This window comes from Cetorhinus maximus, chromosome 4 (assembly GCF_964194155.1).
Source record: "Cetorhinus maximus chromosome 4, sCetMax3.hap1.1, whole genome shotgun sequence".
In the NCBI taxonomy this organism is placed as follows: Eukaryota; Metazoa; Chordata; class Chondrichthyes; order Lamniformes; family Cetorhinidae; genus Cetorhinus; species Cetorhinus maximus.
Window position 1 is genome coordinate 73,284,306 of NC_135882.1, and position 72,089 is coordinate 73,356,394.

Below are 72,089 nucleotides of genomic sequence, written 5' to 3' on the forward strand. Positions count from 1 at the left end.
TTTCAAAGAAAACAACCCTAGTCTATCTAATCTTCCTTCATAACTAAAATTCTCCAGTCCAGGAACCATTCTCATAAATCTCCTCTATACCTTTCCAGTGCAATCACATCTTTCCTATAGCACGCTGACCAGAACTGCACGCACTACTTCAGCAGTGACCTAACTAGTATTTTATACAGTTCAGCATAACCTCCCAGCTCTTATATTCCATGCCTTAGCTAATAAAGGCAAGAATCCCGTATTCCTTCTGCGGCCGAGAACGTGATTCCCAAAGGCTGTTTTGCCTGCCTGGCACCAGGATTAAGGGCACCTCCGCAGTGCTGGTGAGGATCTTGGAGTGGGGAGGGAAAGATCCAGTTGTTGTGGTCCACATGGGTACCAACGGCATAGGTAGGACTAAGAAAGAAGTTCTGCTAAGGGAGTATGAGCAGCTAGGAGCTAAATTCAAAAGCAGAACCTCATAGGTAATAATCTGTGGGTTACTACCTGAGCCATGTGCAAATTGGCATGGGTAAATAAGATCAGGGGGTTGAATGCATGGCTCAAAGATTGGTGGGGGAGAAATGGGTTTCAGTTCATGGGACAGAGGCTGCGTCTCCGTGGGATTTGGCAGGCATGGGGGAGGGAGCAGAGGAGCCCAAGTGTTAGCTGGTTGCAGTGAATCACAGCTAGTTCTCAGTTATGGTGGCCTGTGGGACACCAGGGAGGCTCGGTGTTACTATTTGTGTGTGGGGGTGGTAGAGCTGGATAGTTTGTACGTGTGTGGGTATGTGTGTGGTGGAACTGAACAGTTTGTATGTGTGTGGGGGTGGAGCTGGACAGTGTATGTGTATGGGGTAGAGCTGGACTATGTGTGTGTGTGTGTGGGGTAGAGCTGGACTATGTGTGTGTGTGTGTGTGTGGTGGAGCTGGACAGTTTGCATGTGTGTGGGTGTGTGGTGGAGCTGGACAGTTTGTATGTGCGTGGGTGTGTGTGTGTGGCAGAGCTGGACAGTTTGGGGTGTGTGGTGGAGCTGGACAGTTTGCATGCGTGTGGGTGTGTGGTGGAGCTGGACAGTTTGCATGGGTGTGTGGTGGAGCTGGACCGTCTGTATATGTGCGGGTGTGTGTGTGGTGGAGCTGACAGTTTATTTGGGTGTGTGTGTCTGGTGGAGCTGGGCAGTTTGTGTGGGTGTGTGTGTGTGCGCGCAGTGGAGCTGGACAGCTTGTGTGCATGGTGGAGCTGGACAGCTTGTGTGCGTGTTGGAGCTGGACAGCTTGTGTGCGTGGTGGAGCTGAACAGCTTATGTGTGTGGTGGAGCTGGACAGTTTGTATGTGTGTGGGAGTGTGTGTGTTGGAGCTTGACAGTTTGTATGTGTGTGTGCGTGTGGTGAAGCTGGACAATTTGTGTGTGGGTGGTTGTGTGTGTGTGTGGTGGAGCTGGACAGTTTGTATGTGCATGGGTGTGTGTGTGGTGGAGCTGGACAGTTTGTGTGTGGGTGTGTCTGTGTGTGGTGGAGCTGGACAGTTTGCATATGTGTGGTGGAGCTGGACAGTTTGTATGTGGGTGGGTGTGTGTGGGTGTGGTGGAGCTGGACAGTTTGTATATGTGTGTGTGGTGGAGCTGGACAGTTTGTATATGTGTGTGTGTGTGTGTGTGTGTCTGGTGGAGCTGGACAGTTTGTGTGGGTGTGTGTGTGCGTGGTGGAGCTGGGCAGCTTGTGTGTATGGTGGAGCTGGACAGTTTGAGTGTGGTGGAGCTGGACAGTTTGTATGTGTGTGGGGGTGTGTGTGGTGGAGCTTGGCAGTTTGTATGTGTGTGTGCGTGTGGTGAAGCTGGACAATTTGTGTGTGGGTGGTTGTGTGTGTGTATGGTGGAGCTGGACAGTTTGTATGTGCATGGGTGTGTGTATGGTGGAGCTGGACAGTTTGTGTTAGTGTGTGTGTGTGTGTGTGGTGGAGCTGGACAGTTTGTGTGTGTGTGTGGTGGAGCTGGACAGTTTGTGTGTGTGTGTGGTGGAGTTGGACAGTTTGTGTGTGTGTGTGTGGTGGAGCTGGACAGTTTGTGTGTGTGTGTGGTGGAGCTGGACAGTTTGTGTGTGTGTGGTGGAGCTGGACAGTTTGTGTGTGTGTAGTGGAGTTGGACAGTTTGTGTGTGTGGTGGAGCTGGACAGTTTGTATTTGTATGGGGTGGGTGTGTGGAAGAGGAGCTTCACCAAGGAAAATGGAGAGCTTGGCTGAAACCTACATGAGCACATAAAATAACATCTTTACAAAGTACTTTAAAAACACAGATTTTCATATTTAAATGTTTATTATGAAATGTTGATCTATTATAGGTGAACTTTAACTGTACCCTGAAAGTTAATTATGATGCTTTATTGCTGTTTTGTTTTGCTGGAATATAGGGTCATGTTAATTTTCAAGAGCTTTATATATTCGTTCATAGGATGTGGGGATTGCTGGTGAGGCCAGCATATATTGGCCATTGCTAATCGCCCTTCAGATAGTGATGGTGAGTTAAAATGGGGTCATGTCGGAAAATAGTTTGTGAGGCACTGCTGTAGTCTTTTGCTTCTCTTCGCATCTATATAATCCAACAAGGTCATGTTCTGTTGTTAATTTGGACTTCATCCTGTATTGCATGCATTAACTGCATTGAATGTTGAGGTCATTTTGGTGAATTGATACAAATGCATTGGTCCATAGTCTTGATCAAAATAGAAGGTGAAGAAAGGAAAACTAATGTTGCTACCCACTTGAAGTCTAATTCCAACCATTTGAAATTGCCTAGAAGCATTTGCATTTCATTACGGATCATTAAAAGTGCTATAATTACACCATTCCTTGTCACAAAAATTTTTCATACCTTCTTGTCTTCAGCTGCTCTCACCTCTGGCTGTAGAGAGGACTTTAAACTAAATAGTGGGGTGGCAAGATCACATGAGGCGAGATTTAGAAAGTTAACAAGAAAGAACAAGGCAATAGTGATACGGGGAATGATAACCAAAGTGTGACAGGAAAGTTTGAAGCTAAGAAACATAAGACTGTACCAGCCAAAAAGGTCCTGTGACCAGGAAATAACTAGCACTCCACCAAGACTTGTCACTAGACCTGCCAATATGGAGTGAGTGGGATTTGCACCCCACTCCTTAAATTTCCCTAAACTATTCCAGCTATCCCATTTTGTTTTTGTAAATTATTTCTGATACTAGTTCCTAGTCACAATGTGTTAGAGCGCTTAATGAAAAGGACTTGTGTTTTATACTGGGGAATCAACAGGGCTTTATTTTTGGCTTGGTATTAGTTTACACGTCACAGCAGGACTACCTCTTCAAGTGTGGCTTGTGGCTGGCGGACACCATTGTTAGTCTTGTATCGTCACCCAGAGGCTAATTTCGTCCTGGTCCTGGATACTGATGTGAAGGATTTCTGTGCGTGCGGGAGTGTCTGGTGTAGCTGCTTAACGGTCAATGAGTAAGCAGCATTCCAAATCCCAGGGTCCAGAGTGTGGTTTTGGGTCCACTGGCAGTAAATGGAACATGAGGGCAGGGTAAAGGAAAGAGGATTCAAGCAATGAAGTCAAGGGACGCTGATGCCACATGAAAGGAAAGCTGAAGTGCTGACAGAAATCTTGGATATGGTTCATGTAAGGGAAAAGCTGAAAACCGGGATATTTGAGCAATTTGAAAAAAAACTGTCAAGACACCAGGGCATTTCATAAACTGGAACTGTCCTGGCAAAGCCTGGTCACCCAAATTTCAGAGGGTGGCTAAGAGTCAAGCACATTGCTGTGGATCGGAAGCCACACTAGGTAAGAAGGGCAAGCTTCCTTTCCTGATGGTTATTAGGGAACCAGATGGGTTTTTACGACAATCAGGTGGTTTCATGGTCTCCATTACTGCTACTAAAGTTTTTTTAGTTAACTGAATTTAAACTCTGCTGCTGCCATGATGGGATTTGAACTTGTATCTCTGTATCTTTAGTTCAAGCCTCTGGATTACTAGTCCAGGAACATAACCACTATGCTACTGTGCCCTCAGGTTTATGATATTTTAATACATGCAAAGTCATCATAATGTAAGGAGTTGCTACTGCTATTCATAATTGTTGAACATCATAAGTTTTTAGTTTTTTAAAAGGTAGCTGAGTGCATACTTTATCAGAATTAGCAACTTGTGGTTAAAACAAATACATCTTACTACCATTAGTACCATTCCACATGCAATTATGCCTTTGTTCTGACTTTTTAATTGAGAGTTGTGCAGCCAAAAACTGGGAATATGTCAAATGTTTCTTAGTTCTTTAGTTAATACAGTTCCATGCATTTGCAATTTGCTATGATGAGGCACAGAAAAAACTTCTTTGGATAGATGGGAAAAATTACACTAATAACCAATATAAGATTATCAACTGGGCTTGCAATGTGACTCATTTACGTTTGTTAGAAGCTACATATATTCATATATAAGGACCTGTCCTCTGCAGACAAAAGGAACATGTCCAGGCATTGTGCCTTTTTTGAATTAAACAAAAACATGGGGGACAATAGTTCCCTGGTGTATTCTCCATGGCAATGTCTCAACCAACCAGAGTCGACATTCCAACAATCAGCACCCTTCTCGCATGCAGTATTGCTCCCTTTGAAATTTGGCATTCTTGTGTCTGTCCTGATAAGTGCAAGATAAAAAGCTTCGACTGCAAATCTTTTTTTTTCAGCAACGCAATAACTAATAAATAAAAGCCAGCATGGATTCATTAAGGATTACCATGTTTGACAAACTTGACTGAGGTTTTCGATGGTTGACAAGGTTAGTGCAGTTGATGTTGTGTATATCGACTTTCAAAAAGCATTTGACAAAATGCTGCATAATAGACTTGTTAGTAAAATTTAAACCCATGAGACCCCCTGCATATGAATTTGGATACAGTAGTCGCTCCACTTATAAACATTTCGTTTTAAAGTTGCTTTTCTTTAGGGCCTGTTTTGCTGACTTATGTTGCCAATTTGTTTTTACATCATTTGTGTGCATCATTGGCTTGGAATTACATGTCCTCATCGCACGTGTGTTGGAGTTGTACATCATTGGCTTGGAATTACATGTCCTCATTGCACGTGTGTTGCGCATCAGTGCTGCGTGTGTCCCCTTGTTTAATATGATGTCAGGTCCCTGACCTGATTGGTGCCATTCTGAAGCAAGTGAGATGTTTGCCTGCACTCGAGGGAATTTTGATTTTCTTTTTAAAACTGATGCAAGATCCTGAAGAAAGACTATCCAGACCAATGGGTTTTTTTTTTGCAAGGAAGTAGTTGAAACCTGTGCTACTCATTTCTGTGAAGAAAAGGCCCATTTCTTGACTCTGCTAGCTGATTTCAATTTTGGGGCCCAGAAGTGCCTGCTGTGAAGCTTTATATTGGGTGAGGCAGAGAGACTATTTTGAAGTCTGTGAGAGAGAAGCATTTGTTACTGTACAGGTAAAATTGCTTTCCTTGTCTCAGGGCTTGTTTGGGTGAAAACTACAGGGTGCAGTACCCTATACAGTACTTGCCCTTCAGGAGGCTGACTCTGCAATCATCAGATTAATTTTGAAGCCCCCCCAAGTCTGGCCCTTATTCACATCTGCAGCAGGTGAGACAGAGGAACCATTTTAAAGTCCTTTGTTTCAAGCCTGTGATTTTAGCATTGCAATCCCTTGGAAGTATTGCTAAACATGAGTCAGAAACGCCCAGAAAGTGGTGGTAGAGAGTTTGCAGCTGCTAAGAAAGCAGGAAATACTATCAGTATAGCAGTGAAATTGGATGTTTTAAAACGTCTTGAGACTGGAGAGTGAGCAGTCAATATTGGTAGAGTGCTTGGGCTACCCCCAACAATGGCGAGAACAATCCATAGTAACGCTGACAAAAATCAAAATGTGCAAAGTATTACACCTTTAAGTGTTGGTTGGTCAGACTAGAAAGAGCATAATGGAGAATATGGAAAGACTCTTGGCAGTCTGGATCGAAGACGAAATCTGCAGCAGCTGCCTCTTAGTTTGATGGTCATCCAAGCCTAAACCTGTATGAAGACTCCAGAATGAGCAACGTGAGAGTTCTGAGAAAGTTTCAAATCTATTCGTAGATGTTTCAAGGGGTGTTCCTTAAAGTGACCAGTGGAGCAGCTAGTGCTGATTCCGAAGTGGCTGATGAGTTCCCTGCTTATTTGAAGATAGTCGTTGAAGAAGGTGGCTATTGAACAAAACGAGTTTTTAATGTTAAGACGGGGTTTTATTTTGAAAGTGTATGCCACAGAGAATGTACATTTCCAAAGAGGAGAAAATGGCACCAGGTTTTAAAGCTGCCAAAGATCTCCAGACTATTCTGCTTGGTGGAAATGCTGCAGGAGATTTTATGTTTAAATCAGTAATGGTGTATCACTACTGATACACCATTATCATGGGCATTGAAGGCTTATTCCAAGGAACATCTGCGCATCATTTGACATTCAAATAAAAATGCCTGGATGATGGGGGCAATTTTTCCAAGGATGGTTCTCTCTGTATGCCATCCCTGCCTGGAGGGCATGTTGCACCAGTGAAAATATCATCTTCAAGATATGGCTCCACTTGGATGATTGCACAGGTCATCCTATCCACCTTGATGAATTGTCTGAAAATGTGAAGGTGATTTTTCTGCCACCCAACATGACTTCATTGATATAGCTCATGGATCAGGGAGCAATAACAACATTCAAGGCCTACCACCCTACACCATACCTTGTTCCAACTCATCAAGGCAACAAATAGTGAGAATGCACCATCAGTCAGGGAATTTTGGGGTGTCTACAACATCTTCAAGGGCATTGACAATATCATTGATTCATGGGATGAAGCCATGTTGTGTCTGAATAGTGTGTCGTGGAAATTGTGGCCTGATTCTGTCACTGACCACAGGAATCTCATTACTCTGTCACTGAGGTTCAGCATGAAATCATCACCTTGGCAAGGGTGGCTGCCTTTGATGAAGTGGATGAAACTGACATGTTGGAATTGCTTGCATCCCACGGAGAGACTTAATGCTGCTAGAGTGTCAATGTGTTGAAGAGAAAGAACGTGCTGAAACACCACCCTTTTGAGTTTTGTCAATGAAATAACTGTCAAGAGCTTTCCAATTCATAGAAGAGGCAATGGAAATCTTCATGGAGGATGATCCAAACATAGAATGCAGTGCCAAAGCGAGCAGGATGATCAACCATGACATTAATTGTTACGGAGATATCTACCAGAAGAAGCAAAAGAGAACCGTTCAACAGTCCTTGAATAAATTTTTCAAGATTGTTGACGATCCTGGCCTTTCATCCCATTAACTCCACCAGGATCTCGCTGTACCCTGCTTTCAATTCAAACCAAAATCACTGCAACTTCAGTCATTGAGCTTCTCAGGAGATTAGGACCAAGATCTCAAACCCAAGATTAAGGCCATGGCACCAGGCTTTTCAAAGCACAGCCAGGAGTGTCTTCAAAAGACCCTCCAAACCCAACAGCAAGAAAGGCATTGCAACAGCAAGGTCTTCCCCCAAGCCAACGTGCCCTGCATCAATGTGCTAAATGACTCAAAGCCACCTCCACTGAAACACTTTAGGAATGTCCTCAAAACATCCCTGAAGAAGTGACTGACCAAAATGGGAGATGATTCGTTTAGGAAGGCACTGAACACAGAGAGACTTCATCAGGTACTTGCAGATGTTAAATCAAGGTGGTGGAGAGAGTGCAAAAACCTCCAAGCAACTCATCCAACTGACCCCTAAGTAACACCTGCCCACATGTGGCAGAGTCTGGAGATTGTGCATTGGACTTATCAGCCATCTCAGAACCCATTGAGCCAGAGTGGAAGCAAGTCATCTCCGGACCCGAGGGATTTCTAAAAGAGACTGGTTAGCTAATTGGAATTTATATGGCATTCATTTTATATTTAGTGATTTATTTAATTTTGCAAGTTATTTCAGCTAGAATGCATGTACATGTATGGCACAGTATTTCAACTTGTACGTTGGTTTTTCTGGGCGAGAACTGTCCAAAGGTTCCTTCAGAGAACCTAATTCCGGCTTCAACATTGATTGCTATGGGAACCCATGATTCACTTAAAGCTGTCTTTTTTAAAGTCATGATTTTCAGGAACACAACCACAACTTCAGTGAAGACTTACTGTAAAAGACAGAACACAGAGTATGGTGCATGGTAGTTTATCAGATTGGAGCAGAGTATAGTGTTGTTCCCTGAGGGTCATTATTACAACAACAGCTCTTTTTGATATATATTAATGACTTGGACTTGGGTACAGAGGGCATAACTTCATAGTTTACAGTTTTACTTGGAAGTGTAGTGAACAGAGAGCAAAACAGCATACTTCAGTAGGATCTAGACAGACTGGTGAAATGGGCTAATATGTAGTGGATGAAATTTAATGCAAAGAATTGTGAACTGATACATTATGGAAGGAAGAATGAAGATAGGCAATGTAAGGAAAACAGCTCGCATTTATAAGCACCTTTAATGCGGTAAAACATCTCCAGGTGCTTCGCAGTGTAATCCAACAAAATTTGACACCAAACCACATAAAGAGATATTAGGATGGATGTCCAAAAGCTTGGTCAAAGATGTATGTTTTAAGGAGCATCTGAAAGGAGAGAATGAGAAAGAGATGTGGAGAGGTTTAGGGACAGAATTTCAGAACTTATAATGTCGGCAACTGAAAACATGGTGCCAATGGTGGAACAATTAAAATAGCGGCTGTGCATGAGTGCAGAATTAGAGGAGTGCAGAGATCTCTGAGTGTTGTAAGCTGGGAGAGTGAGGTCACGGAGGGATTTCGGGGTTAAAGAAAAGGATGAGAATTTTAAAATTGAGGCGTGCCAGACTGGGAGCCAATGTAGGTCAGTGACCACGGTTGATTGTTGAGCAGGACTTGGTGCTAGTTAGTTTGTGAAGGTAGATTAAAAGAGGGCAAGGATAGTTTTAATAGTTACATTTCATGAAAAATACAGTAGGTAGCTCTAGATAATTTACTGAAGCACTTTTTCTTCCCTTTTCATATATGTTCGAATGGGCATACAAGTTAATAGAAAATTTAGGGCTGCATTTTTTTATAGTACATATTAACCTGTGTTGGATAGTTAAACCAGTTTCTATCAATTGATATAACTAAATTAAAGGAATTATTATTTTCTGAGGAAGGAGTTAACCAACTGCTCACACTTTAGTTTCTTAAACAAAATCAGCATTCGTTAATAGAATATAGATGGTGTGATTTTCCCTAACTTTGTTATGTTATTGGTGTGCCATGAGTGTTTTTTTTATTCATTTATGGGCATCGCTGGCCAGGCCAGCATTTATTGCCCATCCCTAATTGCCCTTGAGAAGGTGGTGGTGAGCTGCCTTCTCGAACCGCTGCTGTCCCTGTGGTGTAGGTACACCCATAGTGCTGTTAGGGAGGGAGTTCCAGGATTTTGACCCAGCAACAGTGAAGGAACAACAATATATTTCCAAGGCAGGATGGTGGGTGGCTTGGAGGGGAACTTCAGCTTGTGGTGTTCCCCTGTATCTGCTGCCTTTGTACTTCTAGATGGTAGCGGTCGTGGATTTGGAAGGTGCTGCCTAAATGCCCTCTTGGATACTTGCATATGTTACTGTCAGACAGGATCTGTACACACAAGTTCTAAATAGTTTTTGCTTAATATGTATTAGTAAATAAAGTAAACTGGTTTGTTGTCGGTAATACTCTAATGTAGGATTTCTTCTGTGGAGCACATCACTTTATTTCCGAGTCGGTTGAACTTGCAATAGTAGAATTGAACTTCTATGTCACACCATTATAGGAATATAAGCAAGTAAAACATCCATTCTAAAAATATTTGTGCTAGATTTGAAATTGTATTGGAAAAAATTGATGCCATCTTTTTTTAGAGCCACAAATGAGGAAAATGAAGTATCCAAACTCTTCGTATTTTGCAATGAGGTAAGTATTACTATAGTAAAATTTCAAAGTGGATTTTAAATTGAACACAAACTCAACAACTAAATATACCATTTATTAGGGATGTGAAGACAGCCTTCTTCATGATGCAAGAGAAAAGATGTCACATCAAGATATCAGAAGTTTCTCAACAATCCACACATGGTAAAATTGATGTTTGTGCATTCCTTCTATTTTGTTACACAAATGATTAAAGTTCAACAACAGTAACTTGCATTTATATAGTACCTTTAAAATAAATATATAAAATTCCTCAAAGCGCTTTACAAATGCATGCAAGGGAGACAGATGTTGAGCCAGGAGGAAGAGATTAAGAGAGTGATCAAATGTTTTATTAAAGGTGATCTTGAGGCTTTTAAAGAAAAAGTAAAAGATAGGGAGGCAGAAAGGTTTTATGTGGGAGTTCAAAAGAACAGGATTGAAGTGACCAAAAGTGCTCCTGACAGTGGTAGATATTTAGCAGTCTGAAATAGAAAGATTACAGTTTTTGAGAGGGGTATAGGGCAGCAGGAAATAAGGTGGATGAGGGTAGGGCCATGGAGGAATACTGGGACCTGGCCATTATAACTTGGCCAAAGTGGAAGCGCTAGATGAATAGGACTTAATGTGGCATAATGTGGTTGGAAGATAGAAAGCCAGCAAGATGAGGGTTGAAGCAGTAAAATCTGGAAATGACAAAGGTAGATTCGAGGGTTTCAGTTGAGGTAGGGGGTGGAGCTAGACAGAATTGTGGAGGTGAATATAAAAATTATTTTAGATATGTGGAATGTGGGGTTTAAGGTTCAGTTCAAAACAGAACAGGTCAGTAAGATTATAAATTTATTTAGTTAAGCCTGAAGAAATAGCTTGGGAGGGGTATGGAATTAGAGGCAGAGAGCAGAATTTGGGGTGTGGAACAAAGATGATATTTTTGGTATCCTAAAATTAAACTGAAGAAAATGTGATTTATCCAATGCTTGAGTTTGGAGAGGCAGTCTGATGGCGACAACTAAAGGGTCAAGAAAAGTGTTGGAGAGGCAGAGCTGGAGTGTTAGAGGTAGAACTAGCTATTATCAGCATTACAATTGAAAGCTACTACCATGCTTGTTAATAATGCTACCAAGAGACAGAATGAGGATAACGAAGAGCTGAGAAAAGATCTGTAGAGGGAGGAAAGAGAAGCCACTCCTGGAGATGCACAGGAGTTATTATAATAGGTATGATTGGAAGAACAGCCCCATGGAGCTAGACAGCAAAGAAGAGGCACTGGAGGAGATTGCCATAGTGAACTTTTTAAAATATTTCTGAAAGGATGAGAATGGATAATGTACGACATATAAAGTTATACGGTATATAATTAATAATTTTGGCTAGGATATTTTTAATACTTTATTAAGAACAGAAAAGAGACTAGAAAATTTTAAACAGAGTTTCAGGAAAATTAGCATAGAAATGGGAGGCAATGACCTAAAGAGGAAAGGGAAGTTGCAGATAGATTAAGAGTGGTATTTTTGAGAGTAGCAGCCATTTTGAAAGAGTTGAGGTGATGTCTGAGGAAAGGGAACCAGGCTTAGGGTCCAGGACATGAAGTTTACTGGTCAGGAATGATTAGGAAGTGGAGCTAGGGGACAGCATATGGTCCTCGTGGATGAGTTAAGCTTCAAGAGTGTGGTAAATGAGGGAGAAGATGGGTGAGAAATTCAGCAAAATGATTATGTTCCAATTCACAGCAAGTGAGAAATGAGAAAGTGTATTGTTACTTAAATAAAATACCCATCAGACACTAAGAAATGAGGATAAGTACTGCCAACATTTTGAATGAACATTAGCTTGTACAGGTGGTTCTTAAAATTGTTCTTGACAATATATGGAAAATATAAAGAAAAAGTGGGACCTATCAGAGATGAAGATGGAAACTTGTGTGTAGATGCAGAGGCTGTGGGAAGGGTCTTGAATGAATATTTTGTCTCCGTGTTTACAAAGGAAAGGGAGGATGTAGATATCGTAGTCCAGGAGGAACACTGCGAGATATTGGACGGGATAGTCATAAAGAGAGAGAGGAAGTACTCGAAGGGTTGAAATCCTCGAAAGTTGATAAATCACCAGGGCCAGATGGATTGTTTCCGAGGCTGCTGAAGGAAGTCAGGGAGGAGATAGCAGATGCTCTGAGGATGATTTTCCAATTTTCACTAGATACAGGGGAGGTACCGGAGGACTGGAGAAATCCAAACGTAGTTCCATTGTTTAAAAAGGGATCAAAGGAAATGCCAAACAATTATAGGCCAGTTAGTCTTACATCGGTGGTGAGTAAATTAGTAGAATCAATCCTGAGAGATAGGATTAACTATCATGTGGAAAGGCATGGACTAGTCAGGGATGGTCAGCATGGATTTGTTAAAGGAAGGTCTTGCCTCACAAATTTGATTGAATTCTTTGAGGAAGTGACAAGAAGCGTTGATAAAGTAGTGCAGTGGATGTTGTGTACATGGATTTTAGCAAGGCATTTGACAAGGTCCCAAATGGCAGATTGGTCAGGAAAGTAAAAACCCATGGGATTCAGGGTAATGTGGCAAACTGGATAAAAGGTTGGCTTTGTAACAGGAAACAAAGGGTAATGGTCGATGGATGCACCTGTGAATGGAAAATTGTCTCAAGTGGTCTTCCACAGGGCTCAGTGTTGGGACTCTTGCTGTTTGTGTTATATATTAACGATTTGGACGTGAACGTGGGGGGCACGATTGGGAAATTTGCAGATGACACAAAGATTGGCCGAGTAGTGGATAGTGTAGAGGATAGCCATAATCTCCAAAATGATATAGATCGGTTGGTGGAGTGGGCGGTAAAGTGGCAGATGGATTTTAACATAGAGAAGTGTGAGGTCATACATTTAGAGAGGTCAGACAGCTACAGGGATTACACAATAAATGGGAATATACTAAGAGGGGTAGATGAAGTGAGATATCTTGGCGTACAAGTACACAGGTCCCTGAAGGCAGCAGTTCAAGTAGACAAGGTTGTAAAGAAGGCATATGGAATGCTCTCCTTCATTGGCAGAGGTATAGAATATAAAAGTAAGGATATACTGTTGGTATTGAATAAAATACTGGTGAGGCCACAACTGGAGTATTGTGTGCAGTTCTGGTCACCACATTACAGGAAGGACGTAATAGCTTTGGAGAGAGTGCAGAGGGGGTTTACAAGAATGTTGCCAGGGTTAGAAAAGTGTAGCTTTTGTGTAGGGTGGGGTTATTTTCCTTAGAACAAAGAATGCTGAGAGGTGACTTGATTGAGGTGTACAAAATTATGAGGGAAATAGATAGAGTGGACAGGATAAAATTGTTTCCCTTGGTGGAGAATTCTAGAACCAGGAGACATAGATTCAAGATAAGTGGCAGAAGGTATGGGGGAACATGAGGAAGAACCTTTTTATGCAGAGGGTAGTGGGTGTCTGGAATTCGCTGCCCAAGTTGGTGGTAGAGGCAGAAACTCTAAACTCTTTTAAAAAGTACCTGGATCTGCACCTTAAGTGCTGTAAGCTGCAGGGCTATGGGCCTGGTGCAGGAAGGTGGGATTAGAAATAGCATCTGGGTGTCCTCGGGCTGGCGTGGACAAGATGGGCCGAATGGCCTCCTTCTGTGCTGTAACTTTTCTATGGTTCTAAACATTGTACTGTAATAACTGATGCTTACCAGTTGTTACTTATTAGCGTATTTTATTTATTTCCCAATTCTCTGTCAATTGTTACCACTCATTTAAGCAATTGACTTCTTTGCTGAGATATGGTTCCATGCAGTGGTGTAGTGCTGCCGGAGCGAGCGCGCGGAGGTGCCGACAGAGAGCGCGAGCGCGCGGAGGTGCCGACAGAGAGCGCGAGCGCGCGGAGGTGCCGAGAGAGAGCGCGAGCGCGCGGAGGTGCCGAGAGAGAGCGCGAGCGCGCGGAGGTGCCGACAGAGAGCGCGAGCGCGCGGAGGTGCCGAGAGAGAGCGCGAGCGCGCGGAGGTGCCGAGAGAGAGCGCGAGCGCGCGGAGGTGCCGAGAGAGAGCGCGAGCGCGCGGAGGTGCCGAGAGAGAGCGCGAGCGCGCGGAGGTGCCGAGAGAGAGCGCGAGCGCGCGGAGGTGCCGAGAGAGAGCGCGAGCGCACGGAGGTGCCGAGAGAGAGCGCGAGCGCGCGGAGGTGCCGACAGAGAGCGCGAGCGCGCGGAGGTGCCCAGAGAGAGCGCGAGCGCGCGGAGGTGCCCAGAGAGAGCGCGAGCGCGCGGAGGTGCCCAGAGAGAGCGCGAGCGCGCGGAGGTGCCCAGAGAGAGCGCGAGCGCGCGGAGGTGCCCAGAGAGAGCGCGAGCGCGCGGAGGTGCCCAGAGAGAGGGAATGTGATAAAGCTGGGGGGGGGGGGGGGGGGAGAGAGAGTGCGTGAGGAGGTGGGGGCGAGAGAAAGTGTGTGTGAGGAGGTGGGGGCGAGAGAAAGTGTGTGTGAGGAGGTGGGGGCGAGAGAAAGTGTGTGTGAGGAGGTAGGGAGAGAGAGAGAGTGTGAGGAGGTGGGGGAGTGTGTGAGGAGGTGGGGGAGAGTGCATGTGAGGAGGTGGCGGACAGAGCAGGCGAGGAGGTAGGGCCGAGAGGAAGAGTGAGTTTGTGTGTATTTGGGGGAGGGAGAAGTGTGAGGAGGTAGGGGGTGAGGAGAGATCGAGTGTGAGGAACCTGGCGAGAGAGAGAGAGAGTGTGAGAAGTTGGTGGGGAGTGAGAGAGGCTCATAATCTCATAGGTGTTTACAACACAGAAGGAGGCCTTTCAGCCCATCGTGTCCGCACCGGTCAACAAAGATTCGACTACACTAATCCCATTTTCCAGTGCTTGGCCCACAGCCCTGGAGGCTATGGCAATGCAAGTGAATATCTAAATACTTCCTAAATGTTACGAGAGCTTTTGATTCAACCACCCTTTCAGGCAGTGAGTTCCAGATTCCCACCACCCTCTGGGTGAAAAAAATTCTCCTCAACTCCCCTCTTAGCCTCCTACCTCTTACCTTAAATCTATGCCCCCTGGTTATTGACCCCTCTACCGATGGAAAAAGCGCCTTCCTATCCACTCTGTCTATGCCCCTCATACTCTTATAAACCTCTATCATGTCCCCTCTCAACCTTCACTGCTGCAAGGAAAACAACCCGAGCTTATTCAATCTTTCCTCATAGCTCAGACCCTTCAGCCCAGGCAGCATCCTGGTAAATCTCCTCTGTACCCTCGCCAGTGCAATCACATCCTTCCTATAATGTGGTGACCAGAAATGCGCACAGTACACCAGTTGTGGGCTAATCAGCGTTTTCTACAGTTCCAGAATAACCTCCCTGCTCTTGTATTCTGTGCCTCCATTAATAAAGGCAAGTATCCCATATGCCTTCTTAACCACCTTAATCTACCAGCCCTGCTACCCTCAGGGATCTGTGGATATGCACACCAAGATTCCTCTGATCTTCAGTACCCCAGAGAGTTTGAGGAGGTGGGGTAGAAAGAGAGACAGCAAGTGAGCAGATGGGGGATCGAGAGAGTGCGTGGAGGTGGGAGAGAGAGAGAGAGAATGAGGAGGTGGGGGAAAGAGAGAGAGGGAGAGTGTGTGAGGAGGTGGGAGCGAGAAAGTGTGAGGGAGGGAAGAGTGAGTGAGTAGGTGGGGGAGAGAGTTTCACAATTCCTTAGCTTTGATGGTCTAAGGATGTGAAACACGATAGTGTTTGTCTTCCCTGCTGGCAGCTTTACATGGAATTTACAGCACAGAAGCAGGCCATTTGGCCCATCCTATCTATGTTGATGTTTATGTTCCACACTAGCCTTCTCCCGCCCATCTCTATCATACCATCAGGGTAACCTTTATCTTTTTTCCTAATGTGTTTATCAAGTTTCTTGAATGTATCTATACTCAAATCATAGAATGGTGCAGCTCAGAAGGAGGCCATTCAGCACATTGTCTTTGTGTCAGTTCTCTGCAACAGCAGCTCAGCTAGTCCCACTCCTCCACCTTTTTGCTGTAGTCCTATGAAAACTTCTCTTCAGATAATTATTCAGTTCCCTTTTGAAAACTGCAAATCAATCTATCTCCGCCACAGTGCATTCCAGAACAAAACCACTTGTTGCATAGGGAAGTTTTTCCTCATGTTGCCTGTGGTTCTTTTGGTAAACTCCTTTGGGTTATTGGGCTTCTGCTGATGGAAACAGTTTCTCCCCATTTTTTCAATCCAGATCCTTCATGATTTTGAACACATCTAACAAATCTCCTCTCAACCTTCTATTCTCCAAGGATAACAGCCCCAGCTTTGCCAATCTATCCACGTAACTGAAGTCATCCTCAAAACCATTCTTGTAAACCTCCTCTGCATCCTTTCTAAAACTTTTACATTTTTCCCATTGAGGGTGGACCAGTGTTTTATGAAGGTTCATACTGACTTGTTTTTGTATTCAATGCCTCTATTTATAAAATCCAGAATTCAGTATAATGTATTAACTACTTTCCCAATCTGCCCTGTCACCCGCAATGATTTATCCATATATATACCCAGGTCCCTCTGCTCCTGCATTCCCTTTAGAAGTGTACCCTTTATTTTATGTCACCACCCCCCCTTGTTCTTCTGTCCAAAATGTACTACTTCACACTTTCCACATTAAATTTCATCTGCTATGTGTCTGCCCATTCCACCAACCTGTCTATAAACTCTTGAAGTCTATCACTATCCTCCTCACATTTCACAATACTTCTAAATCTTGCATCATCTGCAAATTTTGAAATTGTGCCCTGTACTCCCAGGTCTAGGTTATTAATATAAATCAAGAAAAGCAGTAGTCCTTCTATATAGCAACCCCCATCAGAAGTAAGTAAAGTTTTCTGTAATTCATGTTTTTCATAGGCTTGAATTCAATAATTAAACTGTTGCATAACGAAATTCTAGCTATGCTAAAGACTAATGACTCTAAATATTACATGGTTCAAAATAAAATGCCTACCAGCACTAATATTTTTCACTTAAAACTGACTTTTGGTGATTCAAATGATTAATACATAGGAAGGCAACGTAATAGTAGATTTAGAAATGATATGGCCAACACATTTTCTTAGAGCTCCTGCACCTTAAAATTTGCCCCCACAACATTGGTTCCATAGGCAATGGTTCGTTCCCCTTAGATATGGCACCCAAGTGTCCATTCTTCATAAATGAACCTAGACTGTGAATGGTGGCAGGCTAAAGTCCAATGCTATCTTTTATTCAGTATCCTAACACATATTTCCTGCAGAGGTCTCTGAAATGCGAACAAGCGCAGAAACCCTGGTTGATTTTTCTCCCACTCTATTCCACAGATAAGGAGACCAATTTTAATGGTTCTATGCCATCCAAATTCAGATCAACTAATTCAGCAAAGAGGCTGGATTAAATTGGCGTTTCCTGGTTTGTATTACTGAACCCACTGGCATAAGCAGGTGAACGGCTGGGAGATCTTTTTCCCATATTTTATGCCCAGACAATTTAGGCCAGGAATTATTGTTAATATTAGCAGATTAATACTTAATATACATGTGTGACATTTTCTTGCTGCTATTTTAATACAAATAGTAACCCATAAAAAAATTAATAGTTTGAGCCCATATTAAAACAACATGTCATTTGAAAGCAAGCATTTCTCTGCTATTCTCACTATTGGGAGTTTATAGTAAAATTATACCTTCAGTGCCACCATGAATAATCACTGGAACTCCCAGTATTGTAACCCAGATTCTAGAGATGCCGGATTTGCACCTGGAGCAATGTAAGCAAAAAAATCAGAAGAGAGCTTCTGAACTCGATCTGACTGTGGCAACTTCTGAGAAGTTATAGTCCAAAGTTCGAGTAAATACAATGCTCCATTGTTCAGTGCATTGGAAGTTGCTGTTTGTACATATTTACACTCAAGATACCTAAATCCCAACACCAGTATCAGATCAGTCCCTTTGCTTTTTGTCAACATCTTTGCAAGTGTCACTCCCCTCACTCTGTATTCTATAGACGTATCCATATATAAATATACGGTTGTGTGTTGCAACTGAGAGATTTTTCAGTTCAAAAACAAAGTGGAAGCAGAAGATGATAATAAATGGAGAAAGAAGCTCTGTGTGGAGATTTGTAACTACTGGATTCCCCATTTATGTCCTGTACCATTCATTGTATGTATAAATGATCCAAACAATTTTACTTTGTATATTATTATAGTAATAATAGCACAATAAATAAAAATTTACTGGTGTTACTAAGCTATGTGGTCAAGCAACAAAGATAGTTAAAAGCATTCATAAAGACCTGGAACCAATTAAGTAGCTTGGTTAAGTATTGGAGCATGAATTTCAACACAAATTATAAAATGTAACTCATATTAGAACAAGAAACAGTAAATATCCACACAATGAAGGGGTGTCTAATCTTGAAGGTGGGGTCAAAATGGATTTTGGTTAACAGACCTTTTACAAAGTCAACATGAAGCTGTCATCAAAAATGTTAACCAAAAACCAGACTAAATCTTGAAGGCATTTGATTATAGCTTAGAAATTGTTGCTGCACTTTTGGGAGTTAACTGAGTTGCAAAAGGAAATGAAGGCTAGTCTGTTGACTCTTGATATTGTTGGTTTCAGTAAATTATGTGCTGCAATACCCCATCCAGCACTAGATGTAATAATGAGACCGAATTTCATGACTGCATTGAGAAGGCATTTGTTGGCGAAAATTAGATGGTGGTTTTCTGTGCAATAAATGCAGGATTCCAAAGCTCTCGATCTGTTTTCATTACCTTCTACTTGAAGTGTGTATTCAGGAGGTAAAGGGCAAGAAGGCAATTCTCTAGGTAAACCTACCATCAATGGCCTGGATCTGTCATGCGATACAGATTAATTTGCCCTGCAACATCTTGCACTTAAAATGAAACATTAATCCCTGAGTCTCTACTTCTTACTGCCCTGGAGAACTGTAGCTTTTAAAACACTCCCCAGCACCTTATGATGTCACCACTCTCACCCCACACTGCCTCTTTCCGAACCACCCCCTACCCCCCAACAGCCAAGGTGAACCTGCATTCACTTAGGAGTGACTAGAAAGTTAAGAGCAGAGAGAGGAGTATAGAGAGATGCTTTGCTGGGTAGATTGCATTAAGACTGGTTGAGATGGGGGTGATGATGATCAGTATGTTGGGACTGGGTGGGCAGGTGGGACATTAGAACTTGGGGTTAATGGGAGGGAGAAGGTGACAGGACTGGTGGTGGCAGAGAGGGTGACAAACGAGGACTTAGGGGTTGGGAGATGGCCATACGGGGTCAGAAACCAGGAATTTAGGGGCTTCAGGGAAGAGGGAGACTTTGGAATAGGAGTGGGGACAAGAGGTTTGTGCCAGGGAAACTAGGAACTGGGGAGTGGATGGAATTGGAGGTTGGTGAAAGGGGATGGGAGTGTGGGGTCCAGCGTATTCTGTAGAACCAGGAGCAGGAGCAACAATGTCGAGAATGGAAGCAGCAACAAGAGAAAACACCTAGTAAAGGGGGGAATGAAACATGGAGACCTTTCTGCAGGTAAGCAGTGAAAGATTGTTTCAACTCATGGGAAAAAAGGAAATAAGGGGACAAGAACTAAGGATTTGCACTGGGCTCAGAGCATTACTAGCAAAACATGGAAGAAATGCAGGAGGACTGAGCAGCGACCCATACTAATGCTCTGAGTTAGGAGAAGCACTTCTACTCCTCCACACTCCATCAGAGGGGCAATGAAAAAAATTAGGAAAGGAAAAGCATTGACTCTGTTTTGAGAGTATGATTCCATGACTAAAGGTAACTTGCTCAAAGGGGTTATAATTCATAGTGAACCTTGGCAGAAAGTGTTGGCATGCTATATGGCAATGGAAGGTTTCAAAGCCAAGCCTGATGCTGTCGTTACTAATTGCTCTACACTTCCAACAGAAGCTTGTTGACAGGGAACCTTTCATATTTTCTATTCCTTACCAAGCAGTGATATGGCCTAGTATATTATCCTTGATGTTTCCATGGTTAATTTACCACAGCCAAGGGATTGAATTTCCTTGTCGGTATGGTTCAGGGATAATGGGATAATTATAACCCCAAGATGGGTTGGGAGCAGGTGAGAAGTTAAAATTTTAAGAATTGCAAAGTCGCCTCCACCCCTTTGTCAACAGTGGGGAGAATTTTCTCCCCGTCGGGAGGGTTGGACGGGAACAGGCAGGCGAACAGCCGATTGCCGCCTGCGATTGACTGGGTGCCGCCATTTTGCGTGGGCGGGCCAATTAAGGCCCGCCCAGCGTGACGCACACCTGGAAGCGCTGAGCACTCCCTGTGTGGGCGTGGGGAGTAGGCTGAATCAGGGCCTGCGCTCTTTCACACATGTGTGTGAAAGAGCGCATAAATCTCCCTGAGGCACAGAGCTGCCTGTGGATGAGGCTTCATGATAAATGTGAAAGCCACCTGGGCTCTTCGCCAATTAATGATCTTAATTGGAATCTAAATGGCCTTAATAGGCCTTTGACAGTTCGGCGGGTGTGCAGCCGACTCCACTGCGCCCCCACCGAACTGATGTTCTGAATGACACACAATGACATTGGGACGCACGCCCAATGTCACCGCGCATCATTTTATGCATCGGTGAGCGTGGCCCACCCCCACTCGCCGAACAGAAGATTCTGCCCAGTCCCTTCTAATAATCTCTCTTTGCTGCTCTTACTTTTTTCATATCTCCCCTGACCTTTTTATATTCAGCCTAGTTCTCACTTCTATTATCTATCAGACATCTGTCATAAGCATCCTTTTCCTGCTTCATCTTACTCTCATCTCTTTTTTCATCCAGGGCGCTGAGTTGTTTGTCTTACCTTTCCTCCTCATGAGAAAGTACCTGGACTGTACCTGAACTATCTCCTGTTTAAAGACAGCCTGTTGTTCCATTACAGATTTGCCTGCCCACCTTTGATTTCAATTTACCTGGGTCAGGTACAATCTCACCCATTGAAATTGACTCTCATCCAATTAATTGCTCTTACTCTGGATTACTCCTTTTTTACCCCACAGCTAACATAAACCTTTTGATACTATGATTCACTGTCCTCTAAAGGTTCCCCTGCTGACACTTGATCCACTTGTCCCATCTCGTTCCCCAGAACTGGGACCAGCAATACACTCTTCCTCATTTGAAACATACTGATGTACAAAATTCTTCTAAACATACCCTCTGTATATCTCTGGCCTTTACACTATTACTATCCCAGTCTATTTTAGGATAATTAAAGTGCCCAATTATAACTGTGCTGTGGTTTTTGCAACTGTTTGTAATTTCCTTGCATATTTGTCTTTATCTATTTATTATTATTATTCTTTAGTTATCTTTCCCACACCAGTAATTCCTTATTTAAAAGTCTTTGTTGAATTCCTTAAAATCACAACTTTAAATGAAACAACTTTAAGAGAATCAGAGGTTCCTTTAGGAATCAATGTTAAAACCAGAGTTAGGTTCTTTCGGACATTTCTTGCCCTGAAAAACCAATATAAAAGTTGAAATACTGTACCATACATGTATAGTACTGTGCATTTTTAGCTGAAATAACATGTAAAGTGAAATAAATCACTAAATATAAAAGGAATACTGTATAGCTTCAAATTAGAGAACACTCACCGGTCTCTCTTTCTTCTTAGGCAGTCCCTCAGGTTCGGGTATGACTTGATTCCATTCTAGTTCAATAGGTTCTGAGATGGCTGATAAGTTCAATGCATGATCTGTAGACTTTGCTACTTGTGGGGAAGGTGCTGTTTGGAGGAATTTGTTCGCACTCTACAACACCTTGACTTTGTCTCTGCATGTTCCTGATAAAGTTTCCTGATGTTTTTAGTGTCTTCTGGTATAAACTTTTTCCATTTTGGCTGGTCACCATATCTCGGGATGTTTCACCTCTTCAGGGATGCTTTGAGGACATCCCTAAAGTATTTCAGTGGAGGTGGCTTTGAGTAATTAATGCCTCAATGTTGGGCATGCTGGTTTCAGAGAGGACACTGATGTTGGACTGCCTTTTTTGCCACTGGATTTGGAAGAATTTGCGAAGGCAAGAAGGTGATGCTTAGGGATGCATGCTGTAGTTGTCCAAGCCTCAAAAACAGGTGTGCGGAGATCATTGCCTTCCGGTGAAGCATGACATTAGTCTCAGGTTTGAGATCCTGGTTCTCAAATGCTCTTATCTTTAATTGACCAAAGGCTGATTTGACACTTTAGAGGTGATGATGAATTTTTTTTTTAAGTTCATTCCTGGGATGTGGGCTTCACTGGCTAGGCCAGCATTATTGCCCATCCCTAGTGGCACTTGAGAAGATGATGGTGAACTGCCTTCTTGAACCGCTGCAGTCCATGTGGTGTAGGTACAGCCACAGTGCTGTTAGGAAGGGAGTTCCAGGATTTTGACCTAGTGACAGTGAAGGAACGGTGATATATTTCCAAGTCAGGATGGTGAGTGACTTGAAGGGGAACTTCCAGGTGGTGGTGTTCCCATCTATCTGCTGCCCTTGCCCTTCTAGATGGTAGTGGTCGTGGGTTTGGAAGGTGCTGTCAAAGGAGCCTTGGTGAATTCCTGCAGTGCATCTTGTAGATGGTAATACTGCTACTACTGTGCATCGGTGGTGGAGGGAATGAATGTTTGTGGATGTGGTGCCAATCAAGTGGGCTGCTTTGTCCTGGATGGTGTCAAGCTTCTTGAGTGTTGTGGGAGCTGCATTCATCCAGGCAAGTGTGGAGTATTCCATCACACTCCTGATTTTCGCCTTGTAGTTGGTGAACAGGCTTTGGGGAGTCAGGAAGTAAGTTACTTGTTGCAGGATTCCTAGCCTCTGACCTGCTCTTGTAACCACAGTATTTATATGGCTAGTCCAGTTCAGTTTCTAGTCAATGGTAACCCCTGGGATGTTGAAAGTGGGGCTTTCAGTGATGGTAATGCCATTGACCGTCAAGGGACAATGGTTAGATTCTCTCTTGTTGGAGATGGTGATTGCCTGGCACTTGTGTGGTGCCAATGTTACTTGCCACTTGTCAGCCCAAGCCTGGATGTTGTTCAGGTCTTGCTGCATTTGGACATGGACTGCTTCAGTATCTGAGGAGTCACAAATGGTGCTGAACATTGTGCAATCATCAGCGAACGTCCCCACTTCTGATTTTATGATGGAAGGAAGGTCATTGATGAAGCAGCTGAAGATGGTTCGGCCAAGGACACTACCCTGAGGAACTCCTGCTGAGATGTTCTGGAGGTGAGATGACTGACCTCCAACAACCACAACCATCTTCTTTTGTGTTAGGTATTGACTCCAGCAAGCAGAGAGTTTTCCCCCTGATTCCCATTGACTCCAGTTTTGCTAGGGTGATGCCACACTCGGTCAAATGCAGCCTTGATGTCAAGGGCAGACACTCTCACCTCACCTCGAGAGTTCAGCTCTTTTGTCTATGTTTGAACTAAGGCTGTAATGAGGTCAGGAGCTGAGTGGCCCTGCCAGAATCCAAACTGGGCATCAGTGAGCAGGTTATTGCTAAGCAAGTGCTGCTTGATAGCATTGCTGATGACCCCTTACATTACTTTACTGATGATCGAGAGTAGACTGACGAGGCAGTAATTAGCTGGGTTGGATTTGTTCTGCTTTTTATGTACATGACATACCTGGGCAATTTTCCACATAGCCGGGTAGATGCCAGCATTGTAGCTGTACTGGAACAGCTTGGCTAGAGGCGCGGCAAGTTCTGGAGCACAAGTCTTCAGTACTGTTGCCAGAATATTGTCAGGGCCAGAAGCCTTTGCATGATCCAGTGCCTTCAGCCGTTTCTTGATGTCACGTGGAGTGAACGAATTGGCTGAAGACTGGCATCTGTGATGCTGGGGACCTCCGGAGGAAGCCGAGATGGATTATCCACTTGGCACTTCTGGCTGAAGATTGTTGCAAATGCTTTAGCCTTATCTTTTGTACTGATGTGCTGGGCTCCTCCATCATTGAGGATGGGGATATTTGTAGAGCCTCCTCCTCCAGTGAGTTGTTTAATTGTCCACCACCATTCATGAGTGGACATGGCAGGATGGCAGAGCTTACATCTGATCCGTTGGTTGTGGGATCGCTTAGGTCTGTCTATAACTTGCTGCTTATGCTGTTTGGCACATGAGTAATCCTGTGTTGTAGCTTCACCAGGTTGCCACCTCATTTTTCAGTATGCCTGGTGCTGCTCTTGGCATGCTCTCCTGCACTCTTCATTGAACCAGGGTTGATTCCCCTGATTTGATGGTAATGGTAGAGTGGAGGATATGCTGGGCCATGAGGTTACAGATTGTGTTCTAGTACAATTCTGCTGCTGCTGATGCCCACAGCGTCTCCTGGATGCCCAATCTTGAGTTGCTAGATCTGTTTGAAATCTATCCCTTTTAGCATGGTGGTAGTGCCACACAAGACAATGAAGGATATCCTTAATGTGAAGGCGGGTCTTTGTCTCCACAACTGTATGGTGGTCATTCCTACCGAGACTGTCATGGAGAAGGCTCGCAAGATATGGAGAATGGTCCATGTTTAGAGGATCCTGCCACTTTTCTTAATCGACTAGGGGAGGTGTTGCGCTGTCGGAGCTAGGTGGAAGAGGACTTTAGTTTTCCAGGTGTTTAGTGAAAGGCCCATTTTCTCATGCTTTCTGAGTGAGTGCATACACAGGCATCATCTGTACATAGAAACTCAGTGACAGAAGTCGAAGTGATTTTGGTTTTTAATTGAAGGCGGTGTAGGTTGAACAGCCAGGTCCTGGTGGAGTTAATGGGCTGAAAGGCCAGGATTGTCTACGACCTTGAAAAATTTATCCAAGGACTGTTAGACAGTTTACTTTTGCTTCTCCTGGTAGATCTCCTTGTAGCAGTTGATCCCACCATTGATCACCCCATTCACTTTGACACTGCACTGCCTGAGTGGATCATCCACCCTGAAGGTCTCCATTGCCTCTTCGGTGAGTTGGAATAGTTGTTTCATTGACAAACTCCAAGTGGGTGGCTTTTCAGTGTGATTTTCCTCTTCAGTTCATTGACTGTCTAGCTGCATTAAATCTTCATTCCTCTCCATGGGACTCAATGAATTCTACCACATCAGCCATCTCTACTTCATCAAAGCCAACTTCCCTCGCCAAGATGATGATTTGACGCTGAACTATGGGAAAGTGTCATGAAATCCTCTGTGGTCGCTGACACACCTGGAACACACTGTTCATACACGACAACATAACTTTATCCCATGTATCAGCGATATTGTTGATATCCTTGAGGATGTTATAGGCATTCATAAATTTCCTGGCTGTTGCTGCATTCTTACCATCTGTTGCCTTGATGAGCTGGGTGAAGGTTGGATGTAGGCAGCAAGCTTTCTCACTGCCATTTCTCCCTGATCCATGGGCTGTAGCAATGAAATCATGTTGAAAGTCATTTGGTAGTACAGAACTTGAATATTGCTGAAATAAGAAACATGTCTTTTTGTCTTGCACTCATCAGGACACTCTCAAAAATACCAATATAAGGTGAAAACAACAATTTATATTGTATGTGAAAAGAGTGCTGATTGGTTGGCAAGTGGCGTTGCCATGGAGAATGTGTCAATGATGGTGACTGACTCATTCCTCAGTGCAATGCCTTGACCAATCGGGGTCAAGCTGTCTAGTTTAAATTTAAATTAAAGCTTGGCAGTTAACTGCCTGACAATATGCAAAGACACCCTGTGCTGATTTTGGTCTTAGATCCAGAATGCCAAGATTGCAAAATTAGGACCTGCTGGCTTCCACTTTCCTCTTGAAAGGCCTTATAAATTTTGCCAAAAGAAGACCTTGAGGCAAGGGCAGCACTGCACCCTGCAGCAAATTGCCTCTTTCCCTGACTTTAAATGGTTTACCTGCTGGAAAGTTGAACAAGGGCCATGCTTGGGGCTCCAAAATTAATCAGAAGATTTCAGAGTCAGGCCCCTGAAGGGTAAGTACTGCATCCTGTATTTTTTGCTTAAACAAAGAAAACCAAGGAAAGCAATTTTACCTGCAAAAAATGCCTCCCTCACAGACTCTAAAATGGCCTTTCTGCCTCACCCAATGTAAAGCTCCACAGCAGACCCGACTGGGGCACCAAAATGTAAATAGGATTGCAGAGTCAGGAACTGTGCAGTCCAGCCTTCAACTTCACCCTTGAACAAAAATACTGTGGTATAGATATTTTTCACACAAAGCTGTGCAGCAGTGTTTAAAGAGAAATTTGCGGTTTTGTCAAAATGCGATCGAATGCCTTTCCTTGCACTTGCTCCAAAATGGCACTGATCAGATCATGCGATGTTACGTAGGTCATACAATGCTAAAGCAGAAGTCGTGATGCTAAGTTTGCATACCGGCCCCATTATCTCCATGGCGTTAAATCAGAACGACGCTGAATGAAGCAACTTAAAACGAGGGCTTACTATAGTTGGTGACCTATAGAATACATCTAGTAGCATAATGGTTCCTCTAAAAATTCTGTTCTTAACTCCTCTAGGACATTCTCTCTCTCCAGCATTGTAATACTATCCTTAATCAATACTGCCACTGCTTCTTCTTTCTTTCCCTCCCAATCTTTCCTGAACATCACCTTTCCAGGAATATTTAGTCTATAGTATAAGGGTCTGGCACAAACAGGATTAATGTAGCATTAAGTACAGTACTGCCACACTGTGATGTAAGAAGGCACATGACCCAGACCTAGGGTCAATGTGGTGTTCAGCGGAGACATGGAGATAACTTCTTGCCTGTACCCTTTACTGTATATATTGATCTAGTTACAAGTAGTTAATAAAGACTTGCTATTAATGTACAGAAGGCTACAAAGGCGTCTTTAATGTTCTGTAACCAACACCATCCCAACATGGTGTCAGCTTGGGATCAAAAACCCTCAACCTCTCAGAAATGCTGAAAGACTAAGAAAAAGAAAACCTCCAACAGAAATTCTGACCTAAAAGAAGCTCCCCACTGAAGCTGAAGATGCTGATAAAAATTGCCAGAAAAAGCTCCAGAGAAAAAATGCCTGAAAGCTGAAGGCAGAGATAGTACTGCAGCAGAGGACACCATAGAATCCCCCTTGGAAATCCAATTTCAGCACGCAATGTCCAGAGCCCGCAAGGGTGAGCTAAATCTTTTTAAATTCCAGGCTGCAGCTAGTCCTGAGAACCCCTTTTACTAATCCAGAGCCAGAAGCTCTGTTTGACCCAATCCGCGACTCTGAGTCTCAACACTTGGCCTCAGAGTTTGCAAAGGAAAAAAAAATTAATGAAATTACTCAGTCTGTTGGGAACATTATTATCGTCCAATTCGTAAAACAGTAAGCCTGCATTGAATTTCAATGCTTTGCCATCTACAACAGTAAATCTCTGAACTAAATAAATCGGCAGACAGCTGATCCATGCAGCCATTGCTAAAAAATTTTCTTCAATAAGTGCGCCACTGCCATTTTGTGGAGCCCGTCAAAACCGGGAAGTGCGGTAAATCCTTTGCTCTGCAGCAAACTGCAATGCCTTCTTGAAAGCTGTAAGCTCTTAAAAGCTGTACCTACACTTGAAGCTTCTTTAACATGGATCATCATTCTACACTTCCAACTCCACTTGGACTCACCTTAGGCCCAGTCACAAAATTAGGGTCTTTGGAGAAAAAGATTTTTAAGATACAGCATTGCTTCTGGTTTAAATAAAAGTCAGAAGAAGAGCAAGTAAATAGGTTTCTTTACTCAATAGGGCCAATTGCTGATGACATCATTGCACAACATTAATGAGTTATCCTTTAAATTTGATAGGATTCTAAAATCCTTTGGTGTTTATTTTAACCTGCAACCCAACAAACTATTGGAGAGAGCTAAATTCAGTAAGAGAATCCACCTGCCTGCGGAACCTATCGGTTCCTTCATAAATGATCTTCTGTGAATATGGAGATTTAAAGTCTGAACTCATCAGAGACAGAATAGTGGTGGTGTTGCAGGCGATTCAGTCTCTGACCTCCTCCAAACAAAGGATGATCTAACCCTGGACAAGGCAACCCAGACAGTTAGACTGACTGAGCTATGTGAGCAACACAGGATAATCCTAAGGGGAGAGAATACAAAATGGGGTAGAAGCCAACCCTCAGTCCAGCTTGTCAGGTCACAAAGACACAGGGACACTTCAAATCAGGGAAGGCAATTCCTGAACCGCACAGCAGAGAGACCTTGCCTGCACTGCAGTGCAAAGTGCCTTCACAGGACAGATCAGTGTCCTGCGAATACCGCCCAATGTTTCCACTACAACAGACAGACACTTTGGAACCACAAAGGTAGCTCAAAGGTAATCCACGAGGTTGAGACCAAAATCCCAGAAGACACACAGGCATCCTTGTTGGGTGAGGTCAAAGATTGTGGTTCTTCATTTTGGAATGCTGACATCCTGGTAAATGACCATCCAGCAAATTTTAGATTAGATTCAGGTGCCGGTGTGACAGTCCTGTCAGACAAGGAACCATGGCTCAAAGACCTCTGTCTTTGAACAATGGGCAATCCACTTCACGGGGCAGGGGAAGTCCAACTCCTGGTCATCCGCATGATCCTGGAACCACTGAGGTATGGCAGCAAATAGATTTTGAGCTGATGTACATCATCCATGACCAGCCTTTCTCTCTTCTGAGCAAGGATGGCCACATAGCCCTGGAACTCCTCAAGATGGCAAAGGATGTCAAAACTAGCCAACCAGAACAACAAGGTCCTGAGTACTCAAACACTAAAGAGTGTTCAGACTGGGATTTCACCTTTGCTCTCTGTCCTCTCTTTGTGGAGCAGGTTTGTCCATTATCATTCCAGGCCCCGGAAAGTCCCCAGTGGTCAGACCAACCTACCTCACATGAGATTACCATGATGCCTCCAGTGGAAGCGATACCAGAGAATGATCAACAGTCTGAGAAGCCACTATCTCCAAATACGCTGATAGTATAGCTGGTCGATACAGCAAGCACTGACCGCACACTGCAACTTCCAGCCAGCATGTTGGAACCTGGTAACCATCGACAACAAAAAGCAGAGGTGAGTGCACTACTAAACCTTCTTCTCACCACAGGAACGCTCTTCCTCAACTTCGCAGGGCTTCAAGATGGCCCACATGAAGAAAGAAGAAGAAAAAACAGTGCCAGTGAGACAAATACCAACCTGCTCATCCAACCTGCAAGAAACGATTGAGAGTAACAGCAACCATGGGTCAACGCAACAGCCAAACCAACCAGGAGCGGTTCAACATCAAGCAATAGAAGAAAAGAGTGAAAGCATACCCAAATGCCAGTCCAACCTCCAAGCCAACAGGAAGAACCAGAACCAACGGAGCCTAACACTCCTCCGACAGAACAGCAAATGAGATGTGGAAGGGTTATAAGGCCTCCAGACTGCCTGAACCTTCAACTTCAAGGACGTGAAGAGGGGAGATGGGGCAGTGAGAATGCCGTATTAATAATACAATAATAGCAAAATATTGGAATAGCATTAAGATAATAACAATATGATAAATGTACAAGACTAATAATATAATACATGAAGTAAGCTAGTGTAACTCCATATCCATGGGAATAAAGACTTCGGGAGAGGTGTAGTATAAGGATCTGGCACATATAGGGTTAAAGTGGGACAATGTGGTGTTGAGCAAAAACATGTTAAGATCTAGACATGGAGATAGCTCCTCGCCTGTACTCGTTACTGTATATATGTACAGTTACAAGTAGTTAATAAAGACTTGCTATTAACTTACAGAAGACTACAGAGACTTCTTTAACAGACACATTCTGTAACCAACACCATCCCAACAGAGTCCTGCCAGGTCTTTGTTATCATTATGACATCACGTTCCCGTGTGGTTACTTGTGCCTGCATTTACCACACTCTGTGTATTCACATACATAAAGAGTAACAAGGGAAAAGCAGTAAAACTTGGAAATAACCAGTACAGACTGAACTGGTCTTGTATACCTGAACATAGAACTCCAATTGCCCATTGGCACTGGTTTTTGACAGTTTTGAACTGGTTTTCCCTTTAGGCCTTATTGCACTTCCTCTTATACCGAGGTAGCCTAATACCTTGCTATTTCTAACTCTAGTGCTGTCTGTCTCTCCCAATTCTTTTTCCCTCCTCTAATGTTACCCATCCAAATTTGTTTAAACCCTCCCCAATAGCTGTAGCAAACTGCCTCGCAAGGAAGTTGGTCCCAGCTCTGTTCAGGTGTAAGCCATTTGGCATGTACAGGTCCCATCTCCCTCAGAATCCCCCCAATGCACCAAAAATCTAAAGCCTGTCCTCCTGCACCATCTGTTCAGCCATGCATTCATCTTTTCTATCTTCATATTTCTATATTTATTAGCACATTGACACTGGGTATAATCAGGAGAGTACTACTTTTGAGGTGTTGCCTAGGTTTCCTAGTTCCCTAAATTCTGCCTGCAGGACCGCATCTCTCTATTTACCTATGTTTTGGCTACCTACATGGACCCCGTCCACTGGCTGTTTCCTTCCCACCTCTGTGTGCTCTGCAGCTGCTCAGTGACATCCTTGACCTTAACACCAGGGAGGCAATTTATCATCCTGGATTCACCTAGTGGCTGCAGAAACCCCTGTCTGTTTTCCTGGACAATGAAATCTCCTATCTTTTGCTCTTTCCAATAATGGTACTTGCCAACATCCTCACAGCAAATCAATCTTTGTGATAAACTCTGATTTCTCACTTTCTCGATACAATCTTCCAACTGTGGAATAGGATATGCATCCGCTTTTGTCACTGTTTACTTTTCGATAATCCACACACAGTCTTTGTGTTCCATCCAGTTTCGGCACCATCCATCACACAATAGGTGAACCCCAGTTACTGCAACTAGATTCTATGATGTCATTCTGAAGCATGAATTCAATTTCTTTTTGCACTTGAGCTAATTTTGCTGGATTTATCCTATAAGGATATTGCCTTATTGAAACGGAATCTTCCGCATCTATATCATGTGTAGCTAAATTTGTTTTCCTCAGCTTATTCCCACAAATAGCTTTGTGTGACTGCAATAACTTTTCCAAATCACTTTGACACTTGTCAGGAAGGTAACTCAATATAACATTTACATTTTTAAGTATCCCTAATTGTCCAATTTGATTAGAGAAAAATCAACTTCAGAATCCTTCATTTCTACCTCTTTCTCTCTAGCTACCACTACTAATACCTCCTTCTGGTTATCTTCCCTGTCAAAGTACCTTATAAGCATATTTACACACACCCTCTGCTCCTTTCTTCTATCTGGAGTATTTATTAAATAATTTACTTCACTCGGCTTCTTTTCAATCCTGTAAGGCCCACTAAACCTTGCCTTTAATGGTTCACCTGACACTGGTAACGAAAGTTAACACCTTTTCCTCAGCAACAAAACCATGAGCTTTTGCCCTCTTATCTGCATTTGTCTTCATTACCTGCTGTGATATCTTTAAACATTCCTTAATTAGCTCACTTGCTCTGTTCAATCTTTCCCTGAATTTTGCCACATAATCCAGGAGAGTAGTTTCTGAACTCTGACGCACTAGTTTCTCCTGAATCAACTGAAGTGGTCCCCTTACTTCATGACCATAGACTAATTCAAAAGGACTAAACCCCGTCGATTTATTAGGGGCATCCCTAATTGCACATAATAAGAATGGAATCCCTCGATCCCAGCCCTGTGTATAGCCTTGACTATAAGCTCTCATCATAGTTTTTAAAGTTTGATGTCATCTCTCTAAAGCATCTTGTGATTCAGGATGACAAGCTGATGACTTAAACTGTTTTATCCCCAGGTGATTCATTACTTTCTTAAACAGCTGTGAAATGAAATTTGAACCCTGGTCCGACCGTATTTCTTTTGGTAACCCATATCTTGTAAATAATTTGGTTAATTCCTCTACAATTCTCTATTCTGTTATGTTTCGTAAAGGTATCGCTTTCAGAAATCTTGTAGACAGATCCATGATTGTCAGCAAGTGCTGATTTCCACTTTTAGTCTTAGGGAGGGGCCCTACACAATCAATCAGGACCCTGGTAAAAGGTTCTTCAAATGCTTGAAGCGGAATTAAAGGTGCAGGTTGAATCACTGCTTGAGGTTTTCCTGTTACCTGATGTGTAACATATCTACAGAATTTGACAACCTCTTTATGCAGTCCAGGCCGATAAAAATGTTTTCCATTTTCGCCTGAGTTTTCCTAATTCCTAAATGTCTAGCTATTAGAATTTCATGAGCTACTCTCAGTATTTCATTTCTGTACCAAGATGGTATAATTATTTGATGTACTACTGCCCATCTCTCATCTGCTGGAATATGAGTTGGTCTCCGTTTCCTCAATGACACATTACCTTTAAGGTAATCACATTCTGGAATACATTCTGCCTCTGTTTCCGAATAAACTGTCTGATATAACTTCTTTGTTCCTGAATCTTCTGCTGTAACTCTACCAATTTCACTGAACTAAACACTTCTGCCTCATTCTCTTTAACCTTCTCTTCCTGCACAATCTTTTCAAAAACAGATTCAGCTAATTGGATGTCAGCATCCTTCCCCTGCCTTTTAGATTCCTCCTCTTCCTGTTCAACCTGCGAATTCATGATCTTGATACTACACAATCTGGAAACAATCCAGGATGTTCCTTCTGCAACATCTCTGTTATCTGCACAGGCTGCTTGACTAGAGCAGGCATCATCAATATCTTTGACCCAGCTATATCATTACCTAAGATAGATTGAATCCCTGCCATGGGCACTTTTTCCACTACACCAACAATCACTTCACCTGTTTTCAACTTACTTTTAAAATTTACCTTCCACAATGGAATAGGTTTAGTATTATTACCACTCTTTTCCTGCAAAACCCCCTCTGGACAACAAATAGCAACTATCCCATAACACTAAAGACTGAATAGCCTCGTGTCCCTTAAAATTTTAACATCTTTGCCTGTTCCACCCTGTACACATCGAAAAAATTCCCCATCACACACAAAATCTTTAAACATTTCTGTAACCTGTCCTTCGGAACTCCCTTGGGTAAACTGTGAACACTATCCCACTTCTTTACTTACCACTGATTTTTCCTGCTCCATCTGTACAGAAACCAATTGTTTTTCTTGCCCAAGGATCTGTGAACCCTGAGAATCTGAGAACGGAGTGCAGTAAGTTCAGAGAGAGACAGATTAGAATGGGTGAGAGGAGCAGAGAAATTGAGACGGCTAATGTCACGCCGACAGTTCTCAATGAAAAGATCAAGAGAAGGTAAGAATCCAGAGGGAGGGGTCCAGGTGGAGGGAGAATATTGGAGGTGGGTAAAAGGATCCGTTGAACGGGGAGAGGACTCCTGCCCAAAGAAGTGAGCACGGAGACGAAGACGGCGGAAGAAGAGTTCAGCATCGTGCCGAGCCCGAAATTCATTGAGATGAGGGCGTAAGGGTATGAAACTAAGTCCTTTGCTGAGCACTGAACGTTCAGCATTGGAGAGGGGAAGTTCAGGGGGTATAGTGAATACGCGGCTGGGGCTGGGATTGGAAGATGGGGTGAGGACGGAAGGACAAGCCGTCTCAATTTCTCTGCTCCTCTCACCCACTCTAATCTGTCTCTCTCTGAACTTACTGCACTCCGTTCTCTCAGGTCCAACCCCAACATTGTCATCAAACCCGCTGACAAGGGTGGTGCTGTTGTTGTCTGGCGCACTGACCTCTACCTCGCGGAGGCTGAGCGTCAACTCGCAGACACTTCCTCCTACCTCTCCCTGGACCATGACCCCACCACAGAACATCAAGCCATTGTTTCCAGGACTGTCACTGACCTCATCTCCTCTGGAGATCTTCCTCCCACAGCTTCCAACCTGATAGTCGCCCAACCTCGGACGGCCCGCTTCTACCTCCTACCCAAAATCCACAAACAGAACTGCCCTGGCAGACCGATCGTGTCAGCCTGTTCCTGCCCCACGGAACTCATTTCTCGTTATCTTGACTCCCTTCTCTCTCCCCTTGTCCAGTCCCTTCCCACCTACATCCGTGATTCCTCTGACACCTTACGTCACATCAACAATTTCCAGTTCCCTGGCCCCAACCGCTTCCTCTTCACTATGGATGTCCAATCCCTCTATACCTCCATCCCCCACCAGGATGGTCTGAGGGCCCTTAGCTTCTTCCTTGAACAGAGGTCCGAACAATCCCCATCCACCACTACTCTCTTCCGTCTGGCTGAACTTGTTCTCACACTGAACAATTTCTCCTTTAACTCCTCTCACTTCCTCCAAATAAAAGGTGCGGCTATGGGTACCCGCATGGGCCCCAGCTATGCCTGTCTCTTTATGGGGTATGTGGAACATTCCTTGTTCCAGTCCTACTCCGGCTCCCTCCCACAACTCTTTGTCCGGTACATCGATGATTACTTCAGTGCTGCTTCATGCTCTCGTCAGGACCTGAAAAAATTTATTAATTTTGCTTCCAATCGCCACCCCTCCATCATTTTCACATGGTCCGTCTCTGACACTTCTCTTTCCTTCCTTGACCTCTCTGTCTCAATTTCTGATGATAGACTGTCCACCAATATCCATTACAAGCCTTCCGACTCCCACAGCTACCTCGACTACAGCTCCTCACACCCCGCTTCCTGTAAGGACTCCATCCCATTCTCACAGTTCCTTCGCCTCCGTCGCATCTGTTCTGACGATGCTACCTTCAAAAACAGTTCCTCTGACATGTCCTCCTTCTTCCTTAACCGAGGTTTTCCACACACGGTCGTTGACAGGGCCCTCAACCGTGTCCGGCCCATCTCCCGCACATCCACCCTCACGCTTTCTCCTCCCTCCCAGAAACATGATAGGGTCCCCCTTGTCCTCACTTATCACCCCACCAGCCTCCGCATTCAAAGGATCATCCTCCGCCAACTCCAGCATGATGCCACCACCAAACACATCTTCCCTTCACCCCCCCCGGCGGCATTCCGTAGGGATCATTCCCTCTGGGACACCCTGGTCCACTCCTCCATCACCCCCTACTCCTCAACCCCCACCTATGGCACCTCCCCATGCCCACGCAGAAGATGCAACACCTGCCCCTTCACTTCCTCTCTCCTCACCGTCCAAGGGCCCAAACACTCCTTTCAAGTGAAGCAGCATTTCACTTGCATTTCCCCTAACTTAGTCTACTGCATTCGTTGCTCCCAATGCGGTCTCCTCTACATTGGAGAGACCAAACGCAAACTGGGCGACCGCTTTGCAGAACACCTGCGGTCTGTCCGCAAGAAAGACCCAAACCTCCCTGTCACTTGCCATTTTAACATTCCACCCTGCTCTCTTGCCCACATGTCTGTCCTTGGCTTGCTGCATTGTTCCAGTGAATCCCAACGCAAACTGGAGGAACAGCACCTCATCTTCCGACTAGGCACTTTACAGCCTTCCGGGCTGAATATTGAATTCAACAACTTTAGATCTTAAACTCCCCCTCCCCCCATCCCCACCCGGTTTCCTCCCCCTCCCTTTTTTTTCAATAACTTATATAGATTTTTCTTTCCCCACCTATTTCCATTATTTTTAAATCTACAACTAATACCTTGTCAGTCTTTCCACCCCAACCCCACTAGAGCTGTACCTTGAGTGTCCTGCCATCCATTCTTAATTAGCACTTTCCTTAGATAATATCACCACCTTCAACACCTCTTTGTTCCTTTGTCTGTGACATCTTTTGATTATCTGCTCCTATCACTGCTTGCTTGTCCCTACAACCACCCCACCCTCAACTTCTCTCCCCCCACCCCCCACCTTAAACCAGCTTATATTTCACCCCTCTCCTAACTATACTTCAGTTCTGTTGAAGGGTCATGTGGACCTGAAACGTCGAATCTTTTCTTCTCCACCGATGCTGCCAGACCTGCTGAGTTTTTCCAGGTAATTCTGTTTTTGCTCCTTCTCTTTCCTGGCTATCTGCCTTCCTTTCACCTTCCCATTTTCTATCCTTCTCTGATTTAAAAGGGTGATGGAAAAATTATTTAGATCTATGGCCTAGCTCATAGTAATCAGCTATCTCTGCTGCTTGCCTAGCCATTTTAACCCTCTGTTCTTCCACATGAGTTCTAATTACTGAAGGAATTGAATCTTAAAATTCTTCCAAAATAATTAGTTTTCTAAGAGCTGCATATGTTGTCTCTGTCTTTAATGCCCATACCCACCAGTCAAAATTACTTTGTTTCACTCCCTCAAACTCAATATAAGCCTGTCCAGAACAAAAACAGAAAATGCTAGAAAAACAAAGTTAACGTTTTGAGTCCTGGACATTAGAAGGGTTTTTACAGCAATCGACAATGATTTCATGGTCACCATTAGACTTTTAATTCCAGATTTTTCATTGAATTCAAGTTCTAATATTTGCTGTGGTGGAATTCAAACCCAGATCCCCAGAGAATTACTAGTCCAATGACAATACCACTATGCCACTGAAGTCTCTTTTTTTAACTTCCAGCCTTTTAAGCTGATAGTTTCTTTCCCTTTCCTTTTCTCTTTCCTCCATTGCTAATGACTCCCTCTGCAGGTCAAGTTTTCTCATTTCCATTTATCTTTGAAATGCTCTCTCTTTAACCTTTTCCTTTTCTTCTGCCTGTAGCCTTTTCAATTCTAATTCCCTTTCTCTTACCTTTTTCTTTTGCCTCTAATTCAAGTTTTTTTCATTTGCAACTGAATCTTAGCCAATTCAACTGACTCAACCCCTGGAGAACGTGGTCTCTCTAGTACCCCTTCCAATTTCAAATGCTGTACTATGACTTCAATTATGTCTGTTTTCTTTGTCCCTGGGCTTAATTCTAACTGTAACTCATCTGCCAATTCTGTTAACTGAACCTTAGTTACTTTTTGTAAAACAATCAGGCTTACATCATCTACTCCCAGTAAAGTCTTAGCAATTGTTAAAGCCATATTGTCTAACCACTTTAAAATCCCTCAACCCCAACTCCTGAGTTCAGTGTTCTTCTCGCACTTGTCGCCTTAGGATTCACCAACTCCAACCAATCAAGGAATTTTTAAAATCCTGCAAAAAGCCCCCAATTTTGTTATAATACGGCAGGTGGTATTTTCCAGGTTGACCAAATCCACAAGGGAAACTTGGCCAATCTACCACAACAATTTTGCAAATTGTATTTATTACGAGAAGGCTTGTGCACTGAAGTCAGAAGTAATGAGTCCACTACTACATTTAGAGATTTTAAGGATTAAATTAAAACATTTATTAACAAAAAAATAAAACACTTAAACAAGATTACAGTCACACAGTTATAGCAATTTCCAAAATTTCTACTTAACCTGACTCCCAGCTACACACCCACTTTAAGGTAACAGCCCAAATAGATTCCAAATTCATAAAGTCACCCAGCAATATGACCACAAGCACCCACTGGACAATGAAATACCAAAGGTTTTTAACATAACTTTGGTTACTGGAACAGCACACTTCTTCAGGGTGGCTAGAGGCTTTTTCCCCCAAGTCTGTTTCACACTGTGCACCTTTCAAGACCTCACACAGCCACAACTCTCACAGCCTTCTGTCCTTTAAATGTATTTAGAACCATAGAAAAGTTACAGCACAGAAGGAGGCCATTCGGCCCATCTTGTCCATGCCATCCTGAGGACACCCAGGTGCTCCCATTGTTTCCCCTTGTCTTTAGAAGTTACTTTTCCCCGAACGTAACCATCTTTCATGTTACTATTATGGCTAGCACTTTTGGTAAAAATCAACCTTTTGATTGATTTTGTAGAAGGAAACATTTCCTATGTTCCTTTGAAAATCAAACACCTTTCCCACTTATCTAAAAATGCAAATTTCACTCGTCTCTGCTGAGACCTCGCCCTTGTTTACTCATTTCCACTTCAAACGCCTGTTTTATACCTAACTCCTTTGATAATTTAAACCTTGCAGTCTAATCGTCTCTAGTTTAATTAAATTGGTGACACACAGAGAACCATACACAGACACAAGCCTGCTTTACAGTATCCCACAGTAATATTAGGAAAAATATGATAGTTTCTTGACAGAACCAACAAGAGGGAAAAACATACTTGACCTCATCCTCATCAACTTTTCTGCTGCAAATGCATCTGTCCATGACAATGTTGATAGGAGTGACCACCGCATAGTCCTTGTAGAGACAAAGTCCTGTCTTCACATTGAGAAAACCCTCCAGCATGTTGTGTGGCACTACCACCATGCTGAGATAGATTTCAGACAGAACCAGCAACTAAAGACAGGGCAACCATAAGGTAATGTGGGCTGTCAGCAGCAGCAGAATTGTACTCAACCACAATCTGTAACCTCATGGCCTGGCATATCCCCCACAAAGCCAGGGGACCATCCCTGGTTCAATGAAGAGTGCAGGAGGGCATTCCAGGAGCAGCAGCAAGCATACCTCTAATTATGAGGTGACAACCTGGTGAAGCTACGACACAGGACTACTTGCATAAGCATAAATAGCATAAGCAGCAAGTGATAGATAGAGCTAAGCAATTCCATAACCAATGGATCAGATCTAAGCTCTGCAGTCCTGCCACATCCAGTCATGAAAGGTGGTGGATAATTAAAAAACTCACTTGAGGAGGAGGCTCCACAAATATCCCCATCCTCAATGTTGGGAGTGCCCAGTACATTAGTGCAAAAGATAAGGCTGAAGCATTTGCAAGAATCTTCAGCCAGATGTGCTGAGTGGTTGATTCATTTCGGCCCCCTCTGGAGGTCCCCAGCATCACAGCTGCCAGTGTTCAGCCAATTCGATTCATTCTACATGATATCAACAAACAGCTGAAGGCATTGGATACTGCAAAGGCTATGTGCCCCGACAATATTGCAGCAATAGTACTGAAGACTTGTACTCTAAAACTTGCTGTGCCCCTAACCAAGTTGTTCCAGTACAGCTACAACATTGGCATTTACCCTGTAATGTGGAAAATTGCCCAGGTATGTTCTGTAAAGAAAAAGGACAAATCCAACCTGGCAATTACCATCCCATCAGTCTACTCTTGATCATCAGTAAAGTGATGGAGGGTGTCACCAACAGTGCTATCAAGCGGCACTTGCTTAGCAATAACCTGCTCACTGATGCACAATTTGGGCTTTACCAGGGCTTCTCAGCTCCTGACCTCATTACAACCTTGGTTCAAACATGGACAAAAGAGCTGAGGTGAGTTGAGAGTGACTGCCCTTGACATCAAGGCAGCATTGGGACCGAGTGTGGAATCAAGGAGCCCAGCAAAACTGGAGTCAATGGAAATAGGGGGGGAAATTCATCGCTGGTTGGAGTGATACCTAGCACAAAGGAAAATGGTTGTGGTTGTTGGAGGTCAATCATCTCAGTTTCAGGACATCACTGCAGGAGTTCTGCAGGGTAGTGTCCTAGGCTCGACCATCTTCAGCTGCTTCATCAATGACCTTCCTTCCATCATAAGGTCAGAAGTGGGGATGCTCGCTGATGACTGCACAATTTGCGACTTCTCAGATACTGAAGTTGCCAAATGCAGCAAGCCTGGACAATATCCAGGCTTGGGCTGACAAGTGGCAAGTAACATCTAACCATTGCCCCTTGACATTCAATGGCATTACTATCGCTGAATCCTTCACTATCAACATCCTGGGTGTTACCATTGACCAGAAACTGAACTGGACTAGCCATATGCATACTGTGGCTACAAGAACAGGTCAGAGGCTAGGAATCCTGTGGCAAGTAACTTGCCTCATGACCCCCCCCACAGAGCCGTCCACCATCTACAAGGCACAAGTCAGCAGAGCGATGGAATAGCCTCCATTTGCAGCTCCAACAACACTCAAGAAGCTTGACACCATCCAGGAGAAAACAGTCCATCCACAAATATTCACCCCCTCCACCACCAACGCATAGTGGCAGCAGTGTGTACCATCTACAAGATGCACTGCAGAAACTCACCAAGGCTCCTCAGGCAGCACCTTCCAAGCTCACAACCGCTACCATTTAGAAAAACAAGGGCAGCAGACACAATGGAACACCACCCACCTGGAAGCTCCCCTCCAAGCCATTCACCATCCTGACTTGGAACTATATCACCGTTTCTTCACTGTCACTGGGTCAAAATCCTGGAACTCCCTCCCAAACAGCACTGTGGGTGTACCTACACCACATGGACTGCAGCATTTCTAAAAGACAGCTCACCACCACCTTCTCAAGGTCAATTAAGGATAGGAAACAAAAGTTGGCCTAGCCAGTGACACCCACATCCCAAGAACACATTAAAATAAAAGGTGTGTGCCCTCATGATGATGAGGTTGTGCAGTATGCAGTAGAATACACTGCCTGAAAAGCTGGTGGAAGCAGATTCCATAGTAACTTTCCAAAGAGAATTGAAAAATGGAAAATTTGCAGGGCTATGGGGAAAGGGTAGGAGAGTAGTGGTACTAACTGATAACTCTTTCAAAGTACCAGCAAAATCATGATAGACCAAATGGCCCCCTTCTGTGCTGTTAGATTCATTGATTCTAAGTATGCTTTAAATGAAAATGGGATGCTCAGAGATGGCTGCATACTGCTTATCTCAATAGAAGATGGCATTCATAATTTAGCCCAGACACATATGCCGAAGATGAATACCTCACTATCTCAAGCTTCAGTTTCAATGCTGGTCCTAGTACTAGTGGTCGAAAGCCTGCTGTAGGCATCATATGACGCATGGGCCATTAATTCATCAGAGGCCACTGCTTATTTTTCAGTTTTATAAAGAAACTTGCCATTCAGGCAAAATCTTCTGGGATTAAGAATGCTTCTGATTCAGCATGCACCTTGTTTGATGATTATAATGCAGTTCCTGCTTCTTGGGAGTTGATTGGGGGTTCAATTACAAAAGCATTCTGATGTCAGTAAAGATTCCATTTTTGAACCATATAGCATTAATATTGAGGAACTGTTCCCTGTAATAGTGTTCTATGGTTTTTCAGCTCTTGGCACTCTGAATTTCATTTATAGTGAAGAGTAGATTTCAGAATGCTAGGGGCAATAGTAAAAGCTGGACATGCACACTTTTGCAACATCATCATACTTCAATTTCCTGTCCATGGGACTTCATTGATATTTTGGATAAATCTGTACTGGCCAGCAATGCAAAGTTCGACTGATGTCATCTACAAGTCTCGTCTAGAGATATTATCTATTTTCTTAGTTGGGGATTTTCCGCACCTGTCCGCTGCCGGGATCGTCTGGTCCTGCCGCAAGTCAATGGACTTCTGGCTGGGGCGCCAACTTGCCCGCCCGTGGGCCCCACCCACGACAGGGCCGGAAAATCCTGGCTTAAGAAAAAAGTCTAAAAGACTTAAGCTGGGATTTTCCAGCCCCGTCGCGGGTGGGACCCGCCGCGGGCGAGGCACCGCTCCAGTCAGAAGTCCATTGATTTGCGGTGGGACCAGACGATCCCAGCAGCAGGCGGGTACGTAAAATCCCACCCTTAGTCTTTGACTGCACATGAATTAATGAGGATTTACAATAAATTGGTATAATGTAAATTTTCCTCTTTCAGTTCAAAAGAAAAGCAAGAATGCACAAGGCGAAGCCTTAAGCACAAACCTCTTGATACCAAGTTATTTGAAGAGTTGTCAAAAGGTCAATTTCCATTTGACTGGAGCAAGAAAAATGGTGGGGCACATGGTGGAAATAAAGGTAATTTGAAGTTTAAAGATTTTAATGATACTGTTGGCTTTTCTTTATATAGATCTCCTGTAGATCCGTGCATTGTAATGATTTTTGTGACCATTGAATATTGCTAAATTCCTGGCTCCACTTAGAAAAATCAGTTTTCAAATTGCATTTGTGTAAGCTCATATAGGATTGTATAGTTAATTTTTTCATATGACTGGGTTGGAAGAGCGATTTAGATTTTTAAGATTTTAACCCTTGCCCATTCCTTTCCTCATTTGGGGTTTGGTGGGGGCGGTAATGAATTTAGAATTGAGGCCTTGGTAACATCTAGCAATGTCTGTTTGCATCATTGGGCAATCATTAGCTTCCTTCTTTCTGCTCAAGGAGATTGTAAGAGTTAGTTTGGAAGCTAGAATGTCTTCTGCTGGTAATGAGTGTTGCTGTATTTGTTTCTTTGGTTTTCCCTAATTCTCAGTGTTGCAGAAAATTTGAGCCAAGAGAATGAAATTGGCCTATTGCTCTCACAAGTTGTGTTTAGTATTATGAAAGAAACTGAAAAGATAAATAGTGAAAGGCTATTTCGATCAGTTAATGAATACTTAATAAGGGGGTTTAAACTTAGAATGTGCACTGGAAACATAAAAGAGCCAGTTAGAAATGTTTTTGCATGAAGAATTATTGAATATGGAATGCATTACCAGGTATGGCTGAGTTAATCAAAACATTTCGGAGGAGTTTAGCTTAACACTTATAGACAGAAGTATTTAAAAATACAGTGAACGAGCAGGGGGCTGGGATTATAGTAGATAGCTCCAATACAGAGTTGACCAATTTCTGCACTGACCCGCAACACAATATAGCAGGCTGTGGGCATCTTGAAGATGTGCTTTAGGTGCCTTGACCATTGTGGAGGAACACTACAGTATTTCCCTGCAAGGGTCTGCAGAATAGTTGTTGTGTGCTGCATGCTCCACAATATGGTGCAGCGGAGGGGCCTACAACTAAACGGAGCAGAATCCAAAGTCATAACATCTGAGGAGGAGAATGATGAGAAGGGTCATGGAGCTGACATGGAGGACAAGGAAGAGGGCAGCAATGGGAAACCAGCTGAGGGGCAGGCCCAGGTAGCCAATGCAGTTTATTTACAGGAGGGGTTCATCGCCAGAACCCTGCTAATTCAGAGCAGATTCTCCTAGGCTCTTGGAATATCACCAATTACATCAGCCAGTCCCCACTGAGCAGCTTCCATGTAATAAACCTTTAACATAGAAGCCACACTTCTTCAGGGGAATAAACATGGAAACCACACTTCTTCAGGGAAATGCCCACCCCCAAAAAGAGAGAAAACCAACAGCACACACTGAATGTTAGTGCCATCAGCATGGCTGAAGCCATGACCATCATAACCCTTGGCCTCAATATAGTGCACAAGTACACCTTTAGAAGTCCTTTGCAATCTGGACTGTACACATATATGTTAGAGGCTGTCAATGAGCTAGAGAAAACACCACCTTCTGCATAGTTAAATCATGTCCCTATGCCAAGAGTGCCAGTAGGAAGCATGATTTTAGACCCACAACTTTCAGATATTATTGTATGTGCTGAAAGTACTGCAGCGACTACACATTATGCAGGGTGATGCTACACATGTGTTTGTAATTCCTACCACCTTCCACATTATCCACTTCCTACCGGCTTCCAGTGTCAGGAGCGTGTTACATTTGCAACATATGCTACCAAACACCTCGGCTGCCTTTACCCATGGTCTCTACCACCCAGAAGACAAAGACTTCAAATGTAGTGGAGAAACCACACAAGGATGCTTTCCTCGAGCATATATAGCATCTTGACATGCGGCAAATCCACTTAAGTCACTGTTTAAGAATCACGTGTGGATGACTGCCATTCGATACAGCACTTATGCTTGAAGTGCACTAGGTAAATTGAATCTGAACATTGCTCCTCCCTTAAAGACAATAATTGATGGACAAGAAATACTGCAAGGAGAATTTCAATCCGCAACCCTTGGTGCACTATTACCTATCTGAAGGTCTAAAGAAAACAGCCTTCCACTGTCGGACATGCATGGGCACACCCTTGCTCCTGATGGCATTAATGAGAGATGGACTTCAGCATGCAATCTTCAGTGCCAATGGTAAGAACCTCCTTCATTCTGTAAACCTTCCTATTGAAGGTATTAGTGTACAAAAGCATATTGAAACATATTTGGCAAAAGTGATTTGTATTTTCAATGTACTTAATTGTGATGTTAACGAAGTGATATAAAATGAAACCACAGTGAACCCATCAGTGACTGAGGCAATCTGGTGCCTTGTGCTCGCGAATGCTCCTACGTAGTGCACCCCCCCCCCCCCCCGTGTTGCCTTGGAGGAGGTGCAGGCTGTTCAACTCTCATGCTGTATGGCATTGAGGAGCATGGTGGCCGGCCTCGTTACGCAGGGAGCCGTTGGTAACCTGCCTCTGCTTTCATCCTCTGCATTTTGCAGGGGCAGCTGTTGTCACTAGGACAAGTAGAACAGACAAGGGGCTGAGGGGCTGGGGAGTTAGAAGAAGATGTGGGCATTGAGATGCTCTCAGAACCTTCACCTTCCTCGCTAATCTCCATGGCTCTGGGTTGGCCTTCAGGTGGGTTAGCTGGGGCTGGTAGCTGGGGCACAGCAGTTGTCCATTCCAGCAACCATTGTGCCACCAGTGCGAGTGTCCTGTTAAGGGAATGCAGCTCCTCATATATTCCATGGATTTCAGCTTTCATACCCTGAGCGGACTGCTCCAGGCCACTGAGTGAGCCTTGTACTCTTTGCGGGGAGTTACACTGCTCTTGCATCCACTCCGAGTGATGCTGCATGTGTTTTTCCATGAGATTTGCCATTCTCTAATGGTTGGAGCTCATGTGGTGGACAAGGTAGAGCTTATCACTACCATAGACTCTGCCACACACAGTGTATAAGCATGCATTACCTCAGGAAACTCTGCCAGACGTCCATACATCTGCTGCTGATGCTCCATATACTGTGCCCCATAAGGTAACTCCTGAGGCCCAACCACCATAATGACTGGAGCATCATCATGGCTGTTCTCAGGGAACTTTGAGGGGGACTGTGCACAGATGTTACTGACTCAGGCACCACATGCTACTGACTCTAAACAAGCTACATCTCTCCGATGTGCTAGTTTCTATGTTGGCGGAGTGGGGAATAGTCAGATTCTCCTTGGACATCACTTCCTCCTCCTGATGCCTAATGGATAAGATGGCCTGGGGTGGTGAATGTGAGCAAATGGCACTGGGGCCTGTGTGAGACACAAAAGGATGTAATGAGATTTAGCCCTTTATATCATGAGAGCACACTCTGATGCACACCATTGTCTTTTTAGCCTCTAACCACAATGCAATGCCCTTATTATGCCACCCAATATTTGCACTCCCTTTCATACAACATCCCCTTCTGCACAGTCAGCTAACAGATCATCTCCACAATTACCACCATGTTCCTAAGTGACTCTATCATCTTATTAGCACCTTCTACGGGCGATTCTCCATTGCCAATAACAAGCTGGGTGGGCACCTTGGATAACTCCATGGCAGTTTCCTCCATGTTTCTGATCACCAGTCCAGGCCATCTCCCTGACATTTTGGGTGTTCTTGTCTTGTAGGTACAACATACAGGGTGATGCTAGCCTAATACAGTAAGCCCCCGCTTAACATCATTTAATTTTAACTTTGTTTATTCTGTAGGACCTGTTTTTCCAATTTGCATTGCCATTTTTGCTTTTACGTTGTTTGCACTCTGGACCCATCACACCCTCTTGCTGCACTCTGGGCCACCTGCTGCCATGTTCTGATGCCAGGTGCGGCTGATGATGAGAGGGGAAGGAGGATTGGAGTGAGAGAGAGAGAGAGAGGAAGTGGGAAAGGAGACTGAGAGAGACTGATTTGTAAAGGAATGCAAGCAAAAGGTTGAGCTCAGTTTCAGGAGTGCTGTGGGTCAGACACAGAAGCTGTGCTACTCAGGGCTTGTTTGGGTGATTTAGTGTTATCTAATTTGAATTTATACAGTATTTCTGTTATAGACCACCTCGACCAGGAGCTGCAGGTCACTGAAGCAGGAAGCAGGACCCTCTCATTCCTTCCTCACTTGGCCTGCTTTGTGACATTCTGGCATGACAAATGGAAAAAGAAACATGGGCACCTAAGACTTCCAGCTTTGAATAGTCTCACTTATGTCTCCATACATAGATGAACCATGTTCTCTAGCTCATCAATGCCTAATGTTGATGGGGGTCTGTAGTTGGGAGCAGTGGGGCTGGACAAATGTAGGGTGGCCAGGCATTTCTTCCTGTCACAACCAGGTGGCATGTTATGCTCCCGAACACAAGCTATCCTGCTGGTCTGCTCCCTCTGAGTCACACTGTTCTGCCATGACAGTGTGTAGCTGTGAGGATCCTGGTCAAGGCTCAGTTACATGGCTGCACTCTAAGAGATGATGGAAAGAGGGTAGGTGGAAGGGCAAAGCTTCTGGATGTGGTGTCAATTAATCATCTCCTGGGACGTATTCTGAGTCAATACCAAATATCATGAGCAGCTGATGGTGCCAAGATGCTACCATCTCCATGGCTCTGTCTTGTGAAACTTTTCAAGCTTTAACTTTGTAGGGTGTGCTCCTTTATTACAATGTGAATAGGCAGCAGTATATTTTCCTTTGGAAAGCCCATGATGGGCCATCTCTTCCAGTGTCAGCAACCAGTTGGACAACTATTATAGCTAGTGCTCACCTAACTCTTGATTGACACCTTCTCCAAGCAACAGCAGCACTTCAATCCATTTCCTGTCTCACAGCAGGAACTCCATACAGGCCCTTCTTATATACCGCACCCGGGAAGTGTCACCCATGCAGGGCCTGCCTCTGCATCTGTGATCAGTGGGCCTGACTCCATCCCACGACCACAGCTCCACCCCACCTCGGAGTGAAAATATGGCCATTCAGGACATTTTCTCCCAAGTTGGGTTCAGGAAGTTGGGAAATATCCTGACTTGTGCACCCACCTTGGGAGCAAAAATCTGGACCTTTGCATCTGAAGTCTGCTCTTGAAAGTGTACACTCTTGCTATTTTCCAATTTCTATCCTTTAATGATATTCTGCTTTTCTACTGTGTTCTTTTGTAATGTTCAGGGAAAGCAAAAATGGCATGCATAGTGAATGGAAGGGGAGTGTGGGTTTGACTGTCAGAGTTACCTTCTTCTTGATTATGGATTAGAAATTTTGTATGGAAAGATGGAAGAGGGTTTCCTGCCCTTTGTGAATGAGCCAGTTGTGAAAGGAGCTTGTGGTTGTTGCTTCTCATTTCCTGCAAACAAGTCATCTCACAACTGGAAGCACTGTACAATGTCTGCCAGTGGCTGAAAAAAAGTAACTGCTTTGTAAGACAATTTTCTGAAGCTGAAACATATTTTATTAAAAAGGCTGAAAATAAATATTTATTGAAATGACCAGCCTGTCACTACAACAGATAATGCTTAAATTGCAGCACAGTTTTTTTTGGAGCTGTTTAACTCTGAACTGCAGCTAGAACAGGAAATCTGATGGATGGGCTCTGACATTCATGTACATGAAATTTAAATTGCTGAACTTTCTTCAGGCACAGAATTCAGGCAAATGATGAATGTCCATTTTGTCCTGCATAAAGCACCTAATTTTCAAGCACTATTTGGGCACTAACCCCAAAGTAGATCACTCCCTGTAATCAAAAGACAGCTGTTCCAACAATGTAGTATTCCCTCAAAATTACATTGAAGTGGCATACTAATTCTATAGTGGATCTCAACTCCACAACCATCTGACTCCAATGTGAGAGTACTACCAGTTGACCCAAGCTGACACTTGTTCCACAGTAGTTGTAAGAGCTAAAAGCGCTTGTACATTATCCTAATGAGATAGACCAAAAAAGAGGTGCCTGATTCCACTGAGAAAATTATTTTCTTCCGAAGGACAATTATATCAGCGTCAAATGCATTCAAGCACCAATGCTAGAGTCAAATATTGAAAAAATGTTCAAAAATTAGCAACACTTCAAAGAAACAGGAGGCATGTAAGAATCCCTTGGTAGTTAGGGGAGGCTACACATTTTTTGGACCTGTCAATTAGATAGCTTTCAGTTATATTTATCATCAATAATTATATGCCACATGAAAGAAGAATGGCAGACTTGAAAAAAATGATGAGAAACAACTTACATTTAAATAGCACCTTTAATGTAGTAAAACGGTCCAAAATGTTTTGTAGGAGCATTATAAAACTAAAATATGACACCAAGCCACAAAAGAAGATATTAGATCAGATGACCAAAAGCTTGATCAAAGATGAGATAGGTTTTAAGGAATCTTAGAGGGGGAAAGTCAGGTGGAGAACTGAAGAGCTTAAGGCCACAGTCAACTGAAGGCACAGCCAACAATAATGGAGTGATTTAAGTGGGGATGCTGAAGAGGCCAGAATTAGAGGAGCACAGATATCTTGAAGGGTTGTGGGGCTGGGGTAAGAAACATATGAGGTAGGAAATATATGATTTTGTTCTAGTGCTTCAAAATTATATTTCTCTATATGTAAGTCTGTCCATTCCTGCATTACATTTCCCTAACAAGGGCCCAAAAATTCCTGGCCGACAAACAGTACTTGCTATTAGTTAAAACCATAAGACCACAAGACATAGGAGCAGAAATTAGGCCATTCGGCCCATCGAACCTGCTCCGCCATTCAATCGTGGCTGATAAGTTTCTCAACCCCAATCACCCGCCTTCTCCCCGTAACCTTTGATCCCCATCCAATCAAGAACCTACCTATGTTAATGTCAACAATATTTTGCCCTACACTTGCTTGAAGTACAGGATGGAAGTGGCATGGCAAACTCTACCTGGTCATCTAGAATCTGAGTGAAAAGAGCAAGCAACTGTGTATCTCCTTAACCAACCTGATTGAAGAATTTTGAAATTAACAGCTCAAAGACTAAGATGGAAGTGTAATTTAGAATGGTGAATTCAGTGTCAAATCAGGTACAAAGGAAAATAAAGGTAAGGAAAGAAAGAATGCAGAGAGAAAAAAAAAATTAAAAATGTAATTTTATTTTTTAAAGTTCAAACAGTAATTAAACCCTGAAGGATTTGGACTCCACCCTTGTAAAAGTTAATTTTCAGTGCCAATAAGATTGGCTGGCAGTAATGAACACTTATCATAAAAGCAAAATACTGCAGATGCTGGAAATCTGAAACAAGAACAGAAAGTGCTGGAAAAGCTCAGCAGGTCTAACAGCATATGTGGAGAGAAAAATAGAGTTAATGTTTCGAGTCTGTATGACTCTTCAGAGCTAAAGAGACAGTCCCCATCCACCGCCACTCTCCTCTGCCTGGCTGAACTTATTCTCTCACTGAACAATTTCTCCTTAAACTTATCTCGCTTCCTCCAAATAAAAGGTGTGGCTATGGGTACCCGCATGGGGCCCAGTTATGTCTGTCTCTTTATAGGGTATGTGGAACATTCCTTGTTCCAGTCCTACTGAGGCCCCCTCCCACAACTCTTTTTTGGTACATCGATGACTGTTTCAGTGCTGCTTCAGGCTTTCGTCTGGACCAGGAAAAATTGATCAATTTTGCTCCCAATTTCCACCCCTCTATCATCTTCACATGGTTCATCTTCAACACTTCCCTTCCCTTCCTTGACCTCTCTGTCTCCATTTCAGGTGATAGACTGTCCACCAATATTCATTACAAGCCCACGGACCCCCCCAGGTACCTTGACTACAGCTCCTCACACCCTGCCTCCTGTGAGGACTCCATCCCATTCTCTCATGTTCCTTTCCCTCTGTCGCATCTGTTCTGATGATGCCACTCTCCAAAACAGCGCTTCTGACATGTCTTCCCTCTTCCTTAATCGAGGTCTCCCCCGCCACTGTGGTTGACAGGGGCCTCTACTGTGTCCGACCCATCTCCTGCTCCTCTGCCCTCACACCTTCCCCTCCCTCCCAGAACCTTGATAGGGTCCCCCTTATCCTCATTTTTCACCCCACCAGCCTCCATATTCAAAGGATCATCCTCTGCTATTTCTGCTAACTCCAACATGATGCCACCACCAAACACATCTTCCCCTCACCCAGCCTGTCAGCACTCCGTAGGGACTGTTCCCTCCGGGGCACTCTGGTCCACTCCTCCCTCACCCCCAACATCTCATCCCCTCCCTCGGCACCTTCCCATGCAATCACAGAAGGTGCAACATCTGACCCTTTACCTCCTCCCTCCTCACCGCCCAAGGGCCCAAACACTCCTTTCAGGTGAAGCAGTGCTTCACTTGCACCTTCTTCAATTTGGTCTACTGCATTCGCTGCTCCCATTGCGGTCTCCTCTACATTGGAGAGACCAAACGCAGACTGGGTGATCGCTTTGCAGAACACCTTTGGCCTGTCTGCAAGCGTGACCCAGATCTACCTGTTGCTTGCCATTTGAACACACCACCCTGCTCTCATGCCCACATGTCCATTCTTGGCCTGCTGCAATGTTCCAATGAAGCCAGACGCAAACTGGAGGAACAGCACCTCATCTTCCGATTAGGCACTTTACAGCCTTCCGGACTTAACATTGAGTTCAACAACTTCAGATCATGAACTCTCTCCTCTATCCTCAGCCTTGTTAAATCCCATTTTTCAATATTCATTTTTATTTTTTAATTTTTATTTTTTAGTTCTTACTTTTCATCCACTTAGTTTTATTTATTTTCATTTTTATTCATTTATTCATTATTTTATTCCCACCTTATATCCCATTTTCGATCTCTTTTCCCCTCCACGGACCCCTCCCCCCATCTCATCCCCACATGGGCCACGTGTCACTGGTTCATGTTGTTCTTTTCAGAGTGCTTACCCTTGCCCTGCTATTATCACATGGGGCAGAATTTTGCTGCCGGTGAGCAAGGGGTGGGGCCCGCTCGCCAACGTGTAAAATGACACAGGATGACGTTGGGCGGAACCCCCGACGTCATCCTGGCCCATTTAAATTGTCAGGAAGGCGGGCCCGCAGCAAAATCAGTTGCAGGCCCGCCGACCTGTCAATGGCCAATTGAGGCCACTGACAGGATCAATTATACAATTAAAGGACTTGCCCGTCCAACCTTAAGGTTGGCAGGCAGGCCAGGAGCTCCGGCAGGCAATAGAAAAACCATGAAACCTCATCCCACCGTTTCATGTAGGCATTTAAAAAGTTTAATAAACATATAATGTAAATTATGAACATGTCCCATCTCATGTGACATTGTCACATGAGGGGGACATGTTAGGGATTTTTTTTTCTAATTTTCATATTTTTAGAAGTGTGAGCGATCTCCCTGAGGCAGCATTTAGCCTCAGGGAGATGTGAGCTCTTTCGTGCGCATGCGCGAAAGACCGCACTCTCGCCTTTGGGGAGTCCCCCCACCCGCACAGGAAGCGTGTCACGCTGGGTGGGCCTTAATTGGCCTGCCCACGTAAAATGGCGGCGGGGCCCGCTTCTCCGGCGGGGATAGGCTCCCTGCCCACCGGAGATTGGATCGGGCCCACCCGACAGGCAGAAAATTCTGCCCATGCTGTTTTCTTACCTTGATGACACTATCAGCACCTCCTTTAGCCTGAAACACTACCATTAACACCCCCTTTGTCCTTTTGTTTATGACATTTTTGTCAGTCTCTCCTTTGCCCCCACCTATCGCTGGCCTTCTACGTAGCTTCACCTGCTCCACCCCGCTTAAACAGTATAAATTTCATCACATCTTTACTTCTCTTTAGCTCTGAAGAAGAGTCATTCGGACTCGAAACGTTAACTCTGTTTTTCTCTCCACAGGTGCTGTTAGACCTGCTGAGTTTTTCCAGCATTTTCTGCTTTTGTTTCCTGAACACTTATCACTTAGTTAAAAGGGAACTTAGACTTGAAATGACTTGACTTGACTTTCTTTGCTGAGTTTACTTCGTATCCACCACACAAGCACACATGCATAATGCTGTTTAAGGTATTTGAGTGGGGAACCATACAGCAAGATGCCGTTTCTATGAAGCCAACAGCAGAGCATTCATTCCCGATTGGAACATCTCAGTTTCTGCATTTAATCATCTTGCTTGAAGCTGCTATGGCATTTGTAATCAAATAAAGGCAACAGCTATCAATCTCACTGTTAACTACAGCAAATCTTAGACCGTTGTGATTTAATGTTTTGCAGTGCAGAAATCATATTTAGGCAGTAGAGAATAGGGTACTCAAATATGTTTAATTTCCCAATTTCCCAGGACATGAGCCTAGAAATTGTTGAGCTACCCATGGGAACACCATGGGCTACTGAAATGTTTTGGCAGAAATTACTGTTTACACAGGATACTGTTGCTTTAGATCTGGGAATCAGAGTGCTGGGGAGCAATCTGGAGAATGAGATTAGACTAGGTGGCTCAAGAATAAATACACTGTTGTTGCATGCACTCTTGCAAGGAGATGGAAGTGAGAAAAGTAAAGGAAGAACTTGAATTTTTATAGGCCTTTATGGTATCCTCAGGATATCTTAAGAGTATTCTGTAACTAATCAATTATTCTTAAAGTACAGTAATTGTTATATAGGCAAAATTGGCAGCGAATGTGTAAAACAAGATCCAACAAACAGCAGACCAGCTGCCTGAGCTATCACTTTGGTTTTTCTGGCAGGGGCTGCACTGCAGGTGTCTCTAGAATTGTCACTTTTCAAGGATGTCTGCAGATTCTATGAGCCAACCCTTGTGCATTTGCTGGATTGGGAGCCAGTGTAGATCAGCAAGTGCAGGGGTGATGGATGAATGGGACTTGATGCTAGTTAGGTACAAGCAACAGAACGTTGGAATTGTTCAAGTTTATGGAGGGTGGAAAATCGGAGGCCAGCCAGGAGAGCTGTGAAAAGTAAAGTCTACAGGAAACAAAGACATGGATGAAGATTTCAGCAGCAGATGAGATGAGACATGGGTATAGTCAGGCGATGTTGTGGAAATGGAAATAGGTGGCCATGGTAATAAAGTGGATATATGGTTAGAAACTAATCCCAGAGTCAAATGGAATTCCAGTGTTGTGAATGGTCTGGCTCAAGCTCAGCAGGAGCCAAGTAGGGTGCTGGCAATCATGGCAGGGACCATAGATAATGTTCTGAAGAAGAGTCATATTGGTCTCGAAACATTGGCTGGGATTTTCCGTGCCCACTGGCATTGGACGTACTTGGTGGAATGAACGGACAATATGGCGCGATCGGTTTCATGATGGCGTAAAATCAGTTCGCGATCATCTGCTCAGCTCCCTGATGGCATGCCGCATTCTCCACCATCGGACGTTGGGAGCCTCGTTGTAATACATCAGCATATCATTATTAAGCCTGCCTGCCAGAATCACCGACCCCCACCCCCCCTGCCCCCACCACCGCTGGATCGTCTGCCCACGTTGGCGGGAAAGCACACCAGTGTAGAACACATCTTGACAAGTGTGACATGCAGAAGTTGGAACTTGCTTGCCAAGGCTTTGCTCACATCACGGACATCCGGCTCACATCACGGACATCTGAGGAGCAGAAGATGCTGGGGCCCGACACCAACGGCACGCTGCAGAAATGTCCATGGATGCTGGGTTGATTCTCACGGACATGGTTCTGCTGCGTAGCAGTGCACGGAAGTTGGTGATTCACCGTTGATGTACACAACAGGTGATGGTCAAGGGGGTGGGAGAGGAAGGGTTAGGATCGGCTGGGAGAGGAAGAGGTGTTGGGGCAGGGGTGAGGTTGGGAGGGGGCAAATAAAGGTGTCAGGATTGGGGAGCTGGAGCGGGGAGGAATGAAGATGTCAGGATGGGGCGAGGTTGGGAGGGGGATGGAATGAAGGTGTCGCTGGGAGGTTGAAGGGGAGGGGGTAACGGGGAGAAGACTGCAACTAGAGAGGTAGGTGTAAGGGGGAGGTGGAAGGTGCAAGGGAAGGAGTGCGGAGAGGGGAAGGTGTCTTGGGGAGGAAGAGGTGTGGAGAGGAGAGAGTGTCTGGGGTGTTGAAGGATTGCGGAGAGGGAAGGCTGTCCAGGGGGAGGAAGAGGTGTAGAGAGGGGTGGGAGTAAGGGTTGAGAAAGAAGTAAGAGTGGAGGAAGAAGTCAGGAAATAGTAGGAATAAGGCTGGAGGAAGAAATAAGCCTGGAGGAAGAAGTGAGGCTGGTGGAAGAAGTAAGGCTGGAGGAAGGAGTTGGAAGAGAGGAGGGAATAAGTGGTGGGGGGGTTGTCCGAGGTGGGTGGGAGGACTTGGGGGGAAGGGGTTCCAGGAGGGAAGAGATGCAAAAGTGGGAAGGGGTGAGGAGGAGGGTAGGGGCTCCGGGGGAGAAGTGGTGTGGAGGGGGGAAGGGGTTCTGGGGGGGAAGGGGTTCCAGGGTGGGAAGGATTTCAGTGGGGGATAAGGGGTCCGGAGGGTTGAAGGGCTTCCACGCGGGAAGGGGTGCGGGGAGGGGGTGTGCAGGTGAATGTGTACAGGAGGAGTCGGATAGGTCCATGTCTGCCTCCTGCGGAGTGAACTGAGGGTGAGCATGATATGGAGGAAGGATGAGAATGACTGAGGGCAGAATGAGGCGGTAGGGTGGGAGGGTGAGGGTTCGATGATAGTGATAAAAGGGATGGCGAGGGTGGTTGGTGGGGACCCGGAGGCAGACATGGACTGTGGGGGTGGGAAGGAGGAGGCCGGGAGGTGAATGTTGATTGGGTTGGGATTTTCAGGAGGGGAGGGAACGTGCACATTCACCTGGACATCCCTGAAGGAAAAGGGTTGTGGCTGGTAGGTAATGTAGGGGAGGTGGAAGGTGATACTGGGGGGTGTGGTCAACTGTGATGGAGGAGAGGAAATGGGTGACTGGAGTAGGGAAAAGGATGGGGCAGCAGAATTAAAGCTGAATTAGCACCATGCTGTCCAAATCGAAAGTGAAATGACAGTAGCAGTGGGCAAGATCAGGTGCTGCTTGGGGGTGTGATCATTAGGTGGACAGAGATGCAGATCAGCTCAGATGGACAGCTGAAAGCGAACCCCAGCAGGCAGAATTCAAAATGCTCAGGACATTGAGATGAATGTGAAACGTGAAGGACCTGCGTTTGAGTGAGTGTATGCACAAGGCTCCAAAAGGCCCTGCCACACACACACTTTTCCCTCCAGAATCATCCATGGGCCGGTTGCTCCCTCTGCGCTGGCGGGTCTTCCAGGCTGCATATTTCCACTGGAGGAGGAGTCCTCTTGGCTGCAGATGAGGATATGGATGGAGGAGACCCCTTGGCTGCAGATGAGGATATGGATGGAGCTGAGGGACTGGCTGGCTGAAGGTGTTGGTCCCTGTGATCCAAAGCAGAGATAAGTAGTGCATGACAGCAGAGTCAAAAGCAGGAGAGAGAGTACTCAGTTGCACTGAGGGAGGGCTGATGTGGCGCAGGATCCTCAGGTGGGTGTTCACCGCTGACTTCACCGTCGCCACAGGCAGGTTCCACATCCTCACCAGTCAGCACAATGGCATGCTCCTCAAAGTGAGTGAGGGGCCTAATGTGGGCCACTCCACTCCTGGTCTGGGACCTCTCCCTGCTGATGTGAGTAGGCTTCTCCTGCATGATGGAGAGAGTGTGAGCAGGACATATGGAACTGCATGGAATGTTTGTGTGGTGAGCAGCACCATGGACAGGAATGAGGATGCGAATTCAAGAGGATATGAGCCTGATGGAGATGAGAGTGTGTGTGAGAGAATTTGTATTGTTGTCCCTTGAGGTATGAGATCCGTGTGGATGTGTGATGGGTTTGTGAGTGCATGAGTTGAGAGTGATGAGAAGAGTGAGCTAACCTGGCAGAACGGATGAGACCATTCATCCTGTAGTGGCACTGGGTGGCTGTCTTCTTTTGCAGGGCATTGGCACTGACCACTGACTCCCAAGCCTGGTTGGTAATGTCGCTGCCCATCCTATGGCCAGAGTTGGAGGTAGAGGACATCACGGCATCCAAAAGGCATTCCAGTGACCTGTCATTATACCTGGGGGCTGCAGTCTTTTTGCCTTTTGTGGACATCTTCCTTGCAGTAGGAGTGGGCTGGAAGCACTGAGATATGTGTGCACACCTGGACTTTAAATATGGCACCTGGGGTGATGAAGCAGCGAGGTGATGGCACCCGCCATCAAAACAGCGTATTTCCCGGCGATGCATAAATAATGTGCTGGGATTGGGATGATACGGTGTGAAAACCCATCACCATGGCCAACAGGTAAAATGTTGTTTTACCTGCCTGCTACCGCGCTTAATGTGAATCTGGGATGATTCTGCCCTTTAACTCTGTTTCTCGCTCCACAGATGCTGCCACACATTGCAGCGTTTTCTGTTTTTATTTCAGATTTCCAACACCTGCAGTATTTTGCTTTTACCAAAGATAATGGCTTCGGTCTTCCCAATGTTTAGCTGGAGGAAATTTCTGTTCATCCAAGACCAGATGTCAGACCAGCAACATGACCAATAAGAGACAGTGGATGAGGGAGGGATGTGGTGGAGAGTTAGAGCTGGTGTCATCAGTCAGATGTGGAACCTGACATCATGATTTTGCATGATGTCGCTGAGGTGTAGCATATGGATAAAAAATAGGAGGATAGATCCTTGGGGGACTCCAAAAGCAATGGTGTAGGAAGTGAAAGAGAAAATAATGCAAGTGATTCCCTTGCTACAACTGGATTGGTAGGAATGGAACCATGCGAGGGAAGTCCTTTAAAACTGGATGTCGGAAGAGAAGTTGAAGGAGGATGGTGTGGTCAACCACCTTAAAGGCTGAAAATAGGTCAAGAAGGGTGAAGAGCCAGCCAGTCACAGGATATAATTTGTCACTTTGATCAGAGCCATAACTTTATGAGGGAATTAGCTCAAATGGTAGAGCATTTGCTTAGCAAATGAAAGGCTGCAGGATTGAGCTTGCATTCTCTACTCTCATTCAGGCAAATTAACCCATGAAGGGCTGGTGTGGGAGAGAGGGGTTCCTTTTCATCCGACACTGACACCAGTTCTGGGACAGGAAGGAGCTGTACTGATAGGATGGCCTGTACCTGATCTGGGATGGGACCCTGTACTGTCCGAAAAAAGGTGACAAAGATTTTAAACTAGTGAAAGGGCGAAGGGATCTACAAGGAACACAAGCAGCCTAAATGTAAACAGAATGGGGAATGAGAACATAGGAAAGAATAAAGATGGCAAGGGAATAAGTAGAATTACAGAACAGAAATCTAAAAATATGGTTGAACATATGGTGAGAGGAAATAGATGAGTTAAAATGTCAGTACAGTGATGCATTTAGTTTCCATAATATAATAGGGGAGCTGGAGGTACTCATGCTCTGGGAGTAGCCAGATATCATAGGGACTCTTGAGACATAGCTACTGAAAAATCAAGACTGCTAATTAAACACTGCACCATATAACATATATAGAAAAGATAGAGGAAACAGGAGGTAGAGTAGTCATACTCATTAAGGATAACATAATGGCAGTAGAAAAAAAACACTGCTATCAGCAAGACATAAGTATAATTCATATGGATAGAGATAAAAGATAATAAAGTATCAATCACACTAATAGGTGTGGTCTATAGACCACCTAATAGTGGAAGGGAGGTGGAGGAAAAAATATGCTGACAAATTAGGAAATTGAGTAAAAAATATAGAATAATAATCATGGGGGATTTCAACTACCCCCAATATGGACAGAAGAAGTGGGTAAGGGGGGAATAAGGGAATGGAGTTCCTACAATGAATACAGCACTCCTTTCTAAACCAGCATTTAAAAAGCCCTACGAGGGAAGAATCACTGTTAAATTTTGTAATGGGAAATGAACGCAAGCAAATAAGAGAAGCAAAAGTAGGGGGCCATCCGGGCAATAGTGACCGCAATATAATACGCTTTAAAATGATGATAAAGAAGGACATAAGCATCACTAAAAACAAATTAATAGAATGGAGAAAAGCTGATTTTGAGGGACTGAGAATAGAAGTTGTGAAATTAAAATGGGCAACTATATTGGCAAACGATGAATAATAATAATAACGGGAAACATTTCAAACAGAATGCAGGAATAATATATTCGGCTAAAAGAAAAGAACAAACTAAACACTAGTGGGACTCCATGGATGAATAAAGAAAATAAGGGAACAATTGAGAGTTAGGAAAGAGGCATACATTAAATAAGTCAAAAAAGTTATGAAGCCAAAGAGGAATTATGAAATTAAATTATCAGGAAACAGAAAACAAATTAGTAAAATGTTTAACAGGCACATCAATAAAAAAGGAAGGCTAAGAGGGGAATAGGAGCATTAAGGAATAGACAGGATAATACTAGAGGCAATGATAAAAAGATGGCAGAATATTAAATAAATATTTGCTTTGGTGTTTACCAGGGAGATAGAACAGGCAGACGTGACATTGAATGATGAGATGAGTAATGAGGTAAGTAATTGTGACGGCCTTCGGTCTTCTGTGTTAAGCATTGCCTGGTGTGGCTCAGGGGCCCCACTCTGGCATGGCATTCTCTGCCGCATTTACTGCTGAGGAAGACGGTGAGTTAAGAAGGTGCGCAATTTTCTGGCCTCTGTTTTCTCTGGGCCCTCTTCTTAGCCAGCTGAGCTTTTCGTTTCTGCTCACCTCTTTTTATGCCCTTTCAAACAATCAGCCTCCAGAAGTCACAGCCATCAGCATCTGTCTCCCACTTGTTAGCGTCAATGTCCACTATCTTCATATTTCACTTCCAGATGCCAAGGAGGTTGTGCTCAGTTTACTGTACAGAAGGTCTTTGGGTATATGGCCGTCGTCCATCCAATGAACCTGGCTTAGCAATTAGTATATGCTGATGGAATTAGCACGCTCCAGGATCTCTGAGTAAGTGACCTTGTCCTGTCTGAGACAACGAGGTTGTAAACTGTTCAGCCTTTTCTCCTGCATAGCATGCATTGTCTATGTCTCACCATTGTAGAGGAGTGCACTGAGGCCACAGGCTTGGTAGACTTGCAATTTGGTGTTCTCAGTCAGGTTGTTGTTGTTCCACACCTTCCTTGGACATAACAGTTGCAGCTCTTATGACACATATGTTGATTTTAGCATCAAGTGACAGATTTCTGGCGATCGTGGAGCCTAGATATTGTTATATCTCAGCAGAGACCAGTAACAATTTTTTTTGGAAATCCAAAGACCCAAGTATCTACTGAAAGAATGAAGCCACAAGGTTCATGGTTTAAAAAAAGAATTTTACTACACAAAAAAAAATCAAAGAACATGAATACTGATAATTGCTCTCTTTCCTAGCCAGTTATATTAAAGATATTAAAAATGCAATGGGCACATATGCTTATTCTCTAAACTGAATTTCTAAATGCAAATTTCCTTTTACATCCATTTTACTTGCACCCCAAAAACTCAAGTCAGATGCTTATCAAATATTGGAAAATTAACCACTTGGTCTGAGTACTGCTTTGAAGATTCACATAAGAGTTGAGATTTCTCGGGCCTTCTGCTTACTTCAGGCAAGGTTTTCCCTTCAAATTTCCTTCAACTGTTCCACAGTTGTAGACTCCCCATTCAACACAGGCATCACTAAGTATCTTAAGCATAGCCACCTCGGATCAGAACTCTCCTGGTTCTAATGTTCTTTTACTCAGGAGCCTTGTATCTATGATCTCTCTGCCTCTCTTTGACACTCTATCTCTATACATATATATTTCTCTCTCTCTTCCTGTGCCCGCCCAGTTTGGCTATCAACCCACTAACTCACTGTTAGAAAAGTTTTTTTAATTATCAAGAGTATTAACTCTTTTAGCCAGCACATGGAATTTCAAATGAACTCTGCTTAAAAGAGATGTTTCCTGTTCTGCAGCCAGATTGTTCTAAACTACAACAAACCACTTGAACACTGAACCACACTCAGGGACCTACTTATTCCTATAATTAACTTATAGTTGACCCTTTTCCATTGTTTATCTTTCAGGTAATTTGATCACATGATCAATTACTGGCAGCAAGCTGTGTTTTTACAAGAATTCTTCTTTCAGAGAAACCTAGCTCTTAAAGGGACCATCACCCCAATACAAAATATAGGTTTTTCCCCAAAAGTACATGGTCCATCACACATCCGCTCTCAAAGGAAAAAAGCCTTAGTGAAGTAAGAACTTTTTCACAACCTTTTAAAATACTATACATTTCAACACTAGAAACATTTTTAGCAACTATCTTAATACATACAATACCCATAATAATCTCCTCCCTATAGTTAAAAAAAATTCAAATATCCAACATCTTGCGAACCCAGAACCAGTAGGCATGATGGACCCACCTGCTGTTGGAAATAGCCCATAGCACCCATTCTCTGTACCAACCAAGTTGGGCTTATCACTGGTAACAGCTGTCTTCTGCCCTGTGTTAACACTCTGCAGCAAAACTGGAGTGTCCTCTCCAGGGCGCAAGCCTGAGCAAATTTATGGAAACCCTGAGCTGCCCAAACATCAGGATGTGCTTCTCAACCTCGCTGGTTGAGTTCAAAGAAATGCAAAGCACTATGTTTGGTGCCGACTTGCTTGCAGCAGTTGCCGGACAGATGACATATTTAGACATCAGTCCACCTTTGGCCTCCACTCTAGATCTTTTGTCAGGGTTTACTCCCTCAGCCTTCAACTCTCCTGAGATATCCACAAGGCAGTGGAGCTATTCGTCAAAACTGGGCGTTTGTTTCATGTGTGCCAGGGTGTGTCCACTATGCTGGTGGACTTGCACACTGTATGTCTGGGGGCCAAATCTCCTCTGAAACTTTAGCCTGGGCCCAGTTTTTGTGTGTTGCCACAAGTAGGCACAGCTGAGGACTTGCTGATGGAGAGGCTGTGTGCTGATAGGAACAGACTTACACATTTGGCTCTCTTTTTCACAGTGCTGCTAGCCAGCAGCGAAGGATAAAAATGAGAAACAGACTGGCACACAGAAGCAGAAAGCATGCTAACTCGCTTCACCTGCACACTCCATGCATCACATCGACCTGTTGGACACACGATGTAATAAGTACATTAAAATAAAAAAGGAAATGTTTTGCATAAACTAAACAAACTCAAAGAGGATAAAGCCCTGGCCCAGATGGATTGCACCCACGTATTCTAAAATAATGAAGGGAAGCGATAGAAGAGACATTACTTATCATATTTAATAATTTGTTTGAAAAAAGGGGTAGTGCAAGAGGACTGATGGGTAGCTAATATAAATGCTATATTTAAGAAGGGGGCCATGATATGTCCAAGGAAGTATAGGCCAGTCAGCTTAACTTCGTTGATAATGAAAATAATGGAATCCTTACCAAAGGAGAGAATAGATAAACATCTAGAAATGAGAAATATAATGAATAATCAGTTTCAGTTTCAAAAGGGAAAACCTTGCTTGACCAACCTTATTGAAATGTTTGAGGAGGTAACAGAGAGTAGACAATGTTAATACAGTGTATGTAATTTTTCTGGATTTTCTTAAGGCTTTAGATAAGGTGCCCCATAATAGACTAATAGATTGAGAGTACAAATACATCAAACATTAAACGATGCCCCATAGGTTAGGAAGGCCATGAAAAAGTAACCTGAGCACTGGGCTTTTTTGCCAGAGGATAGAATTGAAAAGAAGGGAAGTTATGCTCAAGCTGTATCGAACCTTGGTTAAACCACATTAAAGCACTGCATGAAGTATAGTGGCTACATTATAAAAAGGATATAGAGGCACTGGACAGCGTGCAGAAAAGATTTACAAGGATCAGTGATGTAGTGCTGCCGAGCGTCGGAGCACTGCTCCAGCATCTCCTCTAACCAGCGACAGCCCCGCGACTCCCCCCGAACAGCTCCACAACACAGCCCCGCGACTCCCCGGAACAGCCCTGGCTGTTGCCTCCATTGCCATTGCTGTGGAACTACAGTTCCCGACAGGCTGCAGCCTCTTGTGATGTCTTCTGCGTATGCGCGGCCGGGAACTGGCCAGCACATGCGCAGTTTGTCTTCTTTCAATCCTTCAGCTGGGGAGCAGCCCTGCATACATGCACAGAAGAATAGGCCTTAAAATGCCGAAAACCCAGGCAAACGACGCAAAATTACAGGTCAGGTGACCTGAATAGGAATGCCATTACGGAGGAAGTAGCCTACTGAGCAGTGCACGGCACAGGGGACAGGAGAACATCCAGAAGTAAAGTTAAAGTTATAGAAAGCTCCAAATTAAAAAAGGCTGCAAAGAAAAGCAAAGTGAGAAGAGCAAATGCCCCAGGAGCTTCAAGGGTATTTGGACATTTTCTGCTCACTATTATGCCAATAAGACAGCCTGGGTAATTAGGCAATTGTGCATGCTCGAGTGGCTGGATTTGAAGAAAACTAAGATCATGTTGCTCCACGACAAATGTGATGTACACCCCCTGCCAAACTCTTGGTGAAAAACAATGTTTTCACTATTTACTTCCCCATGATGTAATGTCATTAATTCAGCCAATGGACCAAGACAATTTTTGGGTCAAGAAATGTAAAGATAAAAGCAGTGATGACGAGGATGACGTAGTGAAACCGGTAGAGAAAATGCCAATAGACAATATTATTAAAATGTGTGACAGGTTGATAGATGGACTCAAGCAATGTGAATTCATGAGTGAGCAAGAAATAATGTCAGTCTATAAAATAAAAGACAAACTTATGGCCAGGATTTTACAACCCCGCCATGACATGTGGTGAGCCAGTTAAATCTCCATTCAGTTTAGCGGGACCTTAATATTTTGCCAGGTGGGAGGCGCTGTAAAATCTTGGCCAATGAAACAAAAAACAATGTTGATGAGGCAGATTAAGCTGGAAAAATATTCAAGAATACCCCCCCAGCAGAGTACGTTGATACTCTGAATCCTCTCCTACAAGCAGAATTGAAGATGATGTCATGGGTGGCAACTTATTACATTTATTATCCAGTGATACACCTAACTTTCCTAGCCATATGTACGAACATACAAACATATGAATTAGGAGCAGGAGTAGGCCGTTCGGCCATTCGAGCCTGCTCCGCCATTCAATAAGATCATGGCTGATCTGAATGTAACCTCAACCCCACATTCCTGCCTACCCCTGATAACCTTTCACCCCCTTGTTAATCAAGAATCTATCTAGCTGTGCCTTAAAAACATTCACAGACTCTGCTTCTACTGCCTTTTGAGGAAGAGAGTTCCAAAGACTCACAACCCCCTCAGAAAAGAAAAATTCTCCTCATCTCTATCTTAAATGAGTGACCCCTTATTTTCAAACAGTGACCCCTAGTTCTAGATTCTCCCACAAGGGGAAACATCCTCTCCACATTCACCCTATCAGGACTGCTTAGGATCTTAAAGGTTTCAATTAGTCGCCTCCTACAGTCCTAAATTGCAGTGTATACGAGCCTAATTTGTCCAGCCTATCGTCATAAAATAACCCGCCCATTCATTTTATTAGTCTAGTAAATCTTCTCTGAACTGCTAACGCATTCACATCTTTCTTTAAATAAGGAGACCAGTACTGTACGCAATACTCCAAATGTGGTCTCACCAGTGTGCTGTACAACTGAAGCATAATCTCCCTACTTTTGTAATCAATTCCCCGCATAATAAATGATAACATTCTATTAGCTTTCCTTTCCTTACCTGCTGTACCTGCATATTAATCTTTAGTGATTCATGCACTAGGACACCCAGATCCTTCTGAATCTCAGACCTCTGCAATCTCTCACCATTTTGATAATAAGCTTTTTTATTCTTCCTGCCAAAATGAATGATTTCACATTTGCCCACATTATACTCCATTTGCCAGATCTTTGCCCACTCACTTAACCTATCTATGCCCCTTTGTAGCCTCCTTATCTCCTCTTCATAATTTATTTTCCTACCTATCTTCGTGTTGTCAGCAAATTTAGCCACCATTCCTTCGGTCCCTTCATCCAAGTCATTTATATAAATTGTAAAAAGTTGAGGCCCCAGCACTGATCCCTGCAGCACAACACTCATCACATCCTGTCAACCAGAAAAAGACTAATTCATGCCAACTCTATGCTTCCTGTTAGCGAGCCAATCTTCTATCCATGCCAATATGTTACCCCTACACTATGAGCTTTTATTTTCTGCAATAACCTTTGATGTGGCACTTGATCAAAAGTCTTCCTGAAATCTAGATACAGTAGATCCACCTTTATCCATAGCACATGTGACACCTTCAAAGAACTCCAATAAATTGGTTAAACATGATTTCCCTTTTACAAAACCATGTTGACTGTGCCTGATTGTCTTGAATTTTTCTAAGTGCCCTGCTATAACATCTTAAATAATAGCTCCTAACACTTTCCTTATGACAGATATTAGGCTAACTGGCTTATAGTTTCATGTTTTCTGTCTCCCTTTTTGAATAAAGTTCTATTTAGTATTTTCCAATCTAATGGAACCTTCTCCAAACCTAGGGAATTTTCGAAAGTTAAAACAAGTCCATCAACTATCTCACTTCTTTCAAGACCTTAGGGTGAAATCCATCCAGACCTGGGGATTTGTCAGCCTGCAGTCTGAATAATTTGCTCAATACCACTCCCCTGGTGATTGTAATTTTCCCGAGTTCCTCCCTCTTCCATTTCCTGAATTACAGATATTTCTGGGATGTTACTTGTGTCCTCTATAGTGAAGACCGAAGCAAAATACCTGTTTAGTTCATCTGCCATCTTCCTACTTTCCATTATCAATTCCTCAGACCAATAGGACCAATGCTCACCTTTTTAACTCTTCTTATTTAAATATCTACAGAAACTCTTACTATCGGTCTTTATATTACTAGCTAGCTTCCTCTCATACTCTAATTTTTCCCTCCTTATTAATCATTTTGTCATTAGCCTAGGTTTAGACTATTATAATGTAAGTAGGCCTAGTCCTATATGCTGTATCCGAAAACCAAAATTATCTGTAACCTGAAATATGATCAGCTCCGTGGACTTTGGATAATGGATACTTGACCTGTAAAACGTTGCATAATGAAATTCTAGCTACTCTAAAGACTAATGATTCAAAATATCACACAGTTCAAAATAAAATGCCTATCGCCTACCAGTAGTAATATTTTTCACTTAAAGAGTATAATTTACTTACTTTTGGGGACTCAAATGATTAATATGTAGGAAAATAACACCAGAGTAAATTTAGAAATTATATGGCCAACATATTTTCTTAGAGCTCCTCCACCTCAAAGCTTCCCACTACACTACTGCCCCCGGCAATACCACAAATGTGTGAGCATACATGTCAGTGAGGAAAGGATTAACAAGCTGGCTCTCTTTTCTCTTGAAAGTAGGCTGGAATAGAGGTATTTAAAATTATGAAAGGTTTTGATTTAGAGAATACAGAGAGAATGTTCCCTCTTCTGGGGAAGGGCATAACTAGCAACCATCAGAATAAGTCACCAAGAAATCCAGCAGGGAATTTAAGAGAACCATCTTCATCCAAAGAGTGGTAAGAATCTGGAACTCACTACCACAAGGAGTGTTTGACGCAAATGATACAGATGCATTTAAGGGAAAACTAGATAAGCATATTAGGGAGAAGGGATAGTTGCGATGGTAGATCTAGAATAGATGGTTACGATGGTAGAGTTAGATCAGGCTTGTCCAACCTGTGGGTTGGATTGTGGCCTCAAAGCCCCTCTATGTGGCCCCTGGAGCCATTGTTCAAAATGGCAGTAAGACAGGTAAGTGAAGTTGAAGATTTTTGCAAGGGCTGCTCCTCGAATCACAGGCTGTTACTCTCCCGCATTTGCTGCTGATAGGCTTACTAGTGAGCCTATCAGCAAAAATGTGGGAGGGAAACAGTCTCTGGCTGGGCAACAATCACCAGCAGCACTAAGTGTGCTGGGGAGAGAGAGAGGATTTCAGGTTGGGGGTAGAAGAGAGAAAGGATGCAGCGGGGCCCAGTGAAGAGAGAAGGTTCTGTGAGACATAGGGGACACAAGATGCTGCGAGGCCTGGGAAGGGAAGATGCTGCAGGGCCCGAGGAGAGAGAGAGGCTGTGGGGCTCAGGCAGAGATAGAGGTTTCGGGGCGCAGGGAGAGAGAGAGAGGCTGCTGGGCCCAAGGAGAAAAGGAAGGTGCTGAGGGGCCCAAGGAGGGAGTGAAATTGCTGTGGGGCCCCAGAAGGGAGAGAGAGAGGCTGACGGGCCAGGGTTGTGGGAAGAGAAGCCATGGGGCCCAGGTGGGGTGGGGGATGTGAAGAGACTTGCTATCTCAGAACGAGTGTGAGAGAGAGAGAGGTAGAGAGTGAGTGAGTGTGTGTGTGTGTGAGAGAGAGAGAGGGAGTGAGAGTGAGTGAGCGTGTTAGAGAGAGGGGTAGAGTGAGTGAGTGTGTGAGAGAGACAGAGTGTGAGTGAGTGAGAGAGACAGAGAATGTGAGTAAGTATGTGTGTGTGAGAGGGAGAGGCTGGGAGAAAGTGAGTGAGTGCGGGTAGGAGAGGGAGGGAGTGAAGAGTGTGTGTGAGAGGGAGAGAGTGAGTGAGTCTGGATGTGTGCGTGAGAGAGAGGTTGAGTGTGTTTGTGAGGGAGTGAGTGAGTGTGTGACAGGGAGAGAGTGGGTGAGTGTGTGAGAGAGTGAGTGAGTTTGTGAGAGAGAGGGGGAGAGAGTAAGTGAGTGTGTGAGGGAGAGCGTGTGTGTGAGGGACAGAGTGAGTGATTTTGTGTGTATGTGTGTGTATCTAGTTCACCCCCCGTCTCATGATTCTCAGTCATCCTCATCCCCACACACCAACTCATACTCTCACCCACTCCCACAGTGGGTGAGGGTGAGTGAGTAAACACCCTGAGACTGGGAGTGAGCCGGACACACACACTCTTACACTTCAATAGCCATTTTTATTAATTGCTCACTTTTTAAAATTGTCAATTTATTGCTTTGGCACTGCTTTATTTTTCCTCAGCAAGTTTTTTCTTTTCTTCATCCTCAACTTTTTTTGAAATTCATGTATCTTTCCGAAATCCACTCATTGATCCCTGAGTGAGAAAAAAATGGAAATGTGCCCCCCCACCCCCCCCCCCCCCCCCCACCACCACCCCACCCCCCACCCCGCCACCCCGCCACACACACACAAAAAGATTGGAGAAGCCTGGTTTAGATGATAAAGGATGGGAGAAGACTCAAGTGGAGCATAAACTGGCCTGGACTAGTAGGACTGGATGACCAGTTTCTATGCCATATATCCTTTGTAATCCTACGTAAACATGGAGTTTCAGAAAGATAATGAATTTGGCAGGTAATAATGCATTCAAGGACTTTGGGGAGGAAAGGAAGGTTGGAAATGGGGTGATAGTATCCTAGGACAGAGAGATCAAGGATGGGTTTTTGAGGGAAATGATGATGGCACTAGGAGTAATCTGGAGCTTACCACTTTTGAGGCCCTGCTTGCTAATTTTCTACCTGGCCCCATCCTGAAGGGAAAGTGATGGTACTTTTTTCTATTCTTTAGTGGGATGTGGGCATCGGTGGCAAGGTCAGCATTTATTGCCCATTCCTAATTGTGAAGGTGATGGTGAGCCACTTTTTTGAACCTCTGCAGTCCACATGATGTAGGTAAAAACACAGTCCCGTTAAGAAGGGTGTTATGACCACAGCTGATATTAATTGTTGTGCAAACAAAATCCCAGATTTTGGGACATACCCTTTTTTTCGTATTCTGAAAACGAGAAGAAGACTAACTGATCTGAGCAGCAAAAAGTCCAGTAACACTTTGGGATTTTAAAAGTTAAAAGTAGAAGTTTTATTAACAAGAATAAAAGAAAATTTAAGCACACAAGATTGCAGTTGCACAGTTAAAAATTAGTCCTACAAAACATCCCCCCAAAAGACTCCTTACTTGGTCAGACCCACAAGTAAACACCTTCCATGCAGCACTCCCTTATAGATATTTATCTAGTAAAAATCCAGTAATATTAACCTAGTCAAACTCATGTAGCTTTAATAAAGGCATACCACATGACCTAGAAACATAGAAAATAGGAGCAGGAGTAGGCCATTTGGCCTCTTGAGGGAATATCAGAGAAAATGAGTTCAAGGCTAGGACAGGGGCTGGGGTACCTTAGGGAAGGTTTTACTTGATTGCCTAGGGGAATGACCCGCCCGCCTGCTATGCCCCAAACTCATATTGCTCTTAATATTTAGGCCAGAGACATCATGGCCATAACAGGAAAAGAGGGAGGTGACCCCACCTTCAAGTGGGATATCCCTGCTCTCTATCTTCATTTGTTCCTATCCACCTTACTTGTGAATTACTACATGTGCTACTCTCCTCTGTCTAAAACTTATGGGTTTGATGTATTTAAGCTTTGGGTGTATGAGGTATGCGCAGTGATGTGGTGTTAAATGTGCTATTGATCCTGAGACTAATATATGCCCTGGTAGTGCTGGCTTTGGAAGCCTGAGAAGATCTTGCAAAAACACAAGAGGGCAGAGTGCCAGAAAGGAGTTTAGGATGGTAACACTGAAGTGGATTAGCCAAACGTTTCACATTGTTCTATCAGTTTTGGAAAGATTGTGTGAGAGTCCTTCTGAAATCATGTTATATTGCAGTTTTCCGGAAGGAACATGGGAGTACAAGTCCCTTGCTGAGTCTCCTGCTTCTCTGCCTTCCACAATCTTCAGCATTTGCGTTTTGTATGGAGTTTGCCTACTCCTCAAAGTGGGTGATATACCTTATTGAAGGTTCCTCCCCTCCTGTTACCAAGCATTGCCTTCAATTGTGCTGCTTTCTCCGATGTGAACTGAATCAGGGATGAGGGTTATTGCAAACTGTTACGATACTGTTAGGGATCATTAACATTTAAAGAAGAAATCCAAACACACATTAATTAATCAACAGAACTACACTACAAGATTTCCCGTTTTTCAATAAAAACAAATTTTATTGTATATAAAAAAAGAATTAAACAAAGTAAGTGCCATTAACTTAACATTTTAGCTTATAAAGACTTATGCTATAAACTCAGTTCTACCTTTTACTTCCCCCAAGTGTTTCCTTATTTTACAAAATCTTGATGATTCATTCACTTTTCCTGGGAGCAACCCAAAAAGTATGTCATTGCTTTCCAGAATTCACTCTGATTTCTCTTAAGTGTTCCAGCTACTCGCCAAAGTGCAAGATTTCATGGGGCTCCTTCCATTAGCTTTGGCTTAGCGACCCTATAATTTCTTTACCAACTTCAAGGTTCTGGATTCCACAGCTCAAGCACAAGCCTCCCTGTAACTCCTGCGAAACGGCTTAAAATATCAGAAAACACAGAGATGAGGTGAAAGTGACTGCCCTTGACATCAAGGCAGCATTTGACCAAGTGTGGCATCAAGGAACATCACAAAACTGGAGTCAGTGGGAATCAGGGGGAAACTCTCTGCTGGTGTCATGAAAATATAATAATTTTCATAATGTTATTGGGATTTATTGTAAAGTAGGAATAGTGGGGTCTGGATAACCTGTGTGTGTGCCTATGTGTAGGTCTTAATTGAATTAAAGGCAGCTGGTCTGAAGGCTTTGATGTATTAGAGGAGAGGCTAGGTTTGAAATGCTAAATAAGTAAACATGGCTGAAGTTTTAGAGTGTGAGGCATAAAGGAAAATTTACATTGTTAGATAAACCAGAGTAGTTTGAATTTCAAAGAGAGGGTGAAACGTTATACTTAGCCAGAAGAAGCCAAACAATGTGTTTATTTTTCCAAAGCTTACTAATAAAGTTGGTACTATGAAAGATTTTTATTATTAGAAAGGTAAAGCCCAAATACATACTGGAACAATGGGATTTATATTAAAAGGGGAGAAACATGTATAACAGAGATGAGGTTATGTGTAAGGAGAATGAATTCTAAGATCTAACAAGTATGAAAAGCCTCCAGCTTCTATGTACCAAGCTGCTGCCAATAGGAACCAAAGCTGAGGGAATTCACTGTGAATATACCTGTCTAGCGTATTGTGTGATTTGCCTGGGTCTGTTGAAACCTATGTTGTTTTACTATTGCCTTAACAGGGAGGTAACTGGGAGTCAGATTAATTAAGGGAGCTAGGAGTTATCATAGTAGTAATTTGTAGACCTATGTATGTGCTTAAAATTATTTTATTTTATTAATAAATGTTTAATTTAGTTTTGTAAAAACTGTCTAAGACCCGGTGGATTTATTACTACTAAATTCAAGGCATGCATCGTGAAATAAAAATACAAATTACAAAACAGTTGTGGCAATTGTTTCAAGTTTACATCTATCCCAGAAGAACAGCTTAGCATTTGCCATCTGCTGTGCCATAACAAAATTGGGGTCTCTTTGCGGGATGTATTTGAAATTCCTTGCTGCTTTGGAGTTGGTGAATCTTAAGTTACAAGTACGAGAAGCACTTTGAATTCAGGAGCTGGTGTGAGGTTTTTTTAAAGTGGTGAGATTGCAATATGGCTTTGGCAGTTGCTAAGACTTGTCTGGGAGTTGAAGTTATAACTTTCACTGGTTTACAAAAGGCAAATAAAGCTAAGTTAATGGAATTGGCAGATAAGTTACAATTAGAATTACCTGCAGGGGTAAGGAAATCAGACATAAGTGAAGGTATAGCACAGAATTTAAGATTGGAAAGAATACCCGGGAGACCGAGTTCTCCAAGGGGTGGGTCTTTGGAACAGTCTCAAATTCAGTCGCAAATGAAAAAAAGGAGCTAGAGGGCATTTCAAGAGAAACGACATTTCAAAGTGATCAGGCAGAAAGGCAGGAGAGAGAAAGCAAACAGGAAAGGGAATTAGAAATGGCAAGGTTAGGAAGGCAAGAAAGAGGAAAGAGAGAGAGAGAGAGAGAATTCCAGCTTAAACTGCTGGCAGTTGATAAAAGAGACACCAGAATGTGTGGAAGGACTTATTCCAGATCAAAACCCAATGGAGAGATGTTTAAATTTGTACAAGCTCTTCTAAAGTTTGAAGAAAGAGATGTTGAAGCATTCTTTATTTCAGTTGAGAAGTTGGCTAAACAGATGAAATGGCCACAGAAAACTGGACATTGTTGTACAATCCAGGTTGGTGGATAGAGCACATGAGGTTTATGCTTCACTGTCAGAAGAAATGTTGGTGAATTATGATGTGGTTAAAAAAAAAGACTATTTTGAGTGCATATGAGTTGGTTCCTAAGGCATACAGGCAGAAATTTAGGAATATGAGAAAACAGCCTGGGAAAACTTATATTGAGTTTGAGAGAATAAAACAAAGTAATTTTAACTGGTGGATATGGGCATTAAAGATCAAGATGACATATGCAGCTCTTAGAGAAATAATTCTTTTGGAAGAATTTAAAGATTCAATTCCTTCGGTAGTGAGAACTCGTGGAGGAACAGAGGGTTCAAATGGTAAGACAAGCAGCAGTGATAGCTGATGATTATGAGTTAGTTTGTTGTCACCCTTTTAAATCAGAGAAGGATAGAAATTGGGAAGGTGAAGGAAGGTAGGTAGTCAGGGAAGAGAAGTAGATGAAAATGCCTAGGAGGTTTTTTCTCAGATTAAGAAGGAAGGTGCTGAGGGTAGAAGTGACACTCGAAAATTGAGGTGCTTTCATTGTAATGAAGTTGGACATACAAAGCCAGAGTGATGGAAATTACAGGGAAAATCTGTTGGGATTATTGGGGTGCAGAAAAGTTCTGGAAGTAAAAGTACTGTGGGATCTGAGGTTCAGGCACAGGAAAAACCAGTGGTTTGTGTATAGGTAAAACAGGAAGAAGCAGTGATAGGTAAAGAAGTAGGATTATGTTCACAATTTACCCAAGGGAGTTCTGAGGATCAGGTTGCGGAAATGTTTAAAGATTTTGCATGTGAAGGGAAAGCCTTCTGTGTGCACAGGTGGAGTAGGTAAAGATGTTAAAATTTTAAGAGACTGGGGCTAGTCAATCCTTAATGTGAGATAGTGACATTTGTTGTTCAGAGGGTGATAAGGAACAGGTGATAATGCGTGGGGTTCATGGAGATGCTAAACCTATTCCATTGTGGAAGGTAAATTTCTAGACTCAGAGATGTTTACAGCACAGAAGGAGGCCATCCGGCCCATTGTGTCCATGCCAGTCAACAAAGATCTGACTATACTAATCCCATTTTCCAGTCCTTGGCCCACAGCCCTGAAAGCTATGGCAATGCATGTGAATATCTCAATATTTCTTAAATGTTATGAGAGTTTCTGACTCAACCAGCCTTAGGCAATGAGTACTAGACTCCCACAACCCTCTGGGTGAAAAATATTCTCCTCACTTTTCCTCTTAGCCTTCTACCTCTTACCTTAAATCTATGCCCCCTGGTTATTGACCCCTCCATTACTGGAAAAAGTGCCTCCCTATCCACCCTAC